Raw genomic sequence first — 72,089 nt, 5'->3', positions numbered from 1 at the left:
AAGGAAAACATGGTGATTGCAGCGGTGACAACCAGGGCCCGTCCGAGGGTAAGTATATCAATATTTTTTATTTTTATTCTTTATTTTACACATTAATATGGATCCCAGGGCCTGAAGGAGAGTTTCCTCTCTAAATCCCGATACCGATTCCCGATATCACAAAAATGTCGGAACTCGGTATCAGAATTCCGATACCGCAAATATCTTGCTCAACACTACTGGTAGCTCCAGGCTGTTACTGTTAGACCCCACAAGGTCCAAAGCCATAGATAATCCAAGATGGTGAGGCCCCTGAGAAAATAGGGATAAAACATAACCTTTATTCCATCCTTTAAAATAGTGAAATGCAATTGAGGTAGGCAAGTGTAGTTAGTTTGATCAAGTAGAGGTTTCTCAAAAATTATCCAGGTATGTCCGATCTGCTGCTGAAAGTGTGTGTGCACTTTCAGGAAAGAGAAAATAAAAAAGGAGCCAAATGTGATTTATCCACGCTGCTCATAAGCAATGAAGATCCAAAATGGAAGTATAACAAAGGATTTTTTATTTCAAGTTTTTCAGTCAACCCATTTCAAGGGAAGAAGCTGGCGGCAAAACGCTTGTCGGGGTCATTGTAACATTAACTGATCTTCATGGTACCATCGAAGAAATAAAAAAATACACACTCACACTGTCTATAAACAGAGAGATGGTGAGGGAACATTTACCGTATATACTCGAGTAAAAGCCGACTCGAGAATGAGCCGTGGCACCTAATGTTGCCACGGAAAACTGGGTAAGCTTATTGACTCAAGTATAAGCGGGGTATGCATTGTCACCGCATCCCTGTCCTGCTATGCGTGGCTCCCCCGTCGCTGTCCAGCTATGCGTGGTTTCCCCTGTCGCTGTCTTGCTATGCTTGGCTTCCCTGTCTCTGTCCTGCTATATGTGGCTTCCCTGTCTTGTCCTGGTATGTATGGCTCACCCTGTTGTGAATTCTGTTGTCAAGCTCCCTCCTGTGGTCATGAATGGTACTTCGGCTGGTTTTGTCCATGGGCTTCCTCTGTTGGTTGTGAGTGGGGCGGCGGCTTCTGAGTTTCCTTCCACAGGTGACGAGGTTAATTCGTTAGCTGGCTGCTCTATTTAACTCCACTTAGATCATTGCTCCAGGCCACCTGTCAATGTTCCAGTATTGGTCTAGTTCACTCATGGATCGATCTTGTGACCTGTCTTCCCAGCACAAGCTAAGTTCCTGCTTGTTTTTCTTTAGCTTGCTATTTTTCTGTCCAGCTTGCTATTTTGATTTTTGTCTTGCTTGCTGGAAGCTCTGGGACGCAGAGGGAGCGCCTCCGCACCGTGAGTCGGTGCGGAGGGTCTTTTGCGCCCTCTGCGTGGTCTTTTTGTAGTTTTTTGTGCTGACCGCAAAGTTACCTTTCCTATCCTCTGTCTGTTCAGTAAGTCGGGCCTCACTTTGCTAAATCTATTTCATCTCTGTGTTTGTATTTTCATCTTTACTCACAGTCATTATATGTGGGGGGCTGCCTTTTCCTTTGGGGAATTTCTCTGAGGCAAGGTAGGCTTATTTTTCTATCTTCAGGGCTAGCTAGTTCCTTAGGCTGTGTCGAGTTGCATAGGGAGCGTTAGGAGCAATCCACGGCTATTTCTAGTCTGTGTGATAGGATTAGGGATTGCGGTCAGCAGAGTTCCCACGTCTTAGAGCTCGTCCTATATTATTTGTAACTATCAGGTCATTCCGTGTGCTCTTATCCACCAGGTCCATTATTGTCCTTACCACCAGGTCATAACAGTACAGGTGGCCAAAAGTATTAATGCATCTCAATAGAGGGATAAGAGAAGTTCTGAGACCATTTTTTTTTCTTTTCAGTGTGTTTTGTCTCTCTTTTCCCCTTTACCTCTGGGTGGTTCAGGATACAGGTGTAGATATGGACATTCAAGGTCTGTCCTCTTGTATGAATAATCTCACTGCAAGGGTACAAAACATTCAAGATTTTGTGGTTCAGAATCCGATGTTAGAGCCTAAAATTCCAATTCCTGATTTGTTTTTTGGGGATAGATCTAAGTTTCTGAATTTCAAAAATAATTGTAAATTGTTTCTTGCTTTGAAACCTCGCTCCTCAGGTGACCCTGTTCAACAAGTGAAAATCATTATTTCTTTGTTACGTGGCGACCCTCAAGACTGGGCATTTTCCCTTGCGCCAGGAGATCCGGCATTGCGTGATGTTGATGCGTTTTTTCTGGCGCTCGGATTGCTTTATGATTAACCAAATTCAGTGGATCAGGCAGAGAAAATCTTGCTGGCTCTGTGTCAGGGTCAGGATGAGGTAGAGATATATTGTCAGAAGTTTAGGAAGTGGTCTGTACTCACTCAGTGGAATGAATGTGCCCTGGCAGCAATTTTCAGAAAGGGTCTCTCTGAAGCCCTTAAGGATGTCATGGTGGGATTTCCCATGCCTGCTGGTTTGAATGAGTCTATGTCCTTGGCCATTCAGATCGATCGACGCTTGCGTGAGCGTAAAGCTGTGCACCATTTGGCGGTATTATCGGAGCATAGACCTGAGCCTATGCAATGTGATAGGACTTTGACCAGAGCTGAACAGCAAGAACACAGACGTCGGAATGGGCTGTGTTTTTACTGTGGTGATTCCACTCATGCTATCTCCGATTGTCCTAAGCGCACTAAGCGTTTCGTTTACCATTGGTACGGTACAGTCGAAATTTCTTTTGTCCGTTACTCTGATTTGCTCTTTGTCATCCTATTCTGTTATGGCATTTGTGGATTCAGGCGCTGCCCTGAATTTGATGGACTTGGAGTTTGCTAGGCGCTGTGGTTTTTCCTTGGAGCCCTTGCAGTATCCTATTCCATTGAGAGGAATTGATGCTACGCCTTTGGCCAAGAATAAGCCTCAGTACTGGACCCAATTAACCATGTGCATGGCTCTTGCACATCAGGAGGATATTCGCTTTTTGGTGTTGCATAATCTGCATGATGTGGTCGTTTTGGGGTTGCCATGGCTACAGGTCCATAATCCAGTATTGGATTGGAAATCTATGTCTGTGTCCAGCTGGGGTTGTCAGGGGGTACATGGTGATGTTCCATTTTTGTCTATTTCGTCATCCACCCCTTCTGAAATCCCGGAGTTTTTGTCGGATTACCGGGATGTATTTGATGAGCCCAAATCCAGTGCCCTACCTCCTCATAGGGATTGCGATTGTGCTATCGATTTGATTCCTGGTAGTAAGTTTCCTAAGGGCCGACTGTTCAATTTATCTGTGCCAGAACACACCGCTATGCGGAGTTATGTAAAGGAATCCTTGGAGAAGGGTCATATTCGCCCGTCGTCGTCACCATTGGGAGCAGGGTTCTTTTTTGTGGCCAAGAAGGATGGTTCTTTGAGACCTTGTATTGATTACCGCCTTCTTAATAAGATCACAGTCAAATTTCAGTATCCTTTGCCGCTGCTGTCTGATTTGTTTGCTTGGATTAAGGGGGCTTGTTGGTTCACCAAGATAGATCTTCGTGGTGCGTATAATCTTGTGCGTATTAAACAGGGCGATGAATGGAAAACAGCATTTAATACGCCCGAGGGCCATTTTGAGTACCTGGTTATGCCATTCGGGCTTTCCAATGCTCCATCAGTATTTCAGTCCTTTATGCATGACATCTTCCGAGAGTACCTGGATAAATTCCTGATTGTATATTTGGATGATATTTTGGTCTTTTCGGATGATTGGGAGTCTCATGTGAAGCAGGTCAGAATGGTGTTCCAGGTCCTTCGTGCGAATTCTTCGTTTGTGAAGGGGTCAAAGTGTCTCTTTGGAGTTCAGAAGGTTTCATTTTTGGGTTTCATTTTTTCCCCTTCTACTATCGAGATGGACCCTGTTAAAGTCCAGGCCATTTATGATTGGACTCAGCCGACATCTGTGAAGAGTCTGCAAAAGTTCCTGGGCTTTGCTAATTTTTATCGTCGCTTCATCAGTAATTTTTCTAGTGTTGCTAAACCGTTGACTGATTTGACCAAGAAGGGTGCTGATGTGGTCAATTGGTCTTCTGCGGCTGTGGAAGCTTTTCAGGAGTTGAAGCGTCGTTTTTCTTCTGCCCCTGTGTTGTGCCAGCCAGATGTTTAGCTCCCGTTTCAGGTTGAGGTTGATGCTTCTGAGATTGGAGCAGGGGCTGTTTTGTCGCAAAGAAGTTCTGATGGCTCGGTGATGAAACCATGTGCCTTCTTTTCTAGAAAGTTTTCGCCTGCTGAGCGAAATTATGATGTTGGCAATCGAGAGTTGTTGGCCATGAAGTGGGCATTCGAGGAGTGGCGTCATTGGCTTGAAGGAGCCAAGCATCGCGTGGTGGTCTTGATGGATCACAAGAATTTGACTTATCTCGAGTCTGCCAAACGGTTGAATCCTAGACAGGCTCGTTGGTCGCTATTTTTCTCCCGCTTTGATTTTGTGGTTTCGTACCTTCCAGGCTCTAAGAATGTGAAGGCTGATGCCCTGTCAAGGAGTTTTGTGCCCGACTCTCCGGGTGTTCCTGAGCCGGCGGGTATTCTCAAAGAGGGGGTAATTTTGTCTGCCATATCCCCTGATTTGTGGCGGGTGCTGCAAAAATTTCAGGCTGATAGACCTGACCGTTGCCCAGTGGAGAAACTGTATGTCCCTGATAAATGGACTAGTAGAGTTATCTCTGAGGTTCATTGTTCGGTGTTGGCTGGTCATCCTGGAATCTTTGGTACCAGAGATTTGGTGGCTAGATACTTTTGGTGGCCGTCTTTGTCATGGGATGTGCGTTCTTTTGTGCAGTCCTGTGGGACTTGTGCTCGGGCTAAGCCCTGCTGTTCTCGTGCCAGTGGGTTGCTTTTGCCCTTGCCGGTCCCGAAGAGGCCCTGGACGCATATCTCTATGGATTTTATTTCGGATCTCCCTGTCTCTCAAAAGATGTCGGTCATTTGGGTGGTTTGTGATCGCTTTTCTAAGATGGTCCATTTGGTACCCTTGTCTAAATTGCCTTCCTCCTCTTATTTGGTGCCATTGTTTTTCCAGCATGTGGTTCGTTTACATGGCATTCCGGAGAACATCCTTTCGGACAGAGGTTCCCAGTTTGTTTCGAGGTTTTGGCGAGCCTTTTGTGCTAGGATGGGCATTGATTTGTCTTTTTCCTCAGCTTTCCACCCTCAGACAAATGGCCAAACCGAACGAACTAATCAGACTTTGGAAACATATCTGAGATGCTTTGTTTCTGCTGATCAGGATGATTGGGTGTCCTTTTTGCCTTTGGCTGAGTTCGCCCTTAATAATCGGGCCAGCTCGGCTACTTTGGTTTCGCCGTTTTTCTGCAATTCGGGTTTCCATCCTCGTTTCTCTTCAGGGCAGGTTGAGTCTTCGGACTGTCCTGGTGTAGATACTGTGGTGGATAGGTTGCAGCAGATTTGGACTCATGTGGTGGACAATTTAACATTGTCCCAGGAGAAGGCTCAACGTTTCGCTAACCGCTGGCGCTGTGTGGGTCCCCGACTTCGTGTTGGGGATTTGGTTTGGTTGTCATCTCGTTATGTTCCTATGAAGGTTTCCTCTCCTAAGTTTAAGCCTCGTTTCATTGGTCCGTATAAGATTTCTGAGGTTCTCAATCCTGTGTCGTTTCGTTTGACCCTTCCAGCTTCTTTTGCCATCCATAATGTATTCCATAGGTCGTTGTTGCGGAGATACGTGGCGCCTGTGGTTCCATCCGTTGATCCTCCTGCCCCGGTGTTGGTTGAGGGGGAGTTGGAGTATGTGGTGGAGAAGATTTTGGATTCTCGTATTTTGAGATGGAAACTCCAGTACCTGGTCAAGTGGAAGGGTTATGGTCAGGAAGATAATTCCTGGGTCTTTGCCTCCGATGTTCATGCTGCCGATCTGGTTCGTGCCTTTCATTTGGCTTGTCCTGGTCGGCCTGGGGGCTCTGGTGAGGGTTCGGTGACCCCTCCTCAAGGGGGGGGTACTGTTGTGAATTCTGTTGTCAAGCTCCCTCCTGTGGTCATGAATGGCACTTCGGCTGGTTCTGTCCATGGGCTTCCTCTGTTGGTTGTGAGTGGGGCGGCGGCTTCTGAGTTTCCTTCCACAGGTGACGAGGTTAATTCGTTAGCTGACTGCTCTATTTAACTCCACTTAGATCATTGCTCCAGGCCACCTGTCAATGTTCCAGTATTGGTCTAGATCACTCCTGGATCGTTCTTGTGACCTGTCTTCCCAGCAGAAGCTAAGTTCCTGCTTGTTTTTCTTTAGTTTGCTATTTTTCTGTCCAGCTTGCTATTTTGATTTTTGTCTTGCTTGCTGGAAGCTCTGGGAAGCAGAGGGAGTGCCTCCGCACCGTGAGTCGGTGCGGAGGGTCTTTTGCGCCCTCTGCATGGTCTTTTTGTAGTTTTTTGTGCTGACCGCAAAGTTACCTTTCCTATCCTCTGTCTGTTCAGTAAGTCGGGCCTCACTTTGCTAAATCTATTTCATCTCTGTGTTTGTATTTTCATCTTTACTCACAGTCATTATATGTGGGGGGCTGCCTTTTCCTTTGGGGAATTTCTCTGAGGCAAGGTAGGCTTATTTTTCTATCTTTAGGGCTAGCTAGTTCCTTAGGCTGTGTCGAGTTGCATAGGGAGCGTTAGGAGCAATCCACGGCTATTTCTAGTGTGTGTGATAGGATTAGGGATTGCGGTCAGCAGAGTTCCCACGTCTCAGAGCTCGTCCTATATTATTTGTAACTATCAGGTCATTCCGTGTGCTCTTAACCACCAGGTCCATTATTGTCCTTACCACCAGGTCATAACATCACCCCCATCCTGCCCTGCTATGCGTGGCTCCCCCCATCCTCTCCTGGTATGCGTGGCTCCCCCATCCCATCATTGTATGCATGGCTCTCCTGGTCCCGTTGTTGTTTGCATGCTCCCCTCTGTCACATCATTGTATGCGTGCCTCCCCCCATCCCAGTATGCATGCTACCTATTACAAAAACTTCATACTCACCCTCCTCCAGTGTGCCATCACAGCATCTCGTTGGTCCTGGCAGCAGCAGCTTTTCTTGTGCTGAGCGATCACGTGGCACCGCTCATTAAGGTAATGAATATGCGCTCCATGCCGATGGGAGTGGAGAGGCGTGCATATTCATTACTTTAATGAGTGGTGCCATGTGATGGTTCAGCACAGGAAGAGCTGCTGGTGCTGGGACCAATAAGATGTTGTGACAACAAGGAGGAGAGTGAGTATGATGTCTCCTGGAAGCCGGCAGCTGCAGCTGTCACTGTGCGCTATAAGAGAAATGAATATTCATTTTTTTAGCAGCTGCACAGCTACATCCACAGCAGCTGCCTCCTGCCGTTGCTCTGCCACTCCCTTTCCCCCACCGGCTTTCTCGACAATGACTCCTGTATAAGCTGTGGGGGCGTTTTCAGCACAAAAAAACTGCTGAAAAAACTCGGCTTATACACAAGTATATACAGTAGCTAATTTAAATTAATTTAATTCTCCTGGTCCAGATTAATTATATTCTAGGGTGTTGAAAGAGTTAGCAGAGGAACTTGCAGAACCACTATCCAGAATCTTTAAAAAATATTGGAGAACAGGAGACATCCCAGAAGATTGGAGAAGTGCAAATATTGTCCTTATCTTCTAAAAAGGAAAGAAAATGAAGCCAGGAAATTACAGGCCAGTGAGCCTTATTTTTAAACATGAAAGATCTTTAAACAAATTATTAAATAGCATGTATGTAATTACTTGGATAAGAACACAGAAATTAACTAGAGCCATCATGGGTTTGTAGCAAAGAAGTCATGCCAGACTAGTCTAATTTGCTTTCATAACGGAATCTCTGAATGGGTGGATCAGGGAAATGCGGTAGATATAGTAAATCTCGATTTTAGCAAAACATTTGATAAAGTATCTCATACTTTCCTTATTGAAAAACTGACTAAATATGGGGTTGACAAGGCTACGGTTAGGTGGATTCATAACAGGCTCAATGATCATATTCAAAGAGTGGTAAGAATTGGTTGCACATCCAATTGGAAGAGTGTTTCAAGTGTGGCATCACAAGGATCTGTTCTGGCCTCAGTGTTGTTCAACATTTTATAAATGATCTAGATTAGGGAAGTGAAAGTAAGCTAATCAAATTTGTAGATGATGCAAAACTAGGAGGGATGGCTAACACTAGAGAATACAGAGAAAGGATTCATAAGGATCTAGATAAGCTTGAACAATGGGCAACGACTAATGACATGTGGGCAAGAAAAAACAAAAGTTATATCTATTGAATGGGAGGAATAGAACTAAACGACAGCATGCGTGAAAAAACTTGGGTATACTAATACAGTAGATCACAGACTGCACATGAGTCAACAGTGTCATGCAGCAGCAAAAAAGGCAAACACAGTTCTATGTATTAAAAGAAGCATAGAATCTAGATCACATGATGTAATTATCTTCTCCTTGGTCAGGCCACATCTGGAATATTGTGTCTAGTTCTGGGCACCACATTTTAAAAAAGACATTGAGAAACTGGAGCAAGTTCAGAGAAGAACTACCAGGATGGTAAGGGGACTGCAGAGTATGTCCTGCGAGGAACGGTTAAAGGATCTGGGAATCTTTAACTTGCAAAAAAGAAGGCTAAGATGTGATTTCATAGCTGTCTACAAATATCGGAAGTGATGTCCTTATTTTCATTTGCAAATTGAAACACAGGAAGCAATGGAATGAAATTGAATGGAGAAGATACAGACTAGATATTAGAAAAAACTTTTTGACAGTGAGGTGATCAATAAGTGGAAGAGGCTGACACAAGAGGTGGTGAGTACTTCTACAATGGAAGTCTTCAAACAGAGGCTGTACAGACATCTGTCTGCATTGGTTTAGTGAATCCTGCACTGCATTGAGCAGGGGGCAGGACACGATGATCCTGGAGGTAACTTCCAACTCTAGCATTCTATGATTCTATGTTCCCGTACAGTTAGACACAGCCATTACACAGTACATAGCAGGGGCACATTTATCAGATTATCTCAGCACAGGGTAATTTTATTTAAACACATGCTATTGTGGATGCTACTATTATTCCAATATCTATTGATTACAATTAACTTTTGTTCATGGGAAAACCCCTTTAAATACCCTACTTTTATGATAAAATATCATTGCAGCGTGACCTTTTTATTTTTTCCATAAATTTCACAGGAAAGCCAAATATCCCTAACTTTCTATGAGTAGTGTATCTAGGAAGATGATTGCAAGAGACCGAATAATTGACAAAAAATGAGAGGTATCTAGGACAAAATATTTAATAATTTTACTGAACAGGGTCAAAATTTTATTCAAATAAATCGCTAATGAATAGTGTTGAGCATTCCGATACTGCAATATCGGGTATCGGCGGATATTCGTGGTATCGGAGTTCCAATACTGAGTTCCGATACTTTTACAATATCGAATACCGGAATCGGAAGTTCCTATAATGCAATGAGCCAGTTTGCTTTAATTCAGCCAATAAGGAATCCTAAGAAGTGTGGACACATCCTGTTATGCATGTTAGACATGTAACTAATGGCATGGCTGTGATTGGCTGCTGAAATGATGTCATGATGCACTATAAAAGCCGCCGCCGCCATTTTGGGTTCACTCTGCTGTGAATTCAGTTAGGGACAGGACGCTGCTGTTCTGACTGAGGGACAGTTTGAGATAGCGATTTGCTTCATTGTGCCTTTACCCAGGCTACTTTAGCAACCGCTGTGTGAGAATCTTTTTTGCCTTGCAGCACTGTTCACGGCTGTCTGCGAGGTCTCTGTGTGTGAGTGCAGCTCACGCTGTAGTCTGTTTTGCAGCCACATCTGGATGTAGTCAGCTCAGCGTGCGTCACTGCCTCATACTGTTACATTGTCCTTTTTTGCATTAGTGCTGCTGCACATTTTTCCTGATTTCTCCTATTAGTGTGTTTCCATCCGTATCCAGCTAGATTGCGTGCAAACACTATATAGGAGTAGATAGAGGAGCTTTTCTGCAGCCTTGTGCCCTGCAGCCCCAGCCAGATTAGTATTAGGCTATGTGCACACGTTCAGGATTTCTCGCAGAAAATTCCTGAGAATTCCGGACATTCTCTGCAAGAAATCCGCAAGAAAACCGCATGCGTTTTTGCCGCGATTTTGCTGCGGTTTTGACGCGTTTTTGCCGCGGTTTTGATGCATTTTTGCCGCGGTTTTTTCCGGACACTTCCCAATGCATTTTGGAGTGGGAAATCCGCAAAAAAACCCGAAAGTTAATGAACAAGCTGCGTTTTTTGCCGCGATGCATTTTTTTTGCGGAAAAAAACGCATCATGTGCACAATACATGCGGAATTCATTCTAAATGATGGGATGCTTATTGTATGCGTTTTTTTTGCAGTATTATAGCGTTTTTATCGGGAAAAACCGCGAAAAAACCGCAACGTGTGCACACAGCCTTAGCCTATTTTTTGGAGCCTCATCTAGTGCATTGTAGGTTACCTTCCTGCATTGTAATAGCTACAAAAAGTTTGTGATACTATCGGTTTTACATCTTTGGCCACATCCAGTGTCTTTTTGTGAAAAAAACAAAAAGTTAATAAAGTTCACCAAACGCTCCACTTTACAGTTGTATAGGCCACATTAGCTTATATTAAAGTCTAGTCCACACTTTATAAAATTAGTGTTTCTTATACCTGTTAGCAGCTGTTCAGGAATAAGCACACTAAGCCCTTAATACTTTTCTGCCTATCTTTATCAGTCTACCAAGATGAAGAAGGCAGGGAATAAGGCACGTGGTCATGGACTTTCTGCAGGGAGAGGACGTGGGGATTCTGTGCTTGTTGTGGGCACCAGTGACTCAGCATCCCCCAGTTTTACCAGGGAACAGTCCTTTATGCGCAGCTTTGTAAGAGCTCGCCGTACCCCACTGCTGTGGGACGAACAAATTGAAGCCACTGACAAATGGATGGCAGCTAACGCATCGACTTCAATTAGTTCCAGATCCTCTCAGGTCCAGAGCACTGAAGAGCACCCACCTGTCTCTTCACCACCTGCCAAATTACCCATGCAGTCAGAGAGCCCTGGACAGGAGCCATCTCTACTTCTATTCTCTGAATCTGTTGGCTTGGAAAGAGGGGGCCAGCCAAGCAGCTTTCGAGAATTAGAAGAGGTAGTATGCAGTGATGCGCAACAGCTTTGTCTCTCTGAAGCAGAAGAGGCGGGTGGGCCAGTGCCTACGGTCAGCACACCTCAGTACGCATCTGATGATGAGTCAAAGGTGCCACTTTCTGGTGCGTACTGTGCTGCCGAGACTACCCTGGAGAAGCAGTTGTTGGAAGAGAGTAATGTAGATGATGAGGTCCTTGACCAATCATGGCATGAGGTACAGGAAGGTGGTGGGAGCAGCTCTGAGGAAGAGATTCCCCAAATGGCCCAAAAAGGAGGGAGAGGGAGGGGCAGACTGGGTTGCCTATAGTCTCCACTTTGGCACCCATTAGGAGCATGCCTCTTCCAAAACCCAAAATGGGCGCTCCCAAGACTTGCAGTGCCTGGTCCTTTTTTGACACAGTTGCAGATTACATTTGCTTTGTGAAATGCAAGCTGTGTAATCAGAAAGTGAAAAGAGGGAAAAGTGTCGGCAACCTCAATACCACAAATATGTGGAAACATGTGCGGACCAAGCACGTGGTGGAGTTACAAAGACACACTGAATAATATAATAATAATAATAATAATAATTTTTATTTATATAGCGCCAACATATTCCGCAGCGCTTTACAAATTATAGAGGGGACTTGTACAGACAATAGACATTACAGCATAACAGAAGTACAGTTCAAAACAGATACCAGGAGGAGTGAGGGCCCTGCTCGCAAGCTTACAAACTATGGGGAAAAGGGGAGACACGAGAGGTGGATGGTAACAATTGCTTTATTCGGACCAGCTATAGTGTAAGGCTCAGGTGTTCATGTAATGCTGCATGAACCAGTTAACTGCCTAAGTATGTAGCAGTACAGACACAGAGGGCTAATACTGCATAAAGTGTATGAGAACATGATGCGAGGAACCTTTTTTTTTTTTTTTTTTTTTTATTATAAATAGGCCACACAGGGATTGTTAGGTTAATGCATTGAGGCGGTAGGCCAGTCTGAACAAATGAGTTTTTAGGGCACGCTTAAAACTGTGGAGATTGGGGATTAATCGTATTAACCTAGGTAGTGCATTCCAAAGAATCGGCGCAGCACGTGTAAAGTCTTGGAGACGGGAGTGGGAGGTTCTGATTATTGAGGATGCTAACCTAAGGTCATTAGCGGAGCGGAGGGCACGGGTAGGGTGGTAGACTGATACCAGGGAGGAGATGTAGGGTGGTGCTGAGCCATGGAGTGCTTTGTGGATGAGGGTAGTAGTTTTGTACTGGATTCTGGAGTGGATGGGTAGCCAGTGTAATGACTGGCACAGGGTAGAGGCATCGGTGTAACGGTTGGTGAGGAATATGATCCTGGCTGCAGCATTCAGGACAGATTGGAGCGGGGAGAGTTTTGCAAGAGGGAGGCCGATTAGTAGAGAGTTACAATAGTCCAGACGAGAATGAATAAGTGAAACAGTCAGAGTTTTTGCAGAATCGAAAGTAAGAAAAGGGCGAATTCTAGAAATGTTTTTGAGATGCAGGTAAGAAGAGCGAGCCAGTGATCGGATGTAGGGGGTGAATGCAAGGTCAGAATCAAGGATGACCCCAAGGCAGCGGGCATCTTGCTTTGGAGTAATGGTGGAACCGCACACGGAGATGGCAATGTCAGGCAAAGGTAGGTTAGTAGAGGGAGAGAACACGAGGAGTTCAGTTTTTGACAGGTTTAGTTTCAGATAGAGGGAGGACATGATGTTAGAGACAGCGGTAAGACAATCACTGGTGTTTTCTAAAAAGGTGGGTGTGATATCAGGAGCAGAAGTGTATAATTGGGTGTCGTCAGCATAGAGATGGTACTGGAAACCAAATCTACTGATTGTTTGTCCAATAGGGGCAGTATACAACGAGAAGAGTAGGGGGCCTAGGACTGATCCTTGAGGAACCCCAACAGTAAGGGGAAGGTGAGAGCAGGAGGAACCAGCAAAACATACAGTGAAGGATCGGTCAGAGAGATAGGAGGAGAACCAGGAGAGAACGGTGTCCTTGAGGCCGATGGAGCGGAGCATAGTGAGGAGGAGCTGATGATCCACAGTGTCGAATGCTGCAGAGAGATCCAAGAGAATTAGCATGGAGTAGTGACCATTAGATTTAGCTGTTAGTAGGTCATTAGAGACTTTAGTGAGGGCAGTTTCAGTAGAGTGTAAAGAGCGGAAGCCAGATTGAAGAGGGTCGAGAAAAGAGTTATCTGAGAGATAGCGGGTAAGACGGGAGTGGACCAGGCGTTCGAGGAGTTTAGAGATGAAGGGAAGATTAGAGACAGGTCTATAATTAGCGGCACAGTTTTGATCGAGGGATGGTTTTTTAAGTAATGGATGTATGATGACATGCTTAAATGAGGAGGGAAAAATACCGGAAGTGAGGGAAAGGTTGAATATTTTTGTTAGGTGAGAGGTGACAGCCGGGGAAAGGGACTGGAGGAGATGTGATGGAATGGGGTCACTGGTGCAAGTGGTCGGGCGAGAAGATGCAAGGAGCCTGCTTACTTCTTCTTCTGTAACTGCTTCAAAGTCAGAGAGTGAACTAGATGCAGTGGGGAAGGGAGGACAGTGCATGGTATGAAGAGATTGGGAGATGATTTCCTGTCGAATGTGGTCAATTTTTTCTTTGAAGTAATTGGCCAGATTGTCAGCACGGAGATCCGTGGTTGGGGCATGCTCTCTTGGGTTGAGTAGGGACTGGAACGTGTCAAAGAGACGTTTAGGGTTATTGGACAGGGAGGTGATGAGGGTGTTGAAGTAGGTTTGTTTGGAGAGGTGAAGGGCAGAATTGTATGTCTTTAGCATGAACTTATAATGGATGAAATCTTCGGGTAGATTAGATTTTCTCCACAGACGTTCTGCGCACCTGGAGCACCGCTGCAGGAAACGTGTTTGCAGCGTGTGCCACGGTTGTTGCTGTCTGTGCGGAGTTGTTTTATGTATAGGAGGAGCAGCTTCATCCAGAGCACTTTGCAGGGTTTCATTGTAATGAAAGACTGAAGACCTAGGCCAACCTACAGCGCCACCTACCACCTCTTCAGCCCCGTGTTGTAGCCTCTTCCTCTAGCTCACACACAGCTGGTTCAGGTTCCTCACAGGATCACAATGGAAGAACCTCTGGCACTGTTGTACAGAGTCACAGTGTCATTCCACCCACAGCACCACGTTCCCTGTCATCCTCACACTCCCAGGCCAGTCTACAGCCATCGGAAGCACAGGCATTGGAGAAAAGGCGCCCATACTCGGCAAACCACCCCCGAGCACAGTCTCTGAATGCTGGCATTGCAAAACTACTGTCCTTTGAAATGCTCTCATTCAGGCTGGTGGAGACTGACACCTTCCGTAACTTCATGGCATTGGCACAGTACCACAATACAGCGTTCCCAGCCGCTTTTATTTCAGCAAGCAAGCCGTCCCTGCCCTGCAAAAGCATGTGGAGGGAAAAATTAAATATGCGCTACTAAACACCGTCACTAGCAAGGTCCACCTGACCACCAAAGCGTGGACCAGTAACCATGGACAGGGACGATACCTTTCCCTCACTGTCCATTGGGTAAATGTTGTGGAGCCAGGGACAGATCTTGAGAGTGGCGCTGTACGTGTTCTGCCAACTCCAAGGATTGCAGGAATCCAGTCTGTACACATTGACTCCTCCTCATACTTCAGTTCCTCTGAATCAGCGCTGCAGGAGCCGTCACAGTCTACCTCCACATGGACCCGTGAACGCTTACCTGTTACGACTGATATGAGCACAGCGGTGGCCAAACGTCAACAAGCCGTATTGAAATTAATTTGTTTGGAGAATCAAAGCCACACAGCGCAGGAGCTCTGGAAGCATCAAGCAGGAGAGCGACGTGGGGTTTGTGCCAGCGAATCTCCAGCCAGGCATGGTAGTGTGTGACAATGGCCGAAATCTGGTGGCAGCTCAGGGCCTAGGCAACCACACTCACATCCCATGTCTGGCACATGTGCTCAACTTGGTCGTGCAGAGTTTTTTGAGGGACTATCCGGATCTTGATGCACTGCTGCACAAGGCCCGCCTAGAGTGCGCTCACTTGCGACATTCCAGCATGACAAGATCGCACATTGCAGCTCTGCAGTGCCAATTCCGCCTTACGGAACATCGCATCATATGTGACCTACCCACCAAGTGGAATTCAATGTTACATATGTTGGAGTGGTTATGTGAGCGGCAGGCAGCAGTAATGGAGTACCAGCTGCATCAGGCGCAAACAAGTCGCACTGTGCGCCGGTCACACTTCACCACTAGAGATGAGCGGTGTTCGAGTCGAACTGTTCGCCAATTTCAAATTTGAGCTGTTTTGGGCAGTGTTCGAGTCGTTCGTCAAACCCGAACAATTTGCTTAAAATTTGGCTGTTTGAGTTTCTGTTCAATAACTGTTCATTCACCAAAAGCCTAGCTTGATTTGCACATTAAAACTGTTTATCATTGTTAACAGACTGTTTCAGTGTATAGTAGGCAGGGGGGGGGAGGGTGCGTGGGATCGATCTGTGCTGAAATAACGTCGATCTTCATTTTTTTTCTTTCCCGCATTTACAGTGGGGCGGTGCAGTCTCTCAGCCTATCAACAGTGCGCACACACACAGCAATGTGCATGTGATGCACACAAGCAAGGGCATGTGTCATTGGCTGTGTATGTCACATGTCCTTGCCCTATAAGAACCAGCCATTTGCCCCATCGCCACCATTTCCTCACTGCTGCAGCTTAGTGTTAGACGGCACCGCTGCTGCTGTGGGTGCTATACAGACTAAGAGTGTTTTTTTGGAGCGAATTGTCAGAGAGATAGGTTTAGGGAGTCAGGAGGAGTCGGGACTAGTTGTAATATCAGCCCTTATCGGGGTAGGTTACAGCAGTCCATAGCACTGTTTGCCAGGCAAGTCTGTGCCAGTGCTGTGCAAGTGTTTGTCACAGCATTTGGTGTAATCAAGCTCAGCCAATCCTTTTGGGCTAGTAGCATTGTTTGACAGTCATCTGAGTAGCCCGCCTGTGAAGCTAGCTACACCGCCTGTGTATCTCAATTTTTACTGCATCTAACCCAGTTAATAGTTTTGGGCCTAGGAGCAGTGTCTGCACATCAGCAGAGTAGCCCGCCTGTGAAACTAACTACACCGCCTGTGTATCTCTATTTTCACTGCATCTAATCCAGTTAATAGTTTAGGGCCTAGGAGCAGTGTCTGCACGTCAGCAGAGTAGCCCGCCTGTGAAAATAACTACACCGCCTGTGTATCTCTATTTTCACTGCATCTAATCCAGTTAATAATTTAGGGCCTAGGAGCAGTGTCTGCACGTCAAAGTAGCCCACCTGTGGAACTAACTACACCGCCTGTGTATCTCAATTTTCACTGCATCTAATCCAATTAATAGTTTAGGGCCTAGGAGCAGTGTCTGCACGTCAGCAAAGTAGCCCGCCTGTGAAACTAACTACACCGCCTGTGTATCTCTATTTTTACTGCATCTAATCCAGTTAATAGTTTTGGGCCTAGGACCAGTGTCTGCACGTCAGCAGAGTGGCCCGCCTGTGAAACAAACTATACCGCCTGTGTATCTCAATTTTCACTGCATCTAATCCAGTTATTAGTTTTGGGCCTAGTACCACAGTTTGGTCACTCAGTTCTGCTCGGTTTTCATCCATCGGTTGTTGTGCCAACAACTACAGATACAGAGTTGCCAATTAGTTAAGCACTAAAATGAGTGGCAAAAGGCTTGCTGCTGGTGGAAAGGGGAATAGGCGTATTGGAAAGGGGTAGGTGGTAAAGCAACAGTAACATCTGCAGAAGAAAGACCATCTTCCAGCCAAAGTAAGATGTCTACTTTTTTTCGTGGACAATCTAATATGGTCCCTTTCTTATGACCATCGCTACAAGCATAGCCAAAAATTCCAAATGAGGCACAAAAACAGCAGGTGCTTGAATGGATATCAAGTGCTCATTCAAATGGGCTCTCCTCCATGTCTACTTCAACATCACAGCTACTCCAGTCCTCAGAGTTGTCACCCCAATCGCACTTGCTTCCTCACAGCTCCCTAGTCTCTAGCTGCCCATCTGAGCATGGGGTAACACACATGGTTGAGTCTGTAGAGCTGTTTACGCATACTATAGCCTGGGAATCAGAGGTCTGTTCCAGAGCTTCTGTGAATCCAAACAAGGAAATGATCTGCACTGATGCCCAGAATCTTTGTGAGTCGGATCCAGACCAAGATGAAGAAGGTTCTGAGCATAATGTAGACCCTCGTTCCCAAACTGTAACTCCTGTTGGTGGAGACAATGAGGAAGATGATGAGACTGAGATACCTGATTGGAACAAAAACTTAACTTTTCGGTCGGGGCAGGAAGAGGTTGGCTCTGAGGAAGACGGGTGTGAGAACACACAGGATGATGATGACGAGGTTGTAGACCCCACTTACTGTCAACCCCCAGTCCGCCAGTCCATGAGGTCAGCAGAGGAGGTGGAGGAGGATGCTAGAGACGAGTCTGATGATGAGGTAATGGTGAGCTTTCCTGGACAGAGACGGAGTACTGGAAGCACGTCAACAACTGCATCCTCAACCCCAACTGTGCCTCAGACCAGAAGTTGTGGTGGCTCTTCAGGTCGCACGGGCTCTAAGCCTTGCATAGCCTGGGCATTTTTTGACATCGCAAAGGATGACCCAACTCATGTTGTCTGTAAGATTTGTCAGCAAAATCTCAGTAGAGGCCAAAAAATCACTAGCTTGAGTACTTCATGCATGAACCGTCACATGGATTTGAGGCATAAGTTGCAGTGGGAAGCTCACTGTGCTACAATGCGGCCTAGTGGGCCAGGTCAACTACCGTCTGCCCCATCAAGTGCATCTGCGTCCTCTTCATCCTCTGTGACTGTGGGGACAGCAGTCGCACATGGATTTGCATGCAGACCTTCCACCTCTTTACCCGCAACAGCCAGTGTGATTGGCAGGTCGTCAGGACATTTGCAAGTGGAAACACCTGCTGGTGTTGAGCGCTCTCTGACATCGACATCACATTTTGATCAAGGCAACATAACATCTCCAAAAAAGTAAAATTTGGGCATAAAGCCCTAGCCAGCTCACCGACCGCCACAGGTGCTTGAAACTCCGTCAGGACTAGGCGTGATCCACAGCATTCAAAGAGTAAATGTTCCAGCTCCTTAAAAAAAATGTTCTTTATTGTCCAATAGTCTAGTGCCTGCTCTGTGCATACTATTATCCACAAGGGATTGTGCCTACTATGATATTTTATTTATTGGACAATAAAAAAAATTTTTTTTAAGGAGCTGGAACATAACATCTCTGCCTGCACCTTCCTCACAGACCAGCAGTTTGCCGGGGACACCCTACTAAACTCCGTCTAAACACGGCAGCCAGCCCTCAGTCCCTCAGATGTGGACAAGTAAAAGACCATTTCCTCCTAGCCATGACAAAGCTAAGAGGTTGAATTTCTCCATCTGCAAGCTGTTGGCTACAGAAATGCTGCCTTTCCGCCTGGTGGACACAGAGGATTTTCAAGACCTTATGTCCATCGCAGTGCCCCAGTACCAGATGCCCAGTCGCCACTACTTCTCAAAGAAAGCTGTGCCTGTCGCACACAACATTACCGCTTCCTTGAGAAACTCTGTGTGTGACAGGGTGCATTTCACCACAGACACGTGGACGAGTAAACATGGACAGGGCGTTACATGTCGGTGACTGGGTGCTGGGTAACTACGGCGACATCAGAAGGGGCTGCTCTCCAAGTCTTGTGGTCCCCACGAGTTGCTCGTCGATCCTCTGTATCTAGAAGTTCCTCCACTGCTTCTGCCTCCTCAACCTCCTCTCGGTCCTCCACCTGCACCCAAAGCCTGTCTTGTAATGCCACCCGCAGAAGGAATCCTGCACACCTCCTCACTATGCTGTCACAAGGGCTCAACGGTGTCAGGCAGTGTTTACATTGAAATGTCTGGGAAATGTGAGTCACACAGCTGAGGAGTTGTGGTCAGCTCTGGAGACCGAGTTCCATCAATGGTTGTCTCCACTCAACCTGCAGCCAGGGAAGGCTGTGTGTGACAATGCTGCAAACCTGGGTGCGGCCCTTCACCGGGGCAATGTCACACACGTGCCTTGTATGGCTCACGTTTTGAACCTGGTTGTCCAGCTATTTTTATCCCACTATCCCGGACTAGATGGGCTTCTGCAGAGGGCACGGTCGCTGTGTGCTCACTTCCGCCGTTCGCATCCCGCAGCTCGACGACTTGCATCTCTACAGAAGTCGTTGGGCCTGCCAGTTCACCGGCTGAAATGCGATGTGCCCACATGGTGGAATTCAACTCTGCACAGGTTGCAGCGACTGTGGCAGCACCGACGAGCCCTTGTGCAATACGTTATGATGTATAGCCTGGGCCAACGAGATCAAAAGATGGGGCACATCACGCTGCAGGAGTAGTCTCAGATCAGGGACCTATGCACCCTTCTGCACAGTTTTGAAATAGCGACAAAGATGTTAAGTGCTGACGATGCCATTATCAGCATGACCATTACGGTCATGCTGGATCACACATTACACAGTGTTCGGAGTCAGGTGGTGAAACAAGAGGAGGAGGAGGAACAGGAGGAGTCCTATGTTGAAGGGATCATATCTCCAAGGTCAAGAAGGTTGGCAGCACCAAGGTGGCTGGCATTGGAGGCTGGGGGAGAGGGATTACTGAGGGTGCATGGTAGCAGCCAAACGGTTGAGGAAGGTGCAGGAGGTGAGGAAGAAGTGAAGGTCGAACTGGCGCTGGGCATGGAAGACTCATCAGATGAGGGAGACCTTGATCAAATTTCTGTTGTGCGAGGTTGGGGGGAGAGGGCTGACGAAGTAAGCATGATTCTCACCTCGCCACCACCAAGACAACAAGGACTTGGTCCTCCTGGATGCGCAAGACACATGAGTGCCTTCTTGCTGCACTACCTGCAACATGACCCTCGGATTGTCAGAATCCGAAGTAATGCTGACTACTGGGTTGCCACACTCTTAGATCCCCGGTACAAAAGCAAATTTGGCGAAATAATTCCTGCCATCGAAAGGGATTCAGCCATACAGGAGTATCAGCAGAAACTGTTACAGAATCTAACATCTGCTTTTCCACAAAACACCAGTGGTGCACGTAGTAAATCTCTGAGTTCTAACTTGCCAACCGTGGGACTATCGAGTCATCACTCAAACCGTAATAGTAACATCGTATCTGGTGGTAACAGCAATTTTTTCCAATCGTTTCAAGATTTTTTTAGACCATCCTTTGCAAGGCCACAGGAGACAAGAAGTCTGACGCACAGCTAACGCCTAGAGAGGATTGTACAAGAGTATCTCCAAGCTAACATCGATGCCATGACTGTGGAACTGGACCCTTGCTCATTTTGGGCTTCCAGTCTTGAAAAATGGCCTGAGCTCACCACTAACGCCTGGGAGATCTTGTCGTGCCCTGCAGCCCTGTGGTGTTCTGACAGATAAGCGCACGCGGCTGTCCAGTAACAATGTAGACAGACTAACGTTCATCAAGATGAACAAATCCTGGACCCGCAAGGACTTTTCTACCCCTGTGTCATCTTGGGGAGACTAAAAGCTTGATGATTTTTGAAAATCACCTCACCAACCGTTTTGAAAAACTCTGGCGAAATTGATGCCACTTAAGTGGTGTCTGTGGCCGAATTTTTGGAAAAAATAGAGACTCATTTATTTAGTCCCCTTGCTGAGTTTTACATGACATTGCCATCGTCAATTCCAGGTGGGTGGGGTTGTCTGCAGAGTTGTTTCCTCATACTATGGCCTGGGATTCAGAGGTCTGCTCCAAAGCTTCACTGTCTGCTAGTCAGCAGAGTAGCCCAGCCACCCACCGCCTGTTTATCTAAGTACTATTTTTAACGGCATCTAGCCCAGGAAATCCTTTTGGGCCTAGTAGAATTTGGTGCAACTCAGCAGCATACTTCACCCATGAAGCAAGCTACACCACCTGTTGATCTAATTGCTAATTTTGAACTGCATCTAGCCCAGGAAATCGTTTTGTACCTAATAGCATTTTGTGCTACTCAGCACAGTACCCCACCCATGAAGCAAGCTACACCGCCTGTTTACCTAACTACTATTTTATAACAGCATCTAGCCCAGGAAATCCTTTTGGGCCTAGTAGAATTTAGTGCTACTCAGCAGCGTACCCCACCCATGAAGCAAGCTACACCGCCTTCTTTCTTTCTCAATCTAACCCCTCGGCTCTGAGGTGTCCACTCTCCCTCCAGCTCTCTCCTTCTCACAGGTGGACTACCGCGTGTTTTCACACTGTGACGAATCTTTTGGGCCCAGGCATAAGAAGTCATTGAGGTAATGGATAATATGTGCCGCCTTACAAATGTCCATGATGACACATTCGAGGAAGCAACTAAATGCCTCAAATAGTGAGCAGGATATGGAGCACCCCATGGGCACAAGCGATCTATGTAGTATGCTCCTTCACAGAAGCAGCCCAATGGGAGGACACTATTCGGAGGCACAGGTAGTAACCGGAACACCCCCACAATGTCTGTTTTGGCCACTAGGGAGCCCCTTAACTTCTTGACCCGCCTGATTGCCTCGTCAAAGGAGGTACAGTACATAGTACTGTACTTGGTTCCGCGTCGATGTTATCGTTTACTGACCTGCCCCTTGGATATGACAAATGGTGGATTAGTCTGAATGTATTGGGTTCATTTTTTGGCACAACTCCCAACGGGGGTACCACTATGTCTTCTAAGGAAAGTGTTCTGAATGGACCTGCCACCATTCTACCTAAAGATATTTCTTTTATTTTTTTTGTCAAGACGTCTGGGTGTTGGTAGAGTGAGTTTAGATTTTTAATCCAGCCTTTCTTGATTTTAGAAGGGCATGACATGCCTATATCTTTTACTCCACTTCTTTTCTTTTCGCATGACTATCTGTAGTTGTGACTTTTCCATGTGTTTGTTGAGTCTTCTGAGCAGTTTGTCAGCTTTTGGACACCTTTTAAGGTGTTTTCTATGTGTTTTCCGTGTGTTTGTATGTGTTTGTGTTTGCCTGCCATTGGTTTCAATGGGGTTCGACGGTGTTCGTCGAACACGTCCCTGTTGAACGAACCGAACCCGAACACTAGGGATGTGGCTCAACACTATTCACCACCACTGAGTGGGCCTCTATGAAGGACATCTGCCACGTTTTGCGTGCCTTCAATGATTCCACGCGGATGGCGAGTGCAGATGATGCACTAGTCAGCATGACTATCCCCCTTATCTGCCTGCTTGAAAAAACACTGCAAGCACTAAGGGAGGAGGTTGTGGAAGAGGTGGAGGATGAGGAGTCACAAATGCCATCTGCTTCTGGACAGTCTGCGCTACATGGTTCCTCACAAAGGAGGAGGATGAGGAGTCAATGGAGGAGGAAGACATCTGTCCAGAGGAGGGCATTACACAATGCTCTAGTAGTCAGTATGTAGAGCGAGGGTGGGGTGATGCAGAGCAGGCAGAGATGATGCCTCAAGTAGGGGACAGCGTTTCTTGGCCAGTTGGCAGTCTGCAGCACATGGTTGATTTCATGCTGCAGTGCCTGAGAAACGACCGCCACATCGCCCATTTTCTCAACACGGCTGATTATTGGGTGTACATCCTCCTAGATCCTCGCTACCGGGACAACTTGCAAAGCCTCGTAACACCGTTGAATTGGGAGCGTAAAATGCGGGAGTACCAAGACACCCTGGTGCATTCCATCATGTTCTCCATTCCACCCGAGAGCAGTGCTGCTAGTTCTTAACAAAGCAGCTCAATGCATCGAGGCAGTGGAGGAAGCCCTGCAAAAAGAGGGAGCAGAAGCAGCGCCTCAGCACAAGGCAAGACCATTATGGCCCAATTGTGGTAAAGTTTTGTGTCCCCGCCACAAATGTCTACACCATCACAGACGGCTCCAGTCAGATGGTGGCAATGTTTCCGTCAGATGCTGACAGACTACTTGGCTTGTCCTCTCAGTGTACTCCCACACAGCTCTTCCCCTTCAAGTTTTGGGTCTTTAAGCTGGATACATGGCCAGAGCTTAGCCAGTATGCATTGGAGGTGCTGGCTTGCCCTGCTGCTAGTGTATTATCGGAATGCGTCTTTAGTGCCGCAGGTGGTGTACTAATAGACCGTTGCATGCGACTATCCTCCGATAACATTGACTGGCTTACTTTTCTGAAAATGAACAAGGCCTGGATCTTGCAGGAATTTGCTAGTCCTCTTCCAGATTAAATAATTGGTTGGCAACAGTATCCAGGTCTCCTGTTGTGTTCATGTTTCTACCACATGGACTGTAATCCCTGGTCTCCAATACCGCCAGTTGCTGCTCAGAAGTGTCGTCTGCACAGTCAACACTTGCTGCCGTGTTATTGGGGTTCAGTAACGTCAGCTGATCCCCTGCTGTGTATCTGGCAATTTCTCCTGCTCCGTCCACACTCACACTACAACAGATATTAAACTTGCTCCAATTAGGCCTCTGGCTACACTTTGTTTCTAGCATTGACTCTGGGCTCCAACACTGCCAGTTGCTGCTCAGAAGTACCAGCTGCACAGTCAACACTTGCTGCCGTGTTATTGGGGTTCAGTAACGTCAGCTGATCTGTTATGACCTGGTGGTTAGGAGCACCCAGAATGACCTGATAGTTAAACCTCATACAGGACGAGCTCTGAGATGTGAGAGCTCTGCTGATCGCAAGCCCTAATCCTATCACACACACTAGAAATAGCCGTGGAGCGCTCCTGACCAGACCTAGGCGCCTCGTCACAGCCTAAGAACTATCTAGCCCTAGTGATAGAGAATAAAGCCTACCTTGCCTCAGAGAAATACCCCAAAGGTAAAGGAAGCCCCCCACATATATTGACTGTGAGTAAAGATGAAAGTCACAAACGCAGAAATGAAACAGGGGCCACTCTGCATCCCAGAGCTTCCAGCTAGCAAGACAAAATCATGAAAACCAGCTGGACAAGAAAACAATGAACAAATAACGACTATCAGGAACCCAGCTTCTGCAGGAGAAGGCAGGTCACCAGAGAGATCCAGGAGCGAACTGAACCAATGCAAAAACATTGACAGCTGGCATGGAGTAACGATCTGAGAGGAGTTAAATAGAGCAGTCAACCAAAGGATAAACCACGTCACCTGTGTAAGGAACCTCAGAAGCAGCAGCTTCACTCACAGCCACCAGAGGGAGCACATTGACAGAACTCGCCGAAGTACCATTCACGACCACAGGAGGGAGTTCGACAACAGAATTCACAACAGTACCCCCCCCTTGAGGAGGGGTCACCGAACCTTCACCAGAGCCCCCAGGCCGATCAGGATGAGCCAAATGAAAGGCACGAACAAGATCGGCAGCATGAACATCAGAGGCAAAAACCCAGGAATTATCTTCCTGACCATAACCCTTCCACTTGACCAGGTACTGGAGTTTCCGTCTCGAAATACGAGAATCCAAAATCTTCTCCACCACAAACTCCAACTCCCCCTCGACCAACATCGGGGCAGGAGGATCAACGGAGGGAACCATAGGCGCCACGTATCTCCACAACAACGACCTATGGAACACATTATGGATGGCAAAAGAAGCTGGAAGATCCAAACGAAATGACACAGGATTAAGAACTTCAGAAATCTTATATGGTCCAATGAAACGAGGCTTAAACTTAGGAGAGGAAACCTTCATAGGAACGTGACGAGATGACAACCAAACCAAATCCCCAACACGAAGTCGGGGACCAACACAACGCCGGCGGTTAGCGAAACGTTGAGCCTTCTCCTGGGACAATGTCAAATTGTCCACCACATGAGTCCAAATCTGCTGCAACCTGTCCACCACCGCATCCACACCAGGACAGTCCGAAGGCTCAACCTGCCCTGAAGAGAAACGAGGATGGAAACCAGAATTACAGAAAAAAGGAGAAACTAAAGTAGCCGAGCTGGCCCGATTATTAAGGGCGAACTCAGCCAAAGGCAAGAAAGACACCCAATCATCCTGATCAGCAGAAACAAAGCATCTCAGATATGTCTCCAAAGTCTGATTAGTTCGTTCGGTTTGGCCATTAGTCTGAGGATGGAAAGCCAAAGAAAAAGACAAATCAATGCCCATCTTAGCGCAAAAGGACCGCCAAAACCTCGAAACAAACTGGGAACCTCTGTCCGAGACGATGTTCTCTGGAATGCCATGCAAACGAACCACATGCTGGAAAAACAATGGCACCAAATCAGAGGAGGAAGGCAGTTTAGATAAGGGTACCAAATGGACCATCTTAGAGAAGCGATCACAAACCACCCAAATGACCGACATCTTTTGAGAAACAGGGAGATCAGAAATAAAATCCATGGAAATATGCGTCCAGGGCCTCTTCGGGATCGGCAAGGGCAAAAGCAACCCACTGGCACGAGAACAGCAGGGCTTAGCCCGAGCACAAATCCCACAGGACTGCACAAAAGAACGCACATCCTGCGACAAAGAAGGCCACCAAAAAGGATCTAGCCACCAAATCTCTGGTACCAAAGATTCCAGGATGACCAGCCAATACTGAACAATGAATCTCCGAGATAACTCTACTAGTCCATCTATCAGGGACAAACAGTTTCTCCATAGGACAACGGTCAGGTCAATCAGCCTGAAACTTTTGCAGCACACGCCGCAAATCAGGGGAAATGGCAGACAAAATTACCCCCTCTTTAAGAATACCCGCCGGCTCCAGAACACCCGGAGAGTCAGGCACAAAACTCCCCGACAGGGCTTCAGCCTTCACATTCTTAGATCCCGGAAGGTATAAAACCACAAAATCAAAATGGGAGAAAAAGAGCGACCATCGAGCCTGTCTAGGATTCAACCGTTTGGCAGACTCGAGATAAGTTAAATTCTTGTGATCCGTCAAGACCACCACGCGATGTTTGGCTCCTTGAAGCCAATGTCCATATCTACACCTGTGTCCTGAACCACCCAAAGGTCTAGAGGAAAAGAAAGACAAAACACAGTGCAAAGAAAAAAAAATGGTCTCAGAAGTTCTCTTATCCCTCTATTGAGATGCATTAATACTTTGGGCCAGCTGTACTGTTATGACCTGGTGGTTAGGAGCACCCGGAATGACCTGATAGTTAAACCTCATACAGGACGAGCTCTGGGATGTGGGAGCTCTGCTGACCGCAAGCCCTAATCCTATCACACACACTAGAAATAGCCGTGGAGCGCTCCTGACCAGACCTAGGCGCCTCGTCACAGCCTAAGAACTATCTAGCCCTAGAGATAGAAAATAAAGCCTACCTTGCCTCAGAGAAATACCCCAAAGGTAAAGGAAGCCCCCCACATATATTGACTGTGAGTAAAGATGAAAGTCACAAACGCAGAAATGAAACAGGTTTCAGCAAAGGGAGGCCAGACTAACTAAATAGACAGAGGATAGGAAAGATAACTTTGCGATCAGCACAAAAACCTACAAAAGACCACGCAGAGTGTGCAAAAAAGGGGCCACTCTGCATCCCAGAGCTTCCAGCTAGCAAGACAAAATCATGAAAACCAGCTGGACAAGAAAACAGAGAACAAAATAAGACAATAAGGAACTTAGCTTCTGCAGGAGAAGGCAGGTCACCAGAGAGATCCAGGAGCGAACTGAACCAATGCAAAAACATTGACAGCTGGCATGGAGTAACGATCTGAGAGGAGTTAAATAGAGCAGTCAACCAAAGGATAAACCACGTCACCTGTGTAAGGAACCTCAGAAGCAGCAGCTTCACTCACAGCCACCAGAGGGAGCCCATAGACAGAACTCGCCGAAGTACCATTCACGACCACAGGACGGAGGTTCGACAACAGAATTCACAACACTGATCCCCTGCTGTGTATCCAGCAATTTCTCCTGCTCCATCCACACTCACACTACAACAGATATTAAACTTGCTCCAATTAGGCCTATGGCTACACTCTGTTTCTAGCATTGACCCTGGGCTCCAACACTGCCAGTTGCTGCTCAGGAGTGCCGTCTACACAGTCAAAACTTGCTGCCGTGTTATTGGGGTTGAGTAACATCAGCTGATCCCTGTTGTGAATTCCGCTCTTGGGCTCCCTCCGGTGGTTGTAAGTGGCACTTTTGTGAGTTCTGCTCTTGGGCTCCCTCCGGTGGTTTTAAGTGGAATGGCTGCTCCTTGGATTTAGCTTTCAGCAGCTGCTTCCACTGATTGTCTTTTCTGCTCGGCTATTTAGCCTGGCTCTTTCCTTCAGCTTGTGCCACTTGTCCATGGTTCCTGGTTGGATTCACATCTCTTTGGATTTCCCTGTTATCCTCACCAGTTCAGCAAAGCTAAGTCCTTGCTTGCTCTTTTCTGTCCACAAGTTGTGGACTTATCCGTTCTGTGCTTTCTATGTTTGTCCAGCTTGTCAGTATGAATTAATTCTGTGATGCTGGAAGCTCTGGGAAGCAGATTTACCCTCCATACCTTTAGTCAGGTGTGGAGATTTTTGAAAACTCTGTGTGGATTTTTTGTAGTGTTTTATACTGACCGCACAGTATTCCATCCTGTCCTATCTATCTAGCTAGACTGGCCTCCTATGCTCATCCTAGTTTCATTCTGCATTCTCCACTCCCAGTCATTACTTGTGGGGGGGCTATCTATCCTTTGGGGAATTTCTCTGAGGCAAGATAGTTTTCCTGTTTCTATCTTTAGGGGTAGTTAGTTCTCAGGCTGTGACAAGGTGCCTAGGGAGTGTTAGGAGCATCCCACGGCTACTTCTAGTGTTGTGTTGAGCTTAGGGACTGCGATCAGTACAGATACCATCTCCTTCAGAGCTCGTCCCGTGTTGCTCCTAAACCACCAGATCATAACAGTACAAGTGGCCAAAAATGCATTAAATGCATCTCAAAAGAAGGAAAAAATTCTGAGCCATTTTTTTTTCTGTGCTCTCTTTTGGTTTTTTTTTCCTCTTGATCTCTGGGTGGTTCAGGATTTATGCTCTGGCATGGATGTTCAGGGTTTGTTTTCTCGTGTGAATCAACTTGCTGCAAGAGTACAGAGTATCCAAGATTATGTTGTCCAGACTCCGGCTTTGGAGCCTAGAATTCCTACTCCTGATTTGTTTTTTGGAGACAGATCCAAGTTTTTGAACTTTAAAAATAACTGCAAATTGTTTTTTGCTTTGAAACCCCGTTCTTCTGGTGATCCCATTCAGCAAGTTAAAATCATCATATCCTTGCTGCGTGGTGACCCTCAGGACTGGGCATTCTCCCTTGAATCAGGGGATCCGGCATTGCTGAATGTAGACGCATTTTTTCAAGCGCTCGGATTATTGGATGACGAACCTAATTCTGTGGATCATGCAGAAAAAACCCTGTTGGCCTTGTGTCAAGGTCAGGAAGCGGCAGAATTATACTGCCAGAAATTTAGGAAATGGTCTGTGCTCACTAAATGGAATGAGGATGCTCTGGCTGCTTTTTTTCAGAAAAGGTCTTTCTGAAGCCCTGAAAGATGTTATGGTGGGCTTCCCTACGCCTACTGGTTTGAGTGAATCTATGTCTCTAGCCATTCAGATTGATCGGCATTTGCGCGAGCGCAAAGCTATGCACCATATGGCAGTGTCCTCTGAGCAGAGTCCTGAACCTATGCAATGTGATAGGATTTTGACTAGAACAGAACGGCAGGAATTCAGACGTCAGAATAGGCTGTGTTTTTACTGTGGTGATCCTGCTCATGTTATTTCTGATTGCCCTAAACGTACTAGGAAGGTCGCTAGGTCTGTTACCATCAGTACTGTACAGCCTAAATTTCTCTTATCTGTGACCCTGATTTGCTCATTATCGTCCTTTTCTGTCATGGCATTTGTGGATTCAGGCGCTGCCCTGAACTTAATGGACTTAGAATTCGCCAGGCACTGTGGTTTTTCCTTGCAGCCTTTGCAGAGCCCTATTCCTTTGAGGGGCATTGATGCTACTCCATTGGCCAAGGATAAACCTCAGTACTGGACGCAGATGACCATGTACATGGCTCCTGCACATCAGGAAAATTGCCGTTTTCTGGTGTTGCATAACCTGCATGATGTTGTTGTACTGGGTTTTCCATGGTTACAGGAACATAATCCGGTGCTGGATTGGAAAACTATGTCTGTGACTAGTTGGGGTTGTCAAGGGGTACATAGTGACGTTCCTTTGATGTCAATTTCCTCTTCCCCCTCTTCTGAGGTCCCTGAGTTTTTGTCGGATTTCCAGGATGTATTTGATGAGCCCAAGTCCAGTTCCCTTCCTCCACATAGGGACTCTGATTGTGCTATTAACTTGATTCCAGGTTGTAAGTTCCCTAAGGGCCGACTTTTCAATCTGTCTGTGCCAGAGCATGCCGCCATGCGGAGTTATGTTAAGGAATCTTTGGAGAAAGGGCATATTCGGCCGTCTTCGTCACCATTGGGAGCGGGTTTCTTTTTTGTTGCTAAGAAGGATGGCTCCTTGAGACCATGTATAGATTATCGTCTTCTTAATAAGATCACGGTCAAATTCCAATACCCCTTGCCTTTGCTTTCTGATTTGTTTGCTCAGATTAAGGGGGCTAGTTGGTTTACTAAGATTGACCTCCGAGGGGCATATAATCTTGTTCGTATTAAACAGGGTGACGAATGGAAAACTGCATTTAATACGCCCGAAGGCCATTTTGAGTACCTTGTGATGCCATTCGGGCTCTCTAATGCTCCATCTGTGTTCCAATCCTTCATGCATGATATTTTCCGCAATTATCTTGATAAATTCATGGTTGTATATTTGGATGATATTTTGATTTTTTCCGATGATTGGGAGTCTCATGTGAAGCAGGTCAGGATGGTATTCCAGATCCTTCGTGATAATGCTTTATTTGTGAAGTGGTCTAAGTGCCTATTCGGAGTTCAGAAGGTCTCTTTTTTGGGTTTTATTTTTTCTCCCCCGTCTATGGAAATGGATCCTGTTAAGGTCCAAGCTATTCATGACTGGATTCAACCCACATCTGTGAAGAGCCTTTCAAAAATTTTTGGGCTTTGCTAATTTCTATCGCCGTTTCATTGCCAACTTTTCCAGTGTGGTTAAGCCCCTTACTGATTTGACGAAGAAAGGCGCTGATGTGACGAATTGGTCCTCTGCGGCTGTTGAGGCCTTTCGGGAGCTTAAACGCCGATTTACTTCTGCCCATGTGTTGCGTCAGCCGGATGTTTCTCTTCCTTTTCAGGTTGAGGTTGACGCTTCTGAGATTGGGGCCGGGGCCGTTTTGTCTCAGAGGGATTCTGATGGTTCTTTGATGAAACCGTGTGCTTTTTTTTCCAGAAAGTTTTCACCTGCGGAACGCATTTATGATGTCGGCAATCGGGAGTTGTTGGCTATGAAGTGGGCGTTTGAGGAGTGGCGACATTGGCTTGAGGGAGCTAAGCACCGCGTTGTGGTCTTGACTGATCATAAGAATCTGATTTACCTCGAGTCGGCCAAGCGGCTGAACCCTAGACAGGCTCGATGGTCCCTGTTTTTCTCCCGTTTTGATTTTGTGGTCTCGTATCTTCCGGGATCTAAGAATGTTAAGGCGGGTGCCCTCTCTAGGAGTTTTTCGCCTGATTCTCCTGGAGTCCTTGAGCCGGTTGGCATTCTTAAGGAAGGGGTGATTCTTTCTGCCATCTCCCCTGATTTGCGGCGGGTGCTTTGGGAATTTCAGGCTGATAGGCCTGACCGCTGTCCAGTGGGGAAGCTGTTTGTTCCTGACGGATGGACAAGTAAGGTGATTTCTGAGGTTCATTGTTCAGTGTTGGCTGGTCATCCTGGGATTTTTGGTACCAGAGATTTGGTTGCTAGGTCCTTTTGGTGGCCTTCATTGTTGCGCTATGTGTGTGCTTTTGTGCAGTCCTGTGGGACTTGTGCCCGAACCAAGCCTTGCTGTTCCCACGCTAGTGGGTTGCTTTTGCCTTTGCCGGGCCCTGAGAGGCCCTGGACGCATATTTCCATAGATTTTATTTTGGATCTTCCTGTTTCCCAGAAGATGTCTGTTATCTGGGTTGTTTGTGACCGGTTCTCTAAAATGGACCATCTGGTACCTTTGCCTAAGTTGCCTTCCTCTTCAGATTTGGTTCCATTGTTTTTTCAGCATGTGGTTCGTTTGCATGGCATTCCGGAGAATATTGTGTCTGACAGAGGTTCTCAGTTTGTCTCTAGGTTTTGGCGGGCCTTTTGTGCTAGGATGGGCATTGATTTGTCTTTTTCTTCGGCGTTTCATCCTCAGACTAATGACTAAACTGAGCGAACTAATCAGACCTTGGAGACCTATTTGAGATGCTTTGTGTCTGCTAATCAGGATGATTGGGTGGCTTTCTTGCCGTTGGCCGAGTTTGCCCTTAATAATAGGGCTAGTTCGGCTACTTTGGTTTCACCTTTCTTTTGTAATTTTGGTTTTCATCCTCATTTTTCTTCTGGGAAGGTTGAGCCTTCTGATTGTCCTGGTGTGGATTCTGTGGTGGACAGGCTGCAGCAGATTTGGACTCATGTGGTGGAAAATTTGACGTTGTCTCAGGAAAAGGCTCAACGTTTTGCTAATAGCCGTCGGTGTGTTGGTCTCCGGCTTCGTGTGGGGGATTTGGTTTGGTTGTCTTCTCGTCATGTTCCTATGAAGGTTTCTTCCCCTAAGTTTAAGCCTCGGTTTATTGGTCCTTATAAGATTTCTGAAATTATCAATCCGGTGTCTTTTCGTTTGGCTCTTCCAGCCTCTTTTGCCATTCATAATGTTTTCCATAGATCTTTGTTGCGGAGATATGTGGTGCCCGTTGTTCCCTCGGTTGATCCTCCTGCCCCGGTGTTGGTTGAGGGAGAGTTGGAATATGAGGTTGAGAAAATTTTGGATTCTCGTTTTTCGAGGCGGAGGCTTCAGTATCTTGTCAAGTGGAAGGGTTATGGCCAGGAGGATAATTCTTGGGTTGTTGCCTCCGATGTCCATGCCACCGATTTGGTTCGTGCTTTTCACTTGGCTCGTCCTGATCGGCCTGGGGGCTCTGGTGAGGGTTCGGTGACCCCTCCTCAAGGGGGGGTACTGTTGTGAATTCCGCTCTTGGGCTCCCTCCGGTGGTTGTAAGTGGCACTTTTGTGAGTTCTGCTCTTGGGCTCCCTCCGGTGGTTTTAAGTGGAAAGGCTGCTCCTTGGATTTAGCTGTCAGCAGCTGCTTCCACTGATTGTCTTTTCTGCTCGGATATTTAGCCTGGCTCTTTCCTTCAGCTTGTGCCACTTGTCCATGGTTCCTGGTTGGATTCACATCTTTTTGGATTTCCCTGTTATCCTCACCAGTTCAGCAAAGCTAAGTCCTTGCTTGCTCTTTTCTGTCCACAGGTTGTGGACTTATCCGTTCTGTGCTTTCTATGTTTGTCCAGCTTGTCAGTATGAATTAATTCTGTGATGGTGGAAGCTCTGGGAAGCAGATTTACCCTCCATACCTTTAGTCAGGTGTAAAGATTTTTGTAAACTCTGTGTGGATTTTTCCATCCTGTCCTATCTATCTAGCTAGACTGGCCTCCTATGCTCATCCTAGTTTCATTCTGTGTATGTCTTTTCCCTCTCCACTCACAGTCATTACTTGTGGGGGGGCTATCTATCCTTTGGGGATTTTCTCTGAGGCAAGATAGTTTTCCTGTGTCTATCTTTAGGGGTAGTTAGTTCTCAGGCTGTGACGAGGTGCCTAGGGTGTGTTAGGAGCATCCCACGGCTACTTCTAGTGTTGTGTTGAGCTTAGGGACTGCGATCAGTACAGATACCACCTCCTTCAGAGCTCGTCCCATGTTGCTCCTAAACCACCAGATCATAACAGATCCCCTGCTGTATGCGTGGCAATTTCTCCTACTCCCTCCACATTCACACTACTACAGATATTAAACTTGCTCCAATTAGGCCTCTGGCTACACTCTGTTTCTCCTGTAATCCCTGGGCTCTAACACTGCCAGTTGCTGCTAAGAAGTGCCGTCTGCACAGTCAACACTTGCTCCTCTGTTATTGGGGTCCAGTAACATCAGCTGATCCCCTGCTGTGTATGTGGCAATTTCTCCTGCTCCGTCCGCACTCACACTACAACAGATATTAAACTTGCTCCAATTAGGCCTCTGGCTACACTCTGCTTCTAGCATTGACCCTGGGCTCCAACACTGCCAGTTGCTGCTCATAAGTGCTGTCTGCACAGTCAACACTTGCTGTTGTGTTATTGGGGTGCAGTAACATCAGCTGATCCCCTGCTGTGTGTCCGGCAATTTCGCCTGCTCTGTCCACATTCACATTACTACAGATTTTAAACTTGCTCCAATTACGCCTCTGCCTCCACTCTGTTTCTAGCATTGAACCTGGGCTCCAACACTGCCAGTTGCTGCTCAGAAGTGTCTTTGGCACGGGTACTCCCTCCTGTCCAGCCTGGTTCCAGCATGCTAGCTGTTTCCGGGTAATGTCAAGGTCACTTTGCCTCCAATACGTTGTCCTGTCGGGTTGCGGTCGCGTTAGCCGACCCTATGGTGCCTGCAGTTTAGGTGCTTCCTATGTGGGCTGCGGGATCTGGCAATGAAGGCTGGTTCTGTAGTGCCAATAGGACAAGTCCCCCTGTAGGACTGTGGGCTTTCGGTAAATTTTTTTTTCATGTGGACCTTCTGCTGCCTATCTGAGTTCCAGCACTATTAGCTGGCTCTTTGGAAGTCAATTTTGAATACATCCGGCTGGATTCCAGTACCATCAGTTGGTTCCAGGCAGAGCCTTTGGCTTAGGTGCCTCCTTCTCGGTATCCGAGTTCCACCAATGTCTGGTAGTCCTTGGTAGTGCTTTCTGGCATGGGTATCTCCTGCTTAGTAACCGGGTTCCAGTACCATCAGCTGGTCCTCGGTAGTTCCATTGGCTCTTGTACCTTCGGCTACACATTCGGGTTCCAGTACTGGTTCTCAGCAGTTCCTCAGCCTTCTTGTACCTTCTTCTACATTTCCAAGTTCAAGCTTTTTGAAATGGTTTTTGGTAATCACTCTGGATCTCCCTGATGACGACACTAAAGACGACGACCCTGAAGACCACCCCGAAGAAGACGATGACCCGGAGATGATGACCCCGGAGACGACCACCCCGGAGACGACAACCCTGAAGTTCACCCCGAAGAAGACGAACCCGGAGACGACGAACCCGGAGACGACGACCCCGGAGACGACGACCCCAGAGACGACAACCCTGGAGACCACCCTGAAGAAGATGACCAAAAGGACAAAGAACAAGAAGACAACCACCAATATACAGAAGAACAAGAAACAGAAGACCAAGAAGCAGAAGAACAAGAAGCTGCAGAACAAAAAGCAGAAGAACATTAAGGATATGACTAAAAATCAGAGCAAAAGATATTATCTAAATTCTAGGCAGAAGAAGACTAAGCAGTGTCTGGGAGTGAGTCCGTTCCTCCTCGTGGTGCTCCTGGAAAAAAACCTGCTGCTGCAGGCAAAACTGAACGCGGACAAATCCTGTTGAAAATCTTTTGTGACAGGCAGAACGGAAGGTGTAATCTTCAAACTTTTATAGATAACAACTACAGGAATGCCTGTCACAAATAAGAATATGATGAAGAAGAAGAATATGAAGAAGATGAAGAAGTAGAATATGAAGAAGAATATTAGTTGAATAAGAAGAATATGAAGAATGTAAAAAAAAAAAGAATAATAGGAAGAAGGTGAAGAAGAAGAAGATGAATAAGGTGAAAAAGAAGTTGATGAAAAAGATGCTGCTGCTGAGGATGATGAAGGAGAAAGTGTGGGAGAAGCAAAAAAGAAGGTGAAGAGCATGGAAGTAGTGAAACATAAATATCTGGCAAAATATAAAAAAGCTTAACATAGTCAATATCTTTGTATCTCCGAACGTCTTAAAAAAAAAATTAATTCCTGCTATTCCATTTGATTGGGCTAAACCTCTATGCCTTTAATGTCTCCTCCACCTCCCCCAATACATTCTACATTATTCTTAGTTGTTTTCCTTCATGTAGAATTAACCTACAAGGAAAGAAAGGGTTTATTTTCATTCCGATATTTGTGTCCCATTGACTTGCATTGATTTCCGGTATCGGCATTGGCGGTTCCCGATATCGGAAGGTATCGCTCAACACTACTAATGAATAAAAACTAGAATCTGTACAAGTTACCTCTCTATCATTGGTTAGGCAAGAATCAATAGTCAGTAATCGGTAAGGATTTGGGCCAAAAACTGATATTCAGCATGCCAGAGCAAATTTCAAAAGTCAGAATAAGGGTCAAGAAGACTTTTAATATTAAGTTTTTGCATAAACTTGATGTATTTTTTCAAGAAAAGTTAAAAAACGTATCAAATGTACTAAATAGGCGCACTTCAATAAACCATATAAAGAGCTGACTAAAAAGACAAAGAAATCAAAATTTGTATCAAGCTCAAGACATTTGGCCTTGATTATACATAATTTAATATCTATATGAAAAAAGTATCAGTAAATGAAAGTGTACATTTCCCAACTCAATCAATATATTTTGGTATATCACATAACATTATTATTGTTAAGTCTTAAATGGAATCTGTCACCAAGTTTTGGTTCTGTAATCTGAGAGCCATAATGTAGGAGCAGAGACCTTGATTCCAGTAATGTGTCACTTACTGTGCTGTGTTTTGCTCTTTCAGTACAATCAGTGTTGACAGATTCCCACTGATAGATTCCCTTTAAACTGATTCTTTTAGAGGGAACCTGTCACCCCCAAAATCGATGGTGAGCTAAGTCCACCAGCATCAGGGGCTTATCTACAGCATTCTGGAATGCTGTAGATAAGCTCCCGATGTATCCTAAAAGATGAGAAAAAGAGGTTAGATTATACTCACCCAGGGGCGGTCCCGGTCCGGTCCGATGGGCGTCACGGTCCGGTCCGGGGCCTCCCATCTTCTTACGATGACGTCCTCTTCTTGACTTCATGCTGCGGCTCTGGTGCAGGCGTACTTTGTCTGCCCTGTTGAGCAAAGTACTGCAGTGCGCAGGCACTGGGCCTCTCTGACCTTTCTCAGCGCCTGCGCACTGCAGTACTTTGCTCTCCCCTCAACAGGGCAGACAAGGTACACCTGCGCCGGAGCCGCAGCGTGAAGACCAGAAGAGGATGTCATCGTAAGAAGATGGGAGGCCCCGGACCGGACCGCGACGCCCTCCGCAGCGGGACCGCCCCTGGGTGAGTATAATCTAGCCTCTTTTTCTCATCTTTTAGGATACATCAGGGGGCTTATCTACAGCATTCCAGAATGCTGTAGATAAGCCCCTGATGGTGGTGGGCTTAGCTCACCTTTGATCTTGGGGGTGACAGGTTCCCTTTAAAAGAAAAAGAGAAGATAAACAAATTTTTAGCACAATTATGTTTTATTTAGTGCCGTTTCATTTAAACGCACTATTACATAATATATAAAGAGCAGTTTTATGATCCATAGGACTTTACATAAGACATTATCTATGAACTTTACATAAGAGGACACCAGTATCTGTTATCTTTGCATTTGTCAAGGTAGTAGGAAAACAAATGACAAAAGCAGGTTATTTGGTTGTTACTATGTACTATGGCACAAAGCTTTGGTATTTGATTAAAAGTTATTTAGTTGTTACTGTGTACTATGGCACAAAGCATGGGTATTTGGTTAGAAAATAAGACATTTCTATTTGATCTGAATCTCACATTAAATCCAAAGTTGACGAAAAGTGTTGCTCATGTAAGTTGTATCAGTAATATTTCTATAATATTTTAGTTGCGTTTTCCAAGGACTATCTGCATTTCAACTTATAAAAATAAAAGAAGATTGTTGAGCTGGAAACACTGTTGTAGATTTGGAGTAAAGGTGACTTTTAAAATAGAAATAGTTGATTGTCTGATGACCGCATAAAATGACTTCCTGCTTAGGATCACATATTGATTTTCATTGTATAGCATGTAAGATGTTGCTCTCATTTGTCTAATTCGGCACGTGAGGGTGACATATTTTGAGGGTGACATAGTGACAAAGTGAGGGTGACATATTTTGACAGGTTTTAGCACATTCAAAGGGAACTTTGCATTCATTTTGATGATCCTAACCTACTTTAACCATTATATAGAAGATAGATAAACATTTCACTTTTTAAAAAAATCAAGAATAGATGCAATAATGAAGAATACCTTACAAGAAATTAACTCCTGAGCTGTATACAAATTCATCTCCAATATCAACCCTGTATTTTTTTTTTTTTTACAGGATAATGTTCTGCAATCAAGCCGACAAATTCTTCCATTTAGGCTTCATTAACATCTATGTAAAGGGAAAAGTGAATAATGTATCAGAGATGTCAAGTTTAGATGAGAGGGGTACCTGCTGAGCTTGCAGAAAATCTTCCTGTTGAAACACCCAATGGACACTTGAAGAGTAATTTGCATGTAACACCACTATTAAAACTTCTTTACAGAGTTTTGAGTGGTTGAGATCAAAATTGATAACAGGTCCTCTCTAGTAGAGCTGAGCGAATATTTCAATGTTCAGGCCGAATTTTCATGTTCGCCGATAAAGTCTAATATTTGCTGAACATTGCCGAACACTATTCACGTCATGTACTGCCATTGGCGGAGTTCGCTTTCAATAGTCGGGTGAGCCAAGCTACCGGTATGTCTCCTTTCATGATTAATTATGGTTTTATTCCATATTTCGGCGAGTTTTCTCGTATGGATTCTGGATGTCCCAGGGCTGAGGGTGCCGTTCAGAGTTTAAAGAATACATGGGCAGAGGCCAGTTGCATACAGGTTGTGTCTACCAATCTCATTCAAGATCCCTAATGTCTTCCATAAATCCCTACTGAAACCTTTTATGCCAGTTTGGGGGGAGTCTGGGTACGCTGCGCCTCCTGTTTTGGTGGAGGGACACATGGAATATGAGATTGATCACATCGTGGATTACAGGTTGGTGCGGCGGTCGGTACAGTATCTGGTTCACTGGAAGGGGTATTGGCCTGAGGACAGGTCCTGGGTTACTGCCCGCTTGGTATATGCAGATCGCTTGATTTGTGCTTTTCATTCTAGGTATCCTGGTAAGCCTGGGGGTCCAGTGACCCCCGTTGAGAGGGGGGTACTTTCATGGTTTGTCTGGTTCAGTTCTACTATCCTTTCTGTCTAGCCCCTTGGTACTGTAACGCTATCCTGTGCTCTGACCCCGGCCTGATCTGTTTATGTCTCTGTCTGTGCCCCTTGGTAGCTTTGTTCTTTAGTTACCTTTCTAGGAGCCTTCCTTCAGTTTCTAGTTCCCTGGAGCTTACGCCACGCCCACCTGCAGTCACGTGATTCAGGTCCTGTCAATCCTGAAGACAGTCTTGCTTGCTCTGCATTTCTGGGTGTCTGCGGCTCTCTCCGGATCCTGTCTTTCCAGGAATTAGCATCGGTGAGTGTCGCTCATATCTCCCTCTCTGACAGTAGACAAATTATTGCACTTTTTGACTCTACTTTTTTTTTGCAAAATTGGCAGATTACATGAGTTGGCTCATCCTTTGCAGTGTCAAAAAGGCCCAGGCTAGGCAACCCTTGCCACCCCTGCGAGCTGCAGACCCGTGGACACTGCTGGTCACAGCCACAGTTCCGGCTGAGGATGCATTGCTCATCGTGGCTGCGTCACCACGTGTCTGCGTCATACACAGGAAGTGATGCATGCAACCTACAGCGCCTCCATTCTAGACCCTGTGTATATTGTAATGTGCCGAGAGCGCGTCACAATAATAAAATCCTTAATTTCCATCTGAACTTAACAAATGCAGAAAGAAAAGCTATTCAAGATATAAAGAACAACAGCGACCTCTTGGTGAAAAGAGCGGATTAAAGAGGCACAATAGTCTTACTTAATGCAGGACTGTGTAAGAAATTGAACTTGATAGACCTGGAAAACCAGGATATGTTCAAAGAAGTAAAATTGGACCCAACACATGAATACAATGATATTTTGATATTTTGAATCAAATATTACAGGAATGCTTGGATGCTGGAGCAATTAATACAAAACTTGCGGAATGTTTATATAACGAACATCCAGTTATACCTATATACAACTCATTCAAAGATACATAAAAATTTATTTCCTCCACCCTTGAGACCAATCATTGCAGGGATTGGCTCTCTGGGTGAAAAAATAGGGGAATGGGTGGATTTTTACTTACAACCACTAGTTCAGGAAATTCCAAGTTATATAAGGGACTCAAAATACATCACAACTATCTTCAATAATGCTATTTGGAAAGAAAAGATTTCATGGTTTTCATGTGATATATACCCATTGTGAGATTGCACTCACTAACGGGTAGGGGATTACTCGCTTGGCACGGGATTCTAGCACACGGGCACGAATTTTGAACACAAAAACAGTCCATACGGTTTATTTTATACAGCATAAACCGCATCGTAAGCCAAGTTGCATATACACTGACTTATATGTAGTCCATTCTTTAACACAGCAAGATATGGTTTAGCTCATTATCTTCACATTAACAGGTTGAAACAACTAATCACGTTGGTCCTCCTCTGACCAGTTGCCGTGGGTTACCACACAGTTCATATAACATAAGAAGCAACAACAATCAATGGTACTTATGGGAGCTCCTGCTCCACCGGCTGACTCCTTGTCAGTCCTCTTTCTTGGGAAACTGCCTTACGGGGATCACCAACTTGCCTAGTCGGCACACATTAGTCAGTCCAGACCCACCGAAGGACTGTAGCTTGCCCACACAGTAGCTGACACTGGCTCTGCAGATCACTGTCCTCACCTCGTGCTGTTCAGGGATCCGGTCCTACTCCCAGGACCTCCCAACACCCAGGTAACTCAGGATCACACAGGGGGCCTGTTCGGGTACTATTCAGGACGTCCATCACTGGCTGGGACTGTCCAATACCCAGGCCACCAGTAGCAAAGCCCCACCATGTGCTCTTCAGGAAGCCTCCTCCCAGGTCTTCCAACACAGGCTTCAAACAGGAAACTCACAGCGACATGTGACCCACACCCTGGTCACATCATATACCTCAAACCACTCCCCTGGGTGGGAGTGTGGGTGTGTGACTAGTTTGTCCCGCCCATCTCACATAACTAGCCCTGCCAACCTCCCATTATAAACATACAAAATACTTCTGGGACCTATAGTCCCACAACACCACATCGCTTCAGGCAGGGCTGCCACCAGGAATTTCAGGGCCCCATACTAACAAAATTTTTGGGGCCCCCTTGAGATTCCGCCCAGGCTCCACCGCAGCTCCGCCTCCACCCATCGAACCTTCCACAATCCCACTGCCCACTCTTGGAAAAACTCCACTTTTGCATCCTGTCCTCACCAATCACACATTATCAGTTCCCATCGAATACCATATCACATTCATAGCCAACAGCTTTTGTTTTGGCCAAAAGATTTTTTTCATCCACCACCACAAGGCAGACTCTTTTGGGATGGTAATACTCTACTATAACCTCTTAAAAATTTCTTTAAATATCCAATACTCTTTTAGGCCCATTTTTTATTTTTCTTCAAGGGAATGAGTCACATACATTTTTTTAAATGACCAATAACACCATATGCAAGGGACAAATACCGTCACACCATGACAAGTCCACATATTACCATCACATAGTGACCGAATAATACCACATAAAGGGACAAATACCATCACACCATGATCAGACAAAATATTACCACCATATAGTGAAGATAATAATGACGAACTGAAAGGATCTGCCATATAGTGTATGTCCGAATGTTCCACTGTTGAATGGAAAAAATTGGAACCCAGCGGTGGCTTTCAGAAAAGGAACGGTGACACCGCATGTGCCACTCTCCATTCATTTCTATAGGAACTCCAAAAATTTCTGAATGATCCTGGTAGGACCTTTATGAATGTAACAGAGGATATATCCCATCAATATCTATAATATAACGCTGGGAGCGTCACTCTGTCCGAAGCCTCTGTAGACTGCGCAGGCGCAAGCGCCGGCGCAGTCTGGGCCTCACAGAGTGACGCTCCCGGGAGATCGCGGTGTGCGTTCACACTGAACGCACACCGCGATCTCCAACAGAGAAGCAGGGACCGCCAGGAGGGTGAGTATCGCCTATATTCACCTGTCCCCGTTCCATCGCTGAGCGCCGCCATCTTCCCGGTCTTCGGTCTGTGACCTTCAGTTCAGAGGGCGCGATGACGCACTTAATGCGCGCCGGCGCCACCCTCTGACTGAACAGTCACAGCCAGGAGACCGGGAAGATGGCGGCACGCAGCGCTGGAACGGGACAGACAGGTGAGTATAGTAAGTGCTGGGGGGCCTGAGCTGGCGGCGATACCGGCACCTGACCCCCACAGCGCGCCGGTGTCCCCGCCTGCTCAGGCCCCCCAGCACTCGGCGCCGAGCGGGTCAGAGGCAGTATGGGGACGCAGGATGGAGCAGCACATAAGGATGGGGACGCAGGATGGGGACGCAGGATGGGAGCAGCACATAAGGATTGGGACGCAGGATGGAGCAGCACATAAGGATGGGGACGCAGGATGCAGCAGCACATAAGGATGGGGACGCAGGATGGAGCAGCACATAAGGATGGGGACGCAGGATGGAGCAGCACATAAGGATGGGGACGCAGGATGCAGCAGCACATAAAGATGGGGACGCAGGATGCAGCAGCACATAAGGATGGGGACGCAGGATGCAGCAGCACATAAGGATGGGGACGTAGAATGCAGCAGCACATAAGGATGGGGACGCAGGATGGAGCAGCACATAAGGATGGGGACGCAGGATGCAGCAGCACATAAGGATGGGGACGCAGGATGGATCAGCACATAAGGATGGGGACGCAGGATGGAGCAGCACATAAGGATGGGGACGCAGGATGGAGCAGCACATGAGGATGGGGACGCAGGATGGAGCAGCACATAAGGATGGGGACGCAGGATGGAGCAGCACATAAGGATGGGGACGCAGGATGCAGCAGCACATAAGGATGGGGACGCAGGATGGAGCAGCACATAAGGATGGGGACGCAGGATGGAGCAGCACATAAGGATGGGGACGCAGGATGGAGCAGCACATAAGGATGGGGACGCAGGATGCAGCAGCACATAAGGATGGGGACGCAGGATGGGAGCAGCACATAACAGGATGGGGACGCAGGATGGAGCAGCACATAAGGATGGGGACGCAGGATGGAGCAGCACATAAGGATGGGGACGCAGGATGGAGCAGCACATAAGGATGGGGACGCAGGATGGAGCAGCACATAAGGATGGGGACGCAGGATGCAGCAGCACATAAGGATGGGGACGCAGGATGGAGCAGCACATAAGGATGGGGACGCAGGATGGAGCAGTGCATCACAGGATGGGGACGCAGGATGGGAGCAGCACATAAGGATGGGGACGCAGGATGGAGCAGCGCATAAGGATGGGGACGCAGGATGCAGCAGCACATAAGAATGGGGACGCAGGATGGAGCAGCACATAAGGATGGGGACGCAGGATGCAGCAGCACATAAGGATGGGGACGCAGGATGCAGCAGCACATAAGGATGGGGACCCAGGATGCAGCAGCACATAAGGATGGGGACGCAGGATGCAGCAGCACATAAGGATGGGGACGCAGGATGGAGCAGCACATAAGGATGGGGACGCAGGATGCAGCAGCACATAAGGATGGGGACGCAGGATGGAGCAGCACATGAAAGGATGGGGACGCAGGATGGAGCAGCACATAAGGATGGGGACGCAGGATGGAGCAGCACATGACAGGATGGGGACGCAGGATGGAGCAGCGCATGACAGGATGGGGACGCAGGATGGGAGCAGCACATGACAGGATGGGGACGCAGGATGGAGCAGCACATGACAGGATGGGGATGCAGGATGGAGCAGCACATGACAGGATGGGGACGCAGGATGGAGCAACGCATGACAGGATGGGGACGCAGGATGGAGCAGCACATGACAGGATGGGGACGCAGGATGGGAGCAGCGCATGACAGGATGGGGATGCAGGATGGAGCAGCACATGACAGGATGGGGATGCAGGATGGAGCAGCGCATGACAGGATGGGGACGCAGGATGGAACAGCACATGACAGGATGGGGACGCAGGATGGAGCAGCACATACCAGGATGGAGACCATATACTAATATAAATGCTCGCCACCCGGGCGTAGAACGGGTTCAATAGCTAGTACCATAAATATCCCTGATGGGACAGGGAACTTTCTAATTACATGGTCAAGATATACAGACATACACCTGTACTTTAGTCAGAGATAAGTATACACTAATATAACCAATTCTACCCCCATAAAGTGGCCATATTGTGCTAAGATAACAGGTCTGTGCAGTCAGCAGAGGATTATTATGCTCTGACTTTATAAGTCTACAGCACGGATCACAGTTCTTGGGAGATGTAACAAGTAGTGATGAGCAAATATACTCGTTGCTCGGGTTTTCCAGAGCACACTCTGGTGATCGAGTATTTGTGACTGCTCGGAGATTTAGTTTTTGTTGCCGCAGCAGCATGATTTGCGGCAACTAGGCAGCTTGATTACATGTGGGGATTCCCTAGCAACCAGGCAACCCCCACATGTACTCAGGCTGGTTAGTAGCTGTAAATCATGCAGTCCTGTCAACAAAAACTAAATCTCCGAGCACTTACAAATACTTGGAGATCACCAGAGTGTGCTTGGGGAAAACCCAAGCAACTGAGTATACTCACTCATCACTAGTAACAAGGACCTTTCTGCCGTCTTCACTTGTCTTTTTTAGTGGATACTTGGAAACCATTATGGAGTTTTTTTTGCATTGTGTCGTTCCTCTGTTATTTCTCCTGAAAATCTATGAATAAACTGACAAATGGCTGATACCATTCATCTGTGTCCCTATCCAGTCTAACCTTGGCTGATCACCGCTGACAGTATCAGACTGTATGGAGGCATCTTATTTAGGAGGGGAATGGTGACCCCTAGTTGTCAGTTAGGCCTGGGGTACAGCTTTTGTAATGTGACTGATTTATTTTAACCCATCAAATGAAAGCTGCAGTTCTAAGAATTGCACGGCACGCAATAAATTGCTTTGTACAACAGCTATTGCCCTATAGGTAACATCAGGTTGTGTTAAGCCAGGCACTATACGCACATTTCCAGGAGTAGCAACAGAAGAACTGCACACCAAAGGGTCCACAGGCATTGTATATTACAGGGGTTGTCCACTACTAGGACAACCCCTTCTTGATATAAATGTTCAGCCCCGATAAATTAATAAAGCCTATACTCACCTCCCCCCGTGCTGGCGCCGTTCCCGCGGTGTTGGCAGTTGCTTTCCCCGGGGTTCTCATGCAGTGTTGTGTCACACATGTAAAAGTTTGTGAAAATATAAAAAGAGACTTCAGCGACCACATAAAACTGGCATGATAATCAGCGCGGACCCTGACCGCACTCATCTCTAAACCTACATATAGTGAAATAACCGCGGTTTTACTGCGTGGAATATTGCATCCATTATCTAATGACCATATTGATAAATATGAGAATGCAGAAATACTGGATCCCACCAGTGCTCTGAAGATGTTCACACACTGCTTTTTTGGAAGCCATATTTCTGCTAAAAAAAAAAATGGTGTTAGCAGGAAAAATGCTGTGCACATTATGTGTATTTTTGTTGCATTCATTTAAAAAGGTAAAAGAAATGCAGCAAAAACCCTGAAAGAATTGACACGCTGCATTTTAAAAAAAAAATAATGCACAACACAAGAAAAAAATATTTAGCTGCTACTGTAAAATGCTCACATATATACATACAGTATACTGGTATATGACGTCTTCTCACGCATTATAGATGAGGTGTGTTATTAAAGATAATTCATAAAAATACACACATGCATTGTGTGCTGGCATTAGGGTACAGAGTGCAGAACTCCTCTGCAGACATGGCATCTCTACACTGATAGAACTATAATATATATATACACACATACATATACATACACATATACACACACACTGTACACTATACATTACGTACTATATATATATATATATATATATATATATACATAATTGTCTAAGGGGTACTTCCGTCTGTCTGTCTGTCCTTCTGTCACGGTTATTTGTTCGCTGATTGGTCTCGGCAGCTGCCTGGCATGGCTGCCGCGACCAATCAGCGACGGCCACAGTTCGATTTAGTCCCTCCCCTACTCCCCTGCATTCGCTGCCCGGCGCCCGCTCAGTAATCCCTTCCACTCACCACTCACACAGGGTTAATGGCAGAGGTAACGGCCCGCGGTGTAACGCACTCCGTTACCGCTGCTATTAACCCTGTGTGTCCCCAACTATTTACTATTGATGCTGGCTATGCAGCATCAATAGTAAAAATATGTCATGTTAAAAATAATAAAAAAAACAAAAAACCTGCTATACTCACCCTCCGCCGCCTTTCTCGCTCCTCGCCACGCTCCCGGGACCGCTCCAATGCAAGCGGCAGCTTGCGGTCCGGTGCGGTCCCAGGGCTGGTGTGCGACAAGGACCTGCCATGACATCACGATCATGTGACCGTGATGTCATCATAGGTCCTGCTCACACCAGCCCTGGGACCGCATGCTGCCGCTTGCAATGGAGCGATCCCGGGTGCGTGGAGAGGAGCGAGAAAGGAGGCGGAGGGTGAGTATAGCAGGACTTCAACGGGCTATAGGTGAGTATATGTTTATTTTTTTTTTAAGTCTCTATACTACGTGGCTCTGTGCTGTATACTCCGTCACTGTGCAATATACTACGTGCCTGGGCAATATACTACGTGACTGGGCAATATACTACGTGACTGGGCAATATACTACGTGGCTGGACAATATACTCCGTTGCTGGGCAACATACTACGTGGCTGTGCTATATACTGTGTGGCTGGGCAATATACTACGTGACTGGGCAATATACCGTACTATGTGGGCTGTGCTATATACTATGTGGCTGGGCAATACGTGACTGGGCAATATACTATGTGGCTAGGCAATTTACTGTGTGGCTGGGCAATAGACTACGTGGCTGGGCAATATACTACGTGACTGGGCAATATACTAAGTGGACATGCATATTCTAGAATACCCGATGGGTTAGAATCGGGCCACCATCTAGTATATATATATATATATATATATATATATAGTACGCTATACATTAACTACACTATATACTGCAGATACACTATTACATATACAAGGATCATCTCCAGAATATCCACACACACTTATTTACAAACAAGAAAATACATATACTGCACACTATATATTACATAACTTATATACACATACTATCATACTCACACTATTATATATACTTACCTATCCTGCAGGGCCTTCACCACCTGCACCATTATCCCAGGACAGCAGACAGCCAGGGCAGAAGTCAATAGGAGGAGCCCCCAGCACAGCAGGAGAATAAGAGCGGCTGCTTCCTCTTCCAGTGCAGACTCTTGGTCACCCCCTCCCCCGGTCCCGACTGCAAGTGATGCGAGTACAGGGAGACTTCCTACACAGCAGTTTCCTAACCAGCACTGGTGTTATGGAGGGACAGTGTAATGTAGTGTAGCCTGTTGTGAATTCTGCTCTTGGGCTCCCTCCGGTGGTTATGAGTGGTAGTGCTGCTGTCTTTGGTTCGCAGCATTTATCAGGTGTGTCCACTTGGACAAATTGCAATTTGGACTGGGCTATTTAGTCTTGCTTGATCCTTTAGTCAGTGCCAGTTGTCCATTGTTTTTGGAGGATTCACATCCCTGACTGGTCTCTCCTGTTTGCTGTTCTTTTCAACAAGATAAGTTCTGGCTTTGTTTTCGCTGTCCACATGCTGTGGGCCTTATAGTTTTGTGCATTTTCTTGTATTGTCTTGTCCAGCTTTGTCTGTGTTAGGATTTTTTGCAGCCAAGCTGTATCTCTGGAGATGCAGATATACCCTCCATGTCTTTAGTCAGATGTGGAATTTTGTATTTTCTGTGGTGGATATTTTCTAGTGTTTTAATACTGACCGCATAGATCTCTGTCCTATTCTTTCTTTTTAGCTAGAAAGGCCTCCTTTGCTAATCCTGATTTCAGTCTGCGTATGTTATTTCCCTCTCCTCTCACAGTCAATATTTGTGGGGGGCTGTCTATCCTTTGGGGATTTTCTCTGAGGCAAGATAGTTTTCCCGTTTCTATCTTTAGGGGAAGTTAGTCCTTAGGCTGTGTCGAGGTGTCTAGGGAGTGTTAGGTACATCCCACGGCTACTTCTAGTTGCGGTGCTAGTTCAGGGTCTGCGGTTAGTACAGGTACCACCTTCTCCAGAGTACGTCACATGCTGCTCCTAGGCCACCAGATCATAACAGTAGCCTAGTGCAGTGCCGACAGCTTATTCCCACAGGAATAGTGGGGCCCTGGGGTCCCTCCTGCAGCCGAGTGAAGCCCTAGTTCTGGAGCCACTAGGAGGCAGCATCGCAGACCTGCAGACCTTTCCTGGCTTCAATCTCTTCCTGCAGAGCTCCGGTCACTGCGCTGCTGTTATGTCCTGGAGTAGGTGAGGGTCAGGGTGAGAGATGACGGAGGCGGAGCCTCTGCTGGAGGCGGCACCGAGCTCTGCACTAGTCTGCACAGAGCAAATGCCCAGGTCCTTGTGCAGCGTCTGCTGCAGTGAGTGCGGCCATATCAGACAGGAACGATGCAATTGGATCGCCCCCAGACACAGGGCCACGCGTTTCGGTACCGGGCCTCTCTGGTTCGGTTCTGAGGCTGTCACAGTGGCTAGACCCGGTCCGCGACCCTGCTAAGGGGCGTCCAATAAAGGTGGTACAATCTGTCAGGGGTTCGTGACGCCACCTGTGGTGTTCGGTCAGGGTGACCGATGCTGCTGTGAGGTCCGCTGGGGTGATGGAATGGCAGCTGGATGGTATACCTTCCCACAGGTGAAGTATGTCCCTAGGGCTTCCCAGTAAGGTGGATGGTGATGGTGTGAGGTGCAGTCAAGAACGAGGACACCAGGTTGCAGTATCTTTACCTCTTTACTGAAGACTTCAGGATCCTCAATCCAGAGCACGTTTAACAGGGCTATCAGAGACCGGACGGTCTGATGGGCACTTCCAGAGTATCCCTCGCAGATGTAAATCGTTGCCCACCACTAGCGCCTGTGTGTTGTAATCCTACCCTGCTGAGCATTCGGAATAGCCTCACAACTGCTGTTCTCGTTCGTTCGTTCTCTACAGCTCTCTCTCTCTCTTTAGTTCCAGATGTTGCTAGTTTCTCGTCCCCCAGGTATGTTTTGGCTAGGACGCATCGGTATGACGAGAAGGCTTGGAGGTGTTCCGGGACCCTAGAGACACCCCTCTCCCAATGTTGCCCCCTATGTCTTCTTAGGAAATTTAAGGTAGACAGCCAACCTATAATTAACTGTCCTGCGGCGTTTGAAGTAAAGCCTGAAGACAGTTACTCCCTGTTGTGATTCTGTTATTGAACTCCCTCCTGTGGTCATGAATGGTACTTCGGCGAGTTCTGTCCATGGACTCCCTCTGGTGGCTGTGAGTGGAGCTGCTGCTTCTGAGGTTCCTTCCACAGGTGACGTAGTTTATTCTTTGGCTGGCTGTTCTATTTAACTCCACTCAGATCGTTACTCCATGCCAGCTGTCAATGTTCTTGTACTGGTTCAGTTCGCTCTTGGATCTTTCTGGTGACCTGTCTACTCCAGCAGAAGCTAAATCCCTGTTATTAAATTATTTGTTCATTGTTTCCTTGTCCAGCTGGCTATCATGATCTTGTCTTGCTAGCTGGAAGCTCTGGGTTGCAGAGTGGCACCTCCGCACCGTGAGTCTTTTTGTAGGGTTTTGTGCTGACCGCAAAGATACCTTTCCTATCCTCAGTCTGTTTAGTAAGTCTGGCCTCCCTTTGCTGAAACCTGTTTCATTTCTGTGTTTGTGACTTTCATCTTAACTCACAGTCAATATATGTGGGGGGCTGCCTTTTCCTTTGGGGAATTTCTCTGAGGCAAGGTAGGCTTTATTTTCTATCTTTAGGGCTAGTTAGCTCTTAGGCTGTGAAGAGGCGTCTAGGTCGTGTTAGGTACGCTCCACGGCTATTTCTAGTTGTGTGATAGGATTAGGGGTTGCGGTCAGCAGAGCTCCCACTTCCCAGAGCTTGTCCTGTGTGAGTTTAACCATCAGGTCGTTCTGGGTGCTCCTAACCACCAGGTCCATAACACTCCCGCGGTCTTCCGGCCACCGGCTACACGCCTCAGTAGGATGTTGCCTCGGTCTCACGGCATGACTCCTACTGGTACTCCTTTTTGCTTGATCTCGTTTACACTGTTCCACAATATCCTTCCTTTCTTATCTCTTTCTTAGGATACCGCCGCAAGGTAGTGCAGGCGCGGTTCTGTAACGTTCTGTTCTGTTCACTAGGCACCTGCCAGGTTCCCACGCCTAACAGGGACCCCCCTGTGTCTTCTCCCTGCAACACCCCCTGCCACGGGATGTTGCCTGAATCCAACCCAGTCAGCTTCTGACTAACTTCTTCCCCAGCCCCTAGTTTTACCAGTGTGAGGAGTGGCCCAATAAATAAAGCCTTTTTCTCCCCCTAGTGACCGGAGTGTGAAGTGTAATGTGTTCTGGTGATACCTGGTCAGGAGAATTTCTTCAGTGCCATCAGATGTACCATCACTCCCCTTAGTGGCAGAGTGTCATACTGCAACGACCAGATCTCTGGGGCGCTGCACTCCCCCCCGGTTAAATCCAGTACTCCTGGACTGGGAAGAAGAACAACAATATAATACAGCAAAAGACATACAAAATTTTGAAATGCTTAGAACAAGTAAATAGAAAAGGTGCTTCCCTTTATGGGAGGTAAGGACACTTGAACGTTACAAACAAAAAAATTAAAAGTTAAATATTTTTAAAAAACATTTTGTCTATAAATAACTGTACCCAGCCGGGTATTCTACCAAGTGCAAACTCTGAACAATAAGTTAACTTTTCCTTTAAGGGCATAAACGCTGAACCCACTAAAGGCCTACTGTTGTGAATTCTGCTCTTGGGTTCCCTCCATTGGTTGTAGGTGGGAATGCAGTTGTCTCTGAGTCACAGTCCTGGCCAGGTGTATCTGCTGATTACAATTTTGACTGGGATATTTAGGTGTGCAGGATTCATTAGCCCTTGCCAGTTGTCAATGTTCCTTGTGAAGTGTTGGATCACTTTCTGACTTCTCCTGCTAGCTGCCAAATTCAGCAAAGATAAGTGTTTGGTTTTTTGTGTCTGTGGCACACTGCTGTGTGCTTGTTTTTGTTTGTATTCCTGCTCTGATTGTAGGATTCGCTGGAGTTGCAGATATACGCTCCTACATCTTTAGTTAGATGTAGGACGTTTTTGTATATTCTGCTGTGGATATTTTTGAAGGGTTTTAATGCTGACCGCACAGAACTGTGTCCTATCCTGTCCTATTTAGCTAGAGTGGCCTCCTGTGCTAAATCCTGTTTTTCTGCCTGTGTATGTTTTTTCCTCTCCGACTCACTGCCAATATATGTAGGGGGCTGTCTATCCTTTGGGTATCTGCTCTGAGGCAAGATAGTATTCCTATTTCCATCTTTAGGGGTATTTAGTCCTCCGGCTGTGACGAGGTGTCTAGGATTGTTAGGTACACTCCACGGCTACTTCTAGTTGCGGTGTTAAGTTCAGGATTGCGGTCAGTATAGTGACCACCTTCTCCAGTGAAAGTTCTCATGCTGCTCCAAGGTCACCGGATCATAACAGTACAACTGGCCCACAATGAGTTAAATGCATCTCAGAAGAAGGGAAGAATGGTCTTCAGCCATTTTTTTTTCTCCAGTCTGTTTTGTGTTCTCTTCCCTCTTTGTATCTGGGTAGCTGAGGAGCCTGGTGCAAGCATGAATGTTCAGGAATTAGCTTCTCGTGTAGACCAGCTTGCTGCTAGGGTGCAGGGTATTTCTGATTATATTGTTCAGACTCCTGCTTTAGAACCGAAGATTCCTACTCCTGATTTGTTTTCTGGTGACAGGTCCAAATTTTTGAGTTTTGAAAACAACTGTAAACTGTTTTTTGCTCTGAGACCTCGATCCTCTGGTGATTCCATTCAGCAGGTAAAAATCATAATCTCCCTGCTGCGTCACGACCCGCAGGATTGGGCGTTTTCCCTGGAATCTGGGAATCCGGCTTTGCTTAATATTGACTCCTTTTTTCAGGCTTTGGGATTATTATATGATGAACCTAATTCTGTGGATCAAGCTGAGAAGACCTTGTTAGCCCTGTCTCAGGGTCAAGAGGCGGCAGAATTGTATTGTCAGAAATTCAGAAAATGGTCTGTGTTGACTAAATGGAATAATGATGCTTTGGCGGCAATTTTCAGAAGGGGGCTTTCTGAATCCATTAAAGATGTTATGGTGGAGTTTCCCACTCCTTCCGGTCTGAGTGATTCTATGTCTCTGGCCATTCAGATTGACCGGCGCTTGCGGGAGCGCAGAACTGTGCGCGCTGTGGCATTATCCTCAGATCAAATTCCTCAGCCTACGCAGTGTGATAGAATTCTGTCTAGAACAGAACGACAAGGTTTCAGACGTCAAAATAGGTTGTGCTATTATTGTGGCGACGCTTCTCATGTCATTTCTGTCTGCCCTAAGCGGACAAAGAGGATCGCCAGTTCAATTACCGTCAATACTGTACAACCTAAATTTTTGTTATCTGTGTCCTTGATCTGCTCATTGTCATTATTTTCTGTCATGGCGTTTGTGGATTCAGGTGCCGCCTTGAATTTAATGGACTTTGAGTTTGCCAAGCGTTGTGGTTTTCCCTTGCAGCCTTTGCAGAACCTTATTCCTTTAAGGTGCATTGATGCTACACCCTTGGCTAAAAATAAGCCCCAGTTTTGGACACAGGTGACCATGCGCATGGCGCCAGCCCATCAGGAAGATTGTCGATTTCTGGTGTTGCATAACTTGCATGATGCTGTCGTGCTGGGTTTTCCATGGTTGCAGGTACATAATCCTGTGTTGGATAGGAAGTCCATGTCTGTGACTTGTTGGGGTTGTCAGGGGGTTCATAATGATGTTCCTTTGATGTCAATCTCCTCTTCTTCCTCTTCTGAAATTCCAGAGTTTTTGTCTGATTCTCAGGATGTATTCGATGAGCCCAAGTCCAGTTTCCTTCCACCGCACAGGGACTGCGATTGTGCTATTGACTTGATTCCAGGCTGTAAGTTTCCTAAGGGTCGACTTTTCAACCAGTCTGTGCCTGAACATACCGCCATGCGGAGCTATATTAAGGAGTCTTTGGAGAAAGGACATATTCGACCATCTTCTTCACCGTTGGGAGCGGGGTCCTTTTTTGTTGCTAAAAAAGATGGTTCCTTGAGACCCTGTATAGATTATCGCCTCTTGAATAAGATCACGGTCAAGTTTCAATACCCTTTACCTTTGCTTTCCGATTTGTTTGCTAGGATTAAGGGAGCTAGTTGGTTTACTAAGATTGACCTTCGAGGGGCATATAATCTTGTTCGTATTAAGCAGGGCGATGAATGGAAAACTGCGTTTAACACGCCCGAAGGCCATTTTGAATACCTTGTGATGCCATTCGGACTCTCTAATGCTCCATCTGTTTTTCAGTCCGTCATGCATGATATCTTCCAGACTTATCTTGATAAATTCTTGATTGTATATTTGGACGATATTTTGATTTTTTCCGATGATCGGGAGTCTCTTGTGCAACAGGTGAGGATAGTATTTCAGATCCTTCGTGACAATGCTTTGTTTGTGAAAGGGTCTAAGTGTCTCTTTGGGGTGCAGAAGGTTTCTTTTTTGGGCTTTATTTTTTCTCCCTCGTCTATAGAGATGGATCCAGTTAAGGTTCAGGCCATTCATGATTGGATTCAGCCCACATCCGTGAAGAGCCTTCAGAAATGTTGGGGTTTTGCAAATTTTTATCGCCGTTTCATTGCTAATTTTTCCAGCGTGGTTAAACCCTTGACTGATTTGACGACGAAAGGCGCTGATGTGGCGAATTGGTCCTCTGCGGCTGTCTCTGCCTTTCAGGAGCTTAAACGTCGATTTACTTCTGCTCCGGTGTTGCGCCAACCAGATGTTTCTCTTCCATTTCAGGTTGAGGTTGACGCTTCTGAGATTGTGGCAGGGGCCATTTTGTCTCAGAGGGATCCTGTTAGTTCCTTAATGAAACCATGTGCCTTCTTTTCCCATAAGTTTTCGCCCGCTGAATGTAATTATGATGTCGGCAATCGGGAGTTGTTGGCTATGAAGTGGGCGTTTGAGGAGTGGCGACATTGGCTTGAGGGAGCTAAGCACCGTATTGTGGTCTTGACCGATCATAAGAATTTGATTTACCTCGAGTCTGCTAAACGGCTGAATCCTAGACAGACTCGATGGTCCTTGTGTTTTTCCCGTTTTAATTTTGTGGTCTCGTACCTTCCGGGTTCTAAGAATATTAAGGCTGATGCCCTCTCTAGGAGCTTTTTGCCTGATTCTCCTGAGGTCTTAGAGCCGGTCGGTATTCTGAAAGAGGGGGTGGTCCTTTCTGCCATTTCCCCTGATTTACGACGGGTTCTTCAGGAATTTCAGGCTGACAAACCTGACCGCTGTCCTGTGGGGAAACTGTTTGTTCCTGACAGATGGACTAGTAGAGTGATTTCTGAGGTTCACTGTTCCGTGTTGGCTGGTCATCCTGGCATTTTTGGTACCAGAGATTTGGTTGGTAGGTCCTTTTGGTGGCCTTCATTAATGTGCGTTCTTTTGTGCAGTCCTGTGGGACTTGTGCGCGGGCCAAGCCTTGTTGTTCCTGTGCTACTGGGTTGCTTTTGCCATTGCCAGTCCCTGAGAGGCTCTGGACGCATATTTAGATGGATTTTATTTCTGATCTTCCGGTCTCCCAGAAGATGTCTGTTATCTGGGTTGTTTGTGACCGGTTCTCTAAGATGGTTCATTTGGTGCCTTTGCCTAAATTGCCTTTCTCTTCAGATTTGATTCCATTGTTTTTTCAGCATGTGGTTCGTTTGCTTGGTATTCCGGAGAATATTGTGCCCGACAGAGGTTCCCAGTTTGTTTCTAGGTTTTGGCGGGCCTTTTGTGCTAGGCTGGGCATTGATTTGTCTTTTTCTTCTGCATTTCATCCTCAGACAAATGGCCAGACCGAGCAAACTAATCAGACTTTGGAGACTTATTTGAGATGCTTTGTGTCTGCTCATCAGGATGATTGGGTGGCTTTCTTGCCATTGGCCGAGTTTGCCCTTAATAATCGGGTTATTTCGGCTACCTTGGTTTCGCCTTTCTTTTGTAATTTTGGTTTTCATCCTCGTTTTTCTTCTGGACAGGTTGAGCCTTCTGACTGTCCTGGTGTGGATTCTGTGGTTGACAGGTTGCAGCAGATTTGGGCTCATGTGGTGGACAATTTGGTGTTGTCTCAAGAGGAGGCTCAACGTTTTGCTAATCGTCGTCGGTGTGTTGGTTCCCGGCTTCGGGTTGGGGATCTGGTCTGGTTGTCTTCCCGTCATGTTCCTATGAAGGTTTCTTCCCCTAAGTTTAAGCCTCGGTTTATTGGTCCTTATAGGATTTCTGAGATTATTAATCCGGTGTCTTTTTGACTGGCGCTTCCGGCCTCTTTTGCTATCCATAATGTCTTCCATAGATCTTTGTTGCGGAAATATGTGGAGCCCGTTGTTCCCTCTGTTGATCCTCCGGCCCCTGTGTTGGTTGATGGGGAGTTGGAATATGTTGTTGAGAAGATTTTGGATTCTCATTTTTCGAGGCGGAAGCTTCAGTACCTGGTCAAATGGAAGGGTTATGGCCAGGAGGATAATTCTTGGGTTTTTGCCTCTGATGTCCATGCTGCTGATTTGGTCCGTGCCTTTCATCTGGCTCATCCTGATCGTCCTGGGGGCCCTGGTGAGGGTTCGGTGACCCCTCCTCAAGGGGGAGGGGTACTGTTGTGAATTCTGCTCTTGGGTTCCCTCCAGTGGTTGTAGGTGGGAATGCAGTTGTATCTGAGTCACAGTCCTGGCCAGGTGTATCTGCTGATTACAATTCTGACTGGGATATTTAGGTGTGCAGGATTCATTAGCCCTTGCCAGTTGTCAATGTTCCTTGTGAAGTGTTGGATCACTTTCTGGCTTCTCCTGCTAGCTGCAAAATTCAGCAAAGATAAGTGTTTGTTTTTTTGTGTCTGTGGCACACTGCTGTGTGCTTGTTTTTGTTTGTATACCTGCTCTGATTGTAGGATTCGCTGGAGTTGCAGATATACGCTCCTACATCTTTAGTTAGATGTAGGAAGTTTTTGTATATTCTGCTGTGGATATTTTTGACGGGTTTTAATACTGACCGCACAGAACTCTGTCCTATCCTGTCCTATTTAGCTAGAGTGGCCTCCTGTGCTAAATCCTGTTTTTCTGCCTGTGTATGTTTTTTCCTCTCCGACTCACCCCCAATATTTGTGGGGGGCTGTCTATCCTTTGGGTATCTGCTCTGAGGCAAGATAGTATTCCTATTTCCATCTTTAGGGGTATTTAGTCCTCCGGCTGTGACGAGGTGTCTAGGATTGTTAGGTACACTCCACGGCTACTTCTAGTTGTGGTGTTAAGTTCAGGATTGCGGTCAGTATAGTGACCACCTTCTCCAGTGAAAGTTCTCATGCTGCTCCAAGGTCACCGGATCATAACAGTACAACTGGCCCACAATGAGTTAAATGCATCTTAGAAGAAGGGAAGAAAGGTCTTGAGCCATTTTTTTTTCTCCAGTCTGTTTTGTGTTCTCTTCCCTCTTAGTATCTGGGTGGCTGAGGAGCCTGGAGCAAACAGCCTACCATAAAATGCTATATAACTTTCTCAACTTTTCTTTCCGTTCTAACTTCCCCATTGCAGGACCGCCTAGCTCCTTGGCTGGGCCTACTGTCATTGTACCTAGTTAAGTAAATAAGGCAGCACACTGCAGCGCTAAATCATGCAAACTTGAAAACACGAAATTTGAACTGCATTACTGCACTAGAAATATGAAAAATGAGAGCTTTTAGCGCATAAAAATGGCCAATTTTATGTGTACCTGGTAGCCCCTTTACAGCATCTCTCTTATACCAGGTCCTACGCTTGCCTTACCTCGCTGAGAATAAACGTCTCCATCTGAATGGGTACATGTGAAACCTCTTCTTAGACTAAAATTCTCTCTCTCTGTGGAGGGGTATTGGACCTGCTGTAATTAAAACACCTGAAGCTAGGAGGCGGAGTGGACGATCAGAAGGCTAGAGAATACATTTCAAAAACCTGACCTGCACATCCAAACATAGACTCAGTGTGAACAGGTGCTGACATTGTACCGACCATCTTTCTACAGTTCTCAGGAGGACTCTCTCTCTAACCCCTACGGGTTCACTTCAAGCTTTCCTGTCCTCAATCTTTATTAACATTATCAAACTTTATTAACCTTCAACATTATTATCGTTTCAACTTTTATTAGAGCCATCATGTAATCATTACCTTTAAGAGGGACCCAAGTCTCTAGTGCAGATTCTCTCTCTGTCTGCAAGTCCACGGAAAGCAAGACCTTCTGCGTCATGTCCAGAAACATTATCTTCGCAAAGTCTTCTTTCACTTGTAAGACCAGTAGGGAGCACCTTTAAGAAGGTGCAAACTATTTACAAAAACAGTTTTGAATCATTCACCATCCATGATCCGGCAGTTTTTGGAAACAATGATGAACAAACAAAAAAAAAATCAAAAAAGAACTATAAACAATAGGGATCCCGGGTAAACAAAGGGACCCCCTAGGAGTTAACCCTGGATGGGTTTAAAGCAGCAAACAGGAAACAGTTAACTATTTACAGTTGTCGGGGTTTCAAGGTTTGTTACTGTAACTCAGGGGGTCGCATCGGTCGGAGTAGCCCAGCTGGATACTGGCCACTCCAGATGGGGGCCTTATGGCTTTGCATGTCTCTTTTCTTATCCGATGCGGTATCAATGTCACTAATCGGTTTTTCAGGTATAATCTGGGTTCGAATGTCAGTTTTGGTAGTAGGTTCAGTAGCGGCAATAATGCCCACTGTGGTAGTAGTATTAGGATTTGTCAGTTCAGAGTTAGTCTTAGTCATGGCAGCAGGTGGCGCTGCTACGGAGCTTATCAGTAGGTCTTCTGTCACTGGGTCAGGGTCGTTCTTCATACCTGCTTCAGATGCGGTCCCTCCGGTGCCGGTCTGCTCCGTCTCCGCTGGGATCTGGAATGCTGACTGCAGGGCCTTGCGCTGTGGCGTTGTCATCTCTGTTCGCAGTATCTCGCTTTTCGGTATGGCCTTGCTTTCTGGCTTCGGAGCGCTGGAACTTCCTTCTTGCTCCGGACAAGATGAGGCTGCCGACAGACGTCTGGTGAGGCCACCGATGACGGCCTCCTTCCACCCGGCCTCAGTGCTCAGCTGCGCCCGCCAGAGTTGATTGCGGAGCTCGTCCACTCCGGCCCGCAGGAAGTCGGGGCCAACAGGTGACGCCTCGCCGCGGTATCTCTCTGGGTAGCTGGGGGAGTCCTCTGCTCCGACCCCACGCTCCGATCTCGGGCGGCTTGTCATGGCGTCCTCCACGTGGCTCACTTCTTCTCCCTCCTTGTCCTTTTCGCGCTCTCTCCTTCGTGGGCGGTTTCGTCTTCTTTGTCTACGCCCTCCACTGAGGATCAGGAGGCGGATCTCGGCTGCTGACGGACACGTCCTCAAAGTACAGAAATATTTAGACTGGGCGGCCATTACTTTTCGTGCTCTTCAGCTTGCTCACGCCCACTTCCACGCCCTTCTTCTCCTGCGCTCCTCGTAGCGCGGCAATGGCGGCGGTCCTGGTGGGAATCTTGTGGCAAATAGCAACACACAGTCTGCAACAGATCACAGCTCATGCACAATTCAATCACAGTTCCAAGGCACACATGACCTGCTTCTCAGGCCCAAGTATGATCCTGTTCATGACACCAAGTTGGATCGCCCCCAGACACAGGGCCACGCGTTTCGGTAGCGGGCCTCTCTGGTTCGGTTCTGAGGCTGTCACGGTGGCTAGACCCGGTCTGCGACCCTGCTAAGGGGCGTCCAATAAAGGTGGTACAGTTTGTCAGGGGTTTGTGACGCCACCTGTGGTGTTCGGTCAGGGTGACCGACGCTGCTGTGGGGTCCGCTTGGGTGATGGAATGGCAGCTGGATGGTATACCTTCCCACAGGTGAAGTATGTCCCTAGGGCTTCCCAGTAAGGTGGATGGTGATGGTGTGAGGTGCAGTCAAGAACGAGGACACAAGGTTGCAATCTCTTTACCTCTTTACTGAAGACTTCAGGATCCTCAATCCAGAGCACGTTTAACAGGGCTATCCGAGACCGGCCGGTCTGATGGGCACTTCCAGAGTTTCCGTCGCAGATGGAAATCGTTGCCCACCACTAGCGCCTGTGTGTTGTAATCCTACCCTGCTGAGCATTCGGAATAGTCCTCACAACTGCTGTTCTCGTTCGTTCGTTCTCTACAGCTCTCTCTCTCTCTCTTTAGTTCCAGATGTTGCTAGTTTTTCGTCCCCCAGGTATGTTTTGGCTAGGACGCACCGGTATGACGGGAAGGCTTGGAGGTCTTCCGGGACCCTAGAGATGCCCCTCTCCCAATGTTGCCCCCTATGTCTTCTTAGGAAATTTAAGGTAGGCAGCCAACCTATAATTAACTGTCCTGCGGAGTTTGAAGTAAGGCCTGAAGTCAGTTACTCCCGCGGTGTTCCGGCCACCGGCTACACGCCTCAGAAGGATGTTGCCTCGGTCTCACAGCACGACTCCTACTGGTACTCCTTTTTGCTTGATCTCGTTTACACTGTTCCACAATATCCTTCCTTTCTTATCTCTTTCTTAGGATACCGCCGTAAGGTAGTGCAGGTGCGGTTCTGTAACGTTCTGTTCTGTTCGCTAGGCACCTGCCAGGTTCCCACGCCTGACAGGGACCCCCTGTGTCTTCTCCCTGCAACACCCCCTGCCACGGGATGTTGCCTGAATCCAACCCAGTCAGCTTCTGACTAACTTCCTCCTCAGCCCCTAGTTTACCAGTGTGAGGAGTGGCCCAATAAATAAAGCCTTTTTCTCCCCCTAGTGGCCGGAGTGTGAAGTGTAATGTGTTCTGGTGATACCTGGTCAGGAGAATTCCTTCAGTGCCATCAGACGTACCATCACTCCCTTTAGTGGCAGAGTGTCATACTGCAACGACCAGATCTCTGGGGCGCTGCACAATCACCTAATAATGCCTCCAGACCAGCAGGAAAAGAGGTGGAGCCCAAAGTGTATGAGTATGAGACATGCTGCCTGCGTGTCTCGGTCAGTCCGGGCCCTCCCTCCTTGCCTCTCCTCACCGGGCCCCTTACACATGTAAGGGTAGTAATGCTCTGATGGCGGCCCTGGCTTCAGGCTGGCAGCGCAGAGTCTCCTCCTCTGCGACACACATATCGGCCATTCACCACAATGCCGGACTTTGTCACATAACTGCCATGCACTCTCACAGCCTCAATACGCCTCCATGCGTATACTGGGGAGACCATGCAGCGCCCCCTACCTGTTACAGGGGTCACTACATCCCACCATCTATCCCTCATTCAGTTGCAATATCCAGCCTATCCTACCACCTGTACAAATATAGTAATTATGATGTGGAAATTAAGGATTTTATTAAATTTGCAGTATACTTTCTGCTACATCATAACTACTTTAAATTTGACAATACATTTTTACTCCAACAGGATGACATTAGTATGGCAGCCAAATTCTCCCCCTCCCTGGCTAGTTATGTCACACTGGGATATGAAGGGGGGGGGGGGGGTACTCAGGAGGAAGCCATCACATTCACCAATTACATTAACAAAAATTAATTCAATTTAAAATTCACTTCATTTTTTCATATTGAGGAGATCAATTTTGGGGGTTTACATTTAAAAGGTGACACACTAAATCAATCAATAGTTATATCACCATATAAAAATCCAACAGCCAGTAACTCCATATTAACAGCAATATCATGTCATCCAAAACATCTAATTAACAATATTCCATATGGTGAATTAATTAGGACATAACAAAACTGTTATGTGTAAGACTAAATAAAAAAGGCTATCTTAAATCGTTACTTAAAAAAGCACAGAAAAATGTCGCAGACATAACTAGGAAAGATCTGTAAATAAAAAAATAAAATGTTATTAATAATAATATTATCACCTTTTCTACCAACTAACATGTACAATATCAGGAAATTAACAAAATTATAAAACAATACATTCCAATGTTGAACAAAGATTCTAAATAGAGTTGAGCGAAACCTATCGGACAAATTCAAAAATCGCCAACATTCGGGAAAGTCGGGTTTCGTGAAACCCGACCCGATCCTAGTGTGGGATCGGCCATGAGGTTGGCGATCTTCGCGCCAAAGTCGCGTTTCGTATGACGCTTTCAGCACCATTTCTCATCCAATGAAGGAGGACGCAGAGTGTGGGCAGCGTGATGACATAGGTTTCGGTCCCCACCATCTTAGAGAAGGGCGTGACAGTGATTGGCTTGCTTTCTGCGGCGTCACAGGTGCTTTAAAGGGGCGTGCACGCCGACCGCTATCTTACTTCTGCCGATCTTTGCATAGGGAGAGGTTGCTGCAGCTGCATCAAAAGAAGTGATATAGTTAGGGAGGGAAGATTAACCCCAAAACTGCTTGTGCTGTTGCGATTTCCACTGTCCAACACCACCTTTTCTTTGCAGGGACAGTGGAGTTTATATTTTTGTGCATCAGCTCTGTAGCTTATTAGGCTGCCTTATAAGGCTCCCTGATAGCTGCATTGCTGTTTGTACGCCGCTGTGCAAACCAAATGCTTTTTTAAAACCCCAAATCCTGTTGCTCCTTTCTGCACAGTTCTCTTGTTTATTTGTCCACACTTTAGGGAGATTTAAATTGGCACAAAGTGGATCTACGTCACAGTTCTGTTAATTTGTCGTACATCTTCCAGCCACGTTCTGCCACTTACATTGTGTAGTGTAATACACTGGGCCTGAGTTTTGTTGCCGTCTCCCCTGAAAAAAAAGGAGATTTAAATTGGCACTAAATGGATCTACGTCACACTTCTGTTAGTTTGTTGTACATCTTCCAAACACGTTCTGCCACTTACATTGTGTAGTGTAATACACTGGGCCTGAGTTTTCTTGCTGTCTCCCCCCCAAAAAAGGGAGATTTAAATTGGCACTAAGTGGATCTACATCACAGTTCTGTTAGTTTGTCGTACATCTTCCAGCCACGTTCTGCCACTTACATTGTGTAGTGTAATACCCTGTGCCTGAGTTTTGTTGCCGTGTCCCGCGAAAAAAAAGGAGATTTAAATTGGCACTAAGTGGATCTACGTCACAGTTCTGTTAGTTTGTCGTACATCTTCCAGCCACGTTCTGCCACTTACATTGTGTAGTGTAATACACTGGGCCTGAGCTTTGTTGCAGTCTCCCCCCCAAAAAAGGGAAATTTAAATTCTCCACAAGTTTATATACACCTTCTACCTTGTTTCACAGTACCATATAACGGTTGTTATTTTGGTTAGATTTTTCCAAAAATGAGGAAGTCTGGTGGAAGAGGCCTCGGGGGGGGGGGGGGGGGCGTTGCTAGCTGGTACTGATGGTGGTGGTGGTAGTGGAGCATCTGGTGGTAGTAGAAAAAGCAAAAATAGCACCAAAGGCTCGAGGTGTTGAGCCAGCGTCATAGTCTGGCTACACAAAGCCTCGAAGGCTCCCTTATCTGGGAGTAGGCAACAGCTTTTAAAGCCAGAGCAGCAGGAAAAAGTTTTGGCTTTCCTTGCTGACTCAGCCTCTAGCTCTTTCGCCTCCTCTTCAGAAGGTTCGAAATCTAAAAGCAGCGAGTCATCAGTGGATGCTCCTGGTCAGGAACAAGTCGCTTCCTTGTGTCCTTCACCCAAACCAAAAGTGAAGGATGCGGCAGGCGAAACTACAGTTTACTCCATGGAGCTCCTTACACATACCGTGCCTGTGTTAGAGAGGGAAATTGTTAAAAGCCCATTACAAGATGAATCAGACATGGAGTGCACAGATGCACAGCCACAGCTAGATTATTATGCTGTTCCATTGACTCAGATCACTATATTGCCCTTGCAGTGTACTGAGCCAGAATCTGACCCTGATGAGACTATGGTGCCCCGTCATGAACGCTATAGCACCTTACACGGTGACACAGAGGAAGGTGCACATGACATTGAAGAGGAGGTGATAGATGACCCAGTTTTTGACCCAGATTGGCAGCCATTGGGTGCTGCTGCCAGTAGCGGAGGGGGATGATCCGCAGCAGCCATCTACATCGCAACAGTTTTCATCTGGCAGGCCCGTATTTGGCCAAAAATGTTTGTCAAAACCAAAAACAGTTTTAGGACAGCGTGGCCATCCGGTGAAAGTAGCACAGCGTGCAATGCCTGAAAATGTAATCCATAGTAGGAAGAATGCAGTGTGGGAATTTTTTAACCAAGATCCGAATGATCAGTGCAAAGTTATCTGTAAGAAGTGCTCAAAGACCTTTAGCAGAGGGAAGAATCTTCAAAATTTAAATACAACGTGCATGCTTAGACACTTAACCAGCATGCACTTGCAAGCCTGGACTAACTACCAAACGTCCCGTACTGTTGGTGCACCTGCTCAGAATGAAGGTAGTCAGCAACGCTACATTGCTTCCCTCCCTGTAAGCCCACCGGTTAGGACACCACCAGCAGCAAATGTGGAGGTAAGGCCAAAGCAGTCAGGGAATCACAAGGTTATTGGTAGGAAACACTGTATGTAGGCCAACATCGAGAATACCATCACCAACCCTCTCTCAATCTGCCATGTCCACCACCACCACCACCACCGCTAGTTCCACCATATGCACCTCTCCAGTCCAGCTCACCCTACAAGAGACTCTCGTTAGGAAAAGAAAGTACTCATAGTCTCATCCATGTACACAGGGCTTGAACGCCCACATTGTTAGACTAATCTCGTTAGATATGATGCCCTACCGGTTGGTTGAAAGCGAAGCTTTCAAAGCCCTGATGGCCTACGCAGTACCATGCTATGACCTACCCAGTCGACACTTCTTTGCGAGAAAAGCCATCCCAGCCCTCCACCAGCATGTCAAAGACCGCATTGTCCATGCACTGAGGCAGTAGAAAGGTGCACCTCACAACAGATGCATGGACCAGTAGGCATGCCCAGGGACATTACGTGTCCATCAGGGCACACTGGGTTAATGTGGTGGATGCAGGGTCCACAGGGGACAGCCATAGTGGGACAATTCTGCCTAGCCCACGGTCTAGGAAACAGTAGGCTGTAGGCGTTCGCCACCCCTCCTCCTCCTCCTCCAGAAGCGAAAGCTCATCCACAGAGCGCAGTCGCACGACCACTCCATCCGCAGCTGCCAGTGTTGCACACGAGGTGTCCCATTATAAAACAGCTAGTGGTAAGCATCAGCAGGCTGTGCTACAAATTAAGTGTTTGGGCGACAACAGAAACACCGCGGAAGTACTGGCCTAGTACTTGCAGCAACAAACTCAGTCATGGCTGGGCAGTGTACATCTTGAGGCAGGCAAGGTAGTCAGTGATAACGGAAGGAATTTTATGGCTGCCATAGCCCTTTCAGAACTTAAACACATACCTTGCCTGGCTCACACCTTGAACCTGGTGGTGCAGTGCTTCCTCAAAAATTATCTGGAGTTACCAGCCCTGCTCCTGAAGGTGCGAAGACTTTGCTCGCACATCCGCTGGTCGTCCGTACAAACTAGCGATATGCTGAACCATCAGCGATTGCTGAATCTTCCCCAGCACCACCTAATAATCGATGTTACATAGTAACATAGTAACATAGTTAGTAAGGCCGAAAAAAGACATTTGTCCATCCAGTTCAGCCTATATTCCATCATAATAAATCCCCAGATCTACGTCCTTCTACAGAACCTAATAATTGTATGATACAATATTGTTCTGCTCCAGGAAGACATCCAGGCCTCTCTTGAACCCCTCGACTGAGTTCGCCATCACCACCTCCTCAGGCAAGCAATTCCAGATTCTCACTGCCCTAACAGTAAAGAATCCTCTTCTATGTTGGTGGAAAAACCTTCTCTCCTCCAGACGCAAAGAATGCCCCCTTGTGCCCGTCACCTTCCTTGGTATAAACAGATCCTCAGCGAGATATTTGTATTGTCCCCTTATATACTTATACATGGTTATTAGATCGCCCCTCAGTCGTCTTTTTTCTAGACTAAATAATCCTAATTTCGCTAATCTATCTGGGTATTGTAGTTCTCCCATCCTCTTTATTAATTTTGTTGCCCTCCTTTGTACTCTCTCTAGTTCCATTATATCCTTCCTGAGCACCGGTGCCCAAAACTGGACACAGTACTCCATGTGCGGTCTAACTAGGGATTTGTACAGAGGCAGTATAATGCTCTCATCATGTGTATCCAGACCTCTTTTAATGCACCCCATGATCCTGTTTGCCTTGGCAGCTGCTGCCTGGCACTGGCTGCTCCAGGTAAGTTTCTCATTAACTAGGATCCCCAAGTCCTTCTCCCTGTCAGATTTACCCAGTGGTTTCCCGTTCAGTGTGTAATGGTGATATTGATTCCTTCTTCCCATGTGTATAACCTTACATTTATCATTGTTAAACCTCATCTGCCACCTTTCAGCCCAAGTTTCCAACTTATCCAGATCCATCTGTAGCAGTATACTATCTTCTCTTGTATTAACTGCTTTACATAGTTTTGTATCATCCACTCCACACTGTACATGGTTCAGAGGCTGTGCGAACAGAGGCGTGCTGTAATTACTTTGTGGGAGGATACACATACACGGGCAGGCAGTTGGATGTCAGACATGGAGTTGTCTGGTGTGCAGTGGTCGAAGCAACAAGACCTCTGTCAAGTCCTTCAGTGTTTTGAGGAATGCACACAGCTGGAAAGTGTAGACGATGCCATCATAAGCATGAGCATCCCACTAATGCGTCTGCTGATGCAAAGTTTGATGCACATTAAGGAGCTGGCATCTGCAGCTGAGGAGGAGGGAAGACTTGATGACAGTTAGCCATTGTCTGCTGAGGGAACTCTCCTGGATGAAGTGGCGGACGAAGAGGAGGAGGAGGAGGATGATGGGGATGAATATTTATGGGAGGAGGATGCTTCACAGGGGGCAATAGAAACTGGTGGAGTTGCAAGGTCAGGTACAGGGTTTTTGCGGGACACAAGTGATGTTGATTTGCAAGAAAGTGCTCCTCAACCCAGCACAAGCAGTGAATTGACACCTGGAACATTGGCCCACATGGCGGAGTATGCCTTACGTATCCTAAAAAAGGAACCCCGCATAATCAAAATGATGACCGATGACGATTACTGGTTGGCCTGCCTCCTGGATCCACGATATAAAGGAAAATTACAAAATATCATGCCACATGAGAACCTTGAGCAAATATTGGCTACCAAACAAGCAACTCTTGTAGACCGTTTGGTTCAGGCATAGCCGTAGGGGGCAACATGGCAGAGGTGTTAGAGGTGCACAAATCCGAAGTGGCGTTGGACAGAGGGGTTTTATGACCAGGTTGTGGAGTTATTTCGCAATGACCGCTTGTTAAATATTAATTATTAATTGAATTATTCTTATGCTCAATTCTGTACTGAGCACATTGCTTCTTGCTGACATTACAAAAGCTATTTCTGTGTAGCTCAGAGTATAAGTCAACACCATATATAAAGGGAACACGTGGTCTGTGGAACATATAAATAACGTCTCTTGGGAGGGTGTGGGGGCTTGTCATGTGGGGGTTGTCACCTCCTGCCTTCACCATCATTCTCCATGGACGTCAGACAAGTCACACAAGGAAGGAACAGCTGGTAGCCATGATGACTTCAGACTTCACAAAGACAGATGGCTTTTACCATCCAGAACTTTGGGAAAGATGAGTGTTGTGAATTCTGTTGTCGGGCTCCCTCCTGTGGTCATGAATAGTACTTCGGCTGGTTCTTTCCATGGACTTCCTCTGGTGGGTGTTTCTGAGTTTCCTTTCACAGGTGACGAGGTTAATTTGTTAGCTGCTGCTCTATTTAACTCCACTTAGATCTTTGCTCCACGCCACCTGTCAATCTTACAGTATTGGTCTAGTTCACTCGTGGATCATTCTTGTGACCTGTCTTCCCATCAGAAGCTAAGTTCCAGCTTGTATTTCTTTGGTTTGCTATTTTTCTGTCCAGCTTGCTATTTAATTTGTTGTCTTGCTTGCTGGAAGCTCTGGGACGCAGAGGGAGCGCCTCCGCACCGTGAGTCGGTGCGGAGGGTCTTTTTGCGCCCTCTGCTTGGTCTTTTTGTAGGTTTTTGTGCTGCCCGCAAAGTAACCTTTCCTATCCTCGGTCTGTTCAGTAAGTCGGGCCTCACTTTGCTTAATCTATTTCATCTCTGTGTTTGTATTTTCATCTTTACTCACAGTCATTATATGTGGGGGGCTGCTTTTTCCTTTGGGGAATTTCTCTGAGGCAAAGTAGGCTTTATTTTTCTATCTTCAGGGCTAGCTAGTTTCTTAGGCTGTGCCGAGTTGCATAGGGAGCGTTAGGCGCAATCCACGGCTATTTCTAGTGTGTTTGATAGGTTCAGGGATTGCGGTCAGCAGAGTTCCCACGTCCCAGAGCTCGTCCTTTATTATCAGTAACTATCAGGTCATTCCGTGTGCTCTTAACCACCAGGTCCATTATTGTCCTCACCACCAGGTCATAACAGTACAGGTGGCCCAAAGTACTAATGCATCTCAATAGAGGGATAAGAGAAGTTCTGAGACCATTTTTTTTTCTTTGCAGTGTGTTTTGTCTCAATTTTCCCCTTTACCTCTGGGTGGTTCAGGACACTGGTGTAAACATGGACATTCAAGGTCTGTCCTCTTGGATGGATAATCTCACTACAAGGATACAAAACATTCAAGATTTTGTGGTTCAGAATCCGATGTCAGAGCCTAAGATTCCTATTCCTGATTTGTTTTTGGGTGATAGATCTAAGTTCTTGAATTTCAAAAATAATTGTAAATTGTTTCTTGCCTTGAAACCTCGCTCCTCAGGTGACCCTGTTCAACAAGTAAAGATCATTATTTCTTTGTTACGTGGGGACCCTCAAGACTGGGCATTTTCCCTTGCGCCAGGAGATCCGGCCATAACAGATGAGTAACAAGCGCTGATATTTACAAATGGACAATCTGTTCGTAACTATTTCATCTATTTTTATGTTTTGCTGCAATGTGGTTTTTCTGTGGACAATTCAATAAACCACTACATTTTTTATGAAAATATCATGACTTTTTTTTCTTTAAGAGTAACGCACCTGGTAAAGTCGTAATTAAATAAATGTGCGAAATAAGCATATTTAACGATGGCCAAGCCAGACAGTTTTGATTTTTTGTGCTATTTTTGCGTGGATTTCCTTCACCTTGCACACGGGGGAAGAAGAAGAGCTTTGCTAGATGTTGTGCAAGTTTTCAGGAATTCCTTATAGAAACACACAAATTGAGCGGGCACCACTACTGTGTAATCTCAAATAAAGGATCGGTGCTACCAATGCGCCAAAAAGCATGCCTGTACCCAAGAAGAAGAAAGCGGCGCAAGAAAAGTGCACTCACAACCCATATGGTATATATAAGTAATGCTTTATTAAGACTAACGATAGTGCAAAAACAGGATATAAAAACATTTAAAAGCATGTGGAAAAAACACCCATACATGCATGATCAATATCCCCTGTATATGAAGACATAGATAAAGCAGGCTCTAAAACAAGGGGGTACAATAATCCCCTAGACAATTCCAGTGAGTTACAATAGCTTACTGATAATACTAGTGCATTAATATCCTTGTGCTACTGCTTGCACGACTCAGGTGTGGCTCTCCCCAGCTGTTCATTGCTTATACTGTACTAATGTTCAATAAGCATTTATCATGTTAAGGTATAAACCTATAATAATATTGCAGTGGTAATGAGTATTTAATTACTGCTATAAAAGCTAAGAACCGCTGTTGAGGGTGCCCTCCATCCGAGTCATGCACACCAGTATTTGTTTACACACATAACGCATATAATGAAATGAATAGTTATACTCACTAAGAATAGCAGAGCCCACTGGCTCCCAACGCGTATCGCTACTCTCGGTAGCTTTGTCAGGGGAAGTGAGGAACAATTGATCATGTCAGGTATAAAGACAATCAGCTGCAGATACCCATCCTAACAATACCAATAACTTAACTGATATATCACAGGGTGTAAAGACCACCGGCTGCAGATTCTCACCCCAGCACCACTAATATTCAAACTGATATACCACAGAGTATGAAAACAATAAGTTGCTGATATCCATCCCAGCCACACCAGACCGTTTGTTCATAAGACCTCTGATACCAATGCCACTATAGATTCTAGGGCAAAAGAAAGCCTGTATAAAGTAAATCCTCATTGAGGCCTCCTGGTGATACTGATCTAAGCTGATATATCCAACGTGCCTCTAGTCTAAGAAGTTCTCCCTGTCGATCTGATTTCTGTAAGTTGTTTGGAACCTTCTGTAGACCCAGGACCTGTAAACCACGAGTATTGCTAGAATGAACTTCTAGAAAATGCATGGCCACCGTGGAGATGTTTTTACCTTCAGGCAAATCCTGCCTTGCCAACCTTATATTTGAGATATGTTGTTGGGTCCGTCTACGTAGCTCTTGAGAGGTCTGACCCACATATACCATGGGGCAAGAGCATACAATGGCATAGACTAAATTCACCGATCTACAGTTCATATAGTCCTTTAATATGTGCACAACCTGATCGCCTGGGTTAGTGAAAGAGATACCTTTTCTTACAAACGGGAATATGTTACAATCACCACACGGGTGCATGCCCTTAAGGGTAAGTCCCCTACCCACCCTCATAGTTGGCCTTACAAAGTGACTCCTGGATAAAGAGTCCCATAGATTCAGTGCTCATCTTGCCGTTAACAAAGGTTTTTCAGGTAGAAGATCTGAAACTTTTGGGTCAGTTTTTAATACACCCCAATGCTGATGAAATAAAGCTGCAACAGAGTTCCAATGGTTGTGATATGTAGTGATGAATCTTAAATTATCATCCTGTCTCTTGATGTTAGGTTTTAATAAATTTTCCCTCGGAATTGATTTAGTACGTTGGTAGGCTTCTGAGACAATAGATCTTGGATATCCTCTGGCTTGTAGACGTTTTGAAAGAGGGTTAGCCTGAGAACGGAAATCACTGGATCAAGTACAATTTCATCAAATTCTGTAGAATTGTCCCACCGGAAGGTTCCTCTTCAGATGAAATGGGTGGAAACTGTGAAAATCTAGAAGTCCGTTAGCAGCCGTATTCTTGCGGAAAAGGTCTGTGTAAATAGTGTCGTCCTGGCGAGAGAGCCTGAGGTCCAAGAACTCAACTGCAGACAAAGACATTTCATAAGTCAAGCGGATATTTAATGAATTGTCATTCAACATCTGTAGAAATTCCTCACACCCCTCCCCTGACCCCGTCCAAATAAAGAAAACATCATCAATAAAATGGAACCAATACAAAATATGTTCCCTGAAGGCCCGCGATGGGTACACATTGGTCTCCTCCCACCAACCCATGAATAGGTTGGCAAATGAAAGAGCACAGCGGGCACCCATCGCGGTACTAGATACCTGCCGGTAAAATGAAAAATCAAAAACAAAATAGTTATGTGTTAATACAAAACTAAGAAATCATCTCCCAATCTCTTCATACCATGCACTGTCCTCCCTCCCCCACTGCATCTAGTTCACTCTCTGACTTTGAAGCAGTTACAGAAGAAGAAGTAAGCAGGCTCCTTGCATCTTCTCGCCCGACCACTTGCACCAGTGACCCCATTCCATCACATCTCCTCCAGTCCCTTTCCCCGGCTGTCACCTCTCACCTAACAAAAATATTCAACCTTTCCCTCACTCCCGGTATTTTTCCCTCCTCATTTAAGCATGCCATCATACATCCATTACTTAAAAAACCATCCCTCGATCAAAACTGTGCCGCTAATTATAGACCTGTCTCTAATCTTCCCTTCATCTCTAAACTCCTCGAACGCCTGGTCCACTCCCGTCTTACCCGCTATCTCTCAGATAACTCTCTTCTCGACCCTCTTCAATCTGGCTTCCGCTCTTTACACTCTACTGAAACTGCCCTCACTAAAGTCTCTAATGACCTACTAACAGCTAAATCTAATGGTCACTACTCCATGCTAATTCTCTTGGATCTCTCTGCAGCATTCGATACTGTGGATCATCAGCTCCTCCTCACTATGCTCCGCTCCATCGGCCTCAAGGACACCGTTCTCTCCTGGTTCTCCTCCTATCTCTCTGACCGATCCTTCACTGTATGTTTTGCTGGTTCCTCCTCCTCTCACCTTCCCCTTACTGTTGGGGTTCCTCAAGGATCAGTCCTAGGCCCCCTACTCTTCTCGTTGTATACTGCCCCTATTGGACAAACAATCAGTAGATTTGGTTTCCAGTACCATCTCTATGCTTACGACACCCAATTATACACTTCTGCTCCTGATATCACACCCACCTTTTTAGAAAACACCAGTGATTGTCTTACCGCTGTCTCTAACATCATGTCCTCCCTCTATCTGAAACTAAACCTGTCAAAAACTGAACTCCTCGTGTTCTCTCCCTCTACTAACCTACCTTTGCCTGACATTGCCATCTCCGTGTGCGGTTCCACCATTACTCCAAAGCAACATGCCCGCTGCCTTGGGGTCATCCTTGATTCTGACCTTTCATTCACCCCCTACATCCGATCACTGGCTCGCTCTTCTTACCTGCATCTCAAAAACATTTCTAGAATTCGCCCTTTTCTTACTTTCGACTCTGCAAAAACTCTGACTGTTTCACTTATTCATTCTCGTCTGGACTATTGTAACTCTCTACTAATCGGCCTCCCTCTTGCAAAACTCTCCCCGCTCCAATCTGTCCTGAATGCTGCAGCCAGGATCATATTCCTCACCAACCGTTACACCGATGCCTCTACCCTGTGCCAGTCATTACACTGGCTACCCATCCACTCCAGAATCCAGTACAAAACTACTACCCTCATCCACAAAGCACTCCATGGCTCAGCACCACCCTACATCTCCTCCCTGGTATCAGTCTACCACCCTACCCGTGCCCTCCGCTCCGCTAATGACCTCAGGTTAGCATCCTCAATAATCAGAACCTCCCACTCCCGTCTCCAAGACTTTACACGTGCTGCGCCGATTCTTTGGAATGCACTACCTAGGTTAATACGATTAATCCCCAATCCCCACAGTTTTAAGCGTACCCTAAAAACTCATTTGTTCAGACTGGCCTACCGCCTCAATGCATTAACCTAACGATCCCTGTGTGGCCTATTTATAATAAAAAAAAAAAAAAAAAAAAAGGTTCCTCGCATCATGTTCTCATACACTTTATGCAGTATTAGCCCTCTGTGTCTGTACTGCTACATACTGGTTCATGCAGCTATACATGAACACCTGAGCCTTACACTATAGCTGGTCCGAATAACTAAAGCAATTGTTACCATCCACCTCTCGTGTCTCCCCTTTTCCCCATAGTTTGTAAGCTTGCGAGCAGGGCCCTCACTCCTCCTGGTATCTGTTTTGAACTGTATTTCTGTTATGCTGTAATGTCTATTGTCTGTACAAGTCCCCTCTATAATTTGTAAAGCGCTGCGGAATATGTTGGCGCTATATAAATAAAAATTATTATTATTATTATTATAAGAAGGCCCAAGAGAAAGGTGTTGTGAGGAAGATCCACAGACTGTTTTTGTCCCAAAAAATGTTCTACCGCCTTTAAACTATCTGCATGTGCTATACTGGTGTACAATGAGGATACATCTGCTGTTACCAATAGTGCCTGTTTCGGAAG

The sequence above is a fragment of the Ranitomeya imitator genome, chromosome 3, assembly GCF_032444005.1.
Source record: "Ranitomeya imitator isolate aRanImi1 chromosome 3, aRanImi1.pri, whole genome shotgun sequence".
Lineage (NCBI taxonomy): Eukaryota > Metazoa > Chordata > Amphibia > Anura > Dendrobatidae > Ranitomeya > Ranitomeya imitator.
Note: the sequence above shows the minus strand (reverse complement) of the source record.